Genomic DNA, 72,089 nt, shown 5'->3' on the forward strand with positions numbered 1-72,089 from the left:
AGCCTCTTAAATATGTCTTCCCCCATACTAACCATTCTAAGAAACTCAGCATAGTATATCTTTACTTTGGGAAGAATCTCTCTCTCTCTTCCCCTCCCTTCACAATTTCTATTGCTGTCATTTCATTTAGTTATCAAAAATGATACTGGTGAAGGATGTATATTTTTGTTGAAGTATAGTTGACTTACAATATTATATTACTTTCACGTGAACAACATAGTGATTTGATATTTTTATAGATTACATACCATACAAAGTTATTATAAAATATTTATTATATTCCCTGTGCTCTACATCCCCGTGACCTATTTATTTTATAACTGACAGTTTGTATCTCTTAATCCCCTTCCTCTATTTTGCTCCTCCCCCCGCCTCTCTCTCCTGTGGTAACCACCAGTTTGTTCTCTGTATCTGTGAGGCTGTTTCTGTTTTGTTATATTCATTCACTTGTTTTATTCTTAGATTCCTCACATAAGGAAAAACATACAATATTTATCTCTCTCTAACTGATTTATTTCACTAAGCATAATATACCTTCCAGGCCCATCCACGTTGTCACAAATGGCAAGATTTCATTCTCTTTTTATGGTCGAAAAATATTCCATTGTGTATATGTGTGTGTGTGTGTGTGTGTATATATATATACCACCTCTTCTTTATTCATTCATTCATAAACACTTAGGTTGTTTCCATATTCTGGCTATTGTGAATAATGCTGCTCTGGATGTTGGGGTGCATGTATCTTTCTGAATTCGTGAAGGATGTCTTTTGAATCTATCAAGCTTGATATTTCATTAGGATATGTTAAGTTATTATTTTATTTAGAAATTGACTTCAACAGTGTTGGAGGATGGAAGGAATGAAAAATGCCCACTGAACTGAGAAGCCATCTTGAAACCGAAAAACAAGGCAGGCAGCTCGATATAATTAATGGATCAGTTTATTATAGGGTAACATTCACACGATAGGATTGGGCAGACAACGATCCAGAAGGGTTCACAGCTGCACTCACACTGCCAAGGGGCCACTGGGACGATTTTAGTTGACCTAGGGAAAGGGGTAGTTGCTTGGAAAGAGGACGGGCATTCCTAACTCAAGATTTATGAATGGGTAACTAGTCTTGTGAATGCTGAGAATACGTCAGGGAAGGTTTTCATCACTGGGGACTAAAGGCTACCTGTTCCTAATGATTAGTAAACAGCATCTATTAACCATGAATCCCCTCGTGACAGAGAAGTGATTTACAGTACAGTACAGTCCTGTGTAGAGTCAGCAGAAGGACAGGAGAAACTGTTAGTGCTCAAGATGGTATCAGTTATGCTAATAGCCATACACATAGGAATTCCAGACATCTGAGGGCTTGAAGAGTCTTGTGATTTCCTTTTTATTTTATTCCATTTTATTTTAAAGTAACATTTGCTTGAATTTTTCTTAGGGCTGATTGCAAGAAAAGTTTCATATTTTGTTTTTATCACACACCAGGCTTTACTTCAGTAGCTTTGTTTATAATAAAGCTCTGAGTACTACTTGGGCCATTTCTATAATTTGTGCCCTGTATGAGTCACATATATAAGTCATATACATATATAACAGGCTATAAATTTGAGAACAGTTAAAAGGAAAGTAAGTGCCTTGTTTAAAAACATGAAAATAATCTCAGGCAGTTGTTTGTTGGATCCACAAATCTCTCGAGTAATAAATTTAAAAATTAGATACATGGTTCATAAATTTTAAAAAATCACTTCCAAGATTTCTTATGCCTACTATGTGGTTGAACAAATGGAAAAGCATTTTAAATATACAATCAATAAAAGAAGCTCTTTGTTTCTATTCATCCTAGAGCAGGAGGTAATAGGAAATCAACATAAATTTCAAGGCTACAATGTTGTGTAATAGCACTTATTAATCTCGACCTAGACATAGGTGAACTTAGTGTAAAATACACTTAGCAATATGCATCTACTCTCTGGATACATAACATCCAACATAATATTCACTTTCTAAAATTTATCAAATATTCAATTGTTTTCTTCTCCTCCTTCCTTTCCTGGTCTTCTCTTTTCTTTCCCTTTCTTTGTCTTGTCCTTTTCCTTCCAGAATAATTCAATCCTGAGCCATTAGATGGGGCCAAGAAAGTAGGTATGTAGGTAGGTGCAGGTGGAGGAAAGCTGTTTAAGGGGAACTACAGGGACCTGAGTGGGTGTAAAAGCCCAGGAGTCCAAGCAGTGTTAGGAGAGTGTCCATAAGAGGGATAGTCTAGCATAGGTGTCAGAATCCAAGGAAGGGTCTATTAGTCGGGTTTTCCAGAGAAACAAAACCAAGAGGAGATAGATGATAGATAGATAGATAGATAGATGATAGATAGATAGATATAGATACATAGATAGATAGATAGACAGATATAGATAGATAGATAGATAGATAGGTAGTAGGGGGGTAGCCTAGAGACCCAGGGAAGGGTTGGTGTTGCAGTTTTAGTCCAGAGGCAGTCTGCTGGGAGAATTTCTTCTTCCTCAGGGGAAGCCAGTCTTTTTTTATTAAGACTTTTGACTGATTGGGTGAGGCCCACCCACACTACGGAAGGTAATCTGCTTTACTCAAAGTCTACTGATTTAAATGTTAATTTCATCTAAAAAAGTCCTTCACAGAAATATCTAGAATAATGTTTGACCAAATATCCAGATATTATGTCCCAGCCAAGTTGACACATAGCACCAACCATCACAGGAGTATAAGGGGGACATCACACATGGGGCACCCTGCCGTGGGTGTCAGACCTGAATAGGGTGAAGAAGACATCACTGTGGGGGAGAGCAGAGTGAAGGCCGGATGTGAGGCGTTGGAACCTGAAAAGGGTGAGAAGGGTTTCCGGGTAGGAAAAGAGCAGCCCAGCACCACATGGTGTCGGACTCTGCATGGGGTGAAGAAGGTCTCTGCAAGGAAGAGAGTGGTACCAGGGATGGGAGACTGGTTGTCAATATCACACTGGCTTAATTCCTTTAGCTTTATAGGTCTTAATATCTGGTGGTGGGCTTCTCCAACTTTACCCTTCAAGATTGCTTTGATTTCTTCTTGGCCCTTTACATTTCCATGTAAAGGCCAAATTAATCTTGTCAATATCCACATTTCAAAAACTACTGGGATTTTGTTTGAGATTTCACTGAACTTATAGATAAAACTTGGGAGAACCGACATCCTTAAAATATTAAATCTTTCAAGAAATGAACATGATGTAGGTCTTAATTTCTCTGAATACTGCTTTGCAGTATTGGAAGATAGAGGTCTTAGACACCTGTTATAAGATTTATTGCTAGGATTTCAATGTGGTTTTATTTTTTGTTTTTTGTGTTTTTTTGATGCTACACTAAATAATATGCTTTACTAATATCATTTCCTAATTGCTATTGATATATGAACAGCTGCATTTGATTTTGTGGATTGCCCTTGTAACCAGTGAACTTTGTTAAAATTCACTTAATCATGTTGATAGCTCATCTATAGTAACTTGTGGATTTTCTGCAATACAAACATGTCACTGATAGTTTTATTTTTTGTTTCTTTTCTTATCCTTACAAATTTTAATTCTTTTTCTTCCCATTTCTGTGGCTAGGACATAATGTTGAATAGAAATGGCAATAGTAGCAGGAAAGCTTTATTAAAATTAAATACCCATTTAACTCTAATGTTTGCAGTAGTGCTTTTTTTAAAAAAGAAATCATGATCATGTCTGAAAGCATATCACATGGAACTTGTGAATTTTTTTTCTCATTCTAAGTAAATTATCACTTTTAATTTTATTTTGTATTCATCATTTTGAAATTTTTTATAGGCCTTCCTCTCACATTTGGTAAACTTAAAAGCCCACAAAACTCAGCCCTGCCACTGCTGGTGGCCGGGCTCTCCCTGTCTTCCTGCTACACCGTGTTTCATCATCTTTCATCCCTACGCTTTTGCCTCTTGGTGGCAAGATGGCTTCTTGCTCCTCCTTAAGGCCTAATATCTTCACTTCCAGAAGGAAGAAGGAAAAAGGGCAAGGTGTCTTCCTAGAAAGCTTTGTCTTCTTCTCTTGGAAAGAAATCCCTTACCAATTAGCATGCTTCTGCAATGTTTCCCAAAAACAGAATGGGAAGTTTTTGCAAAAAACTCTGATTACTTAGTGACTCACCATATGTCCACAGGGTTTGAAGTTACCGTGTGCTGTTATTTGTCGTTCTGTCATTGTCTTCTGTGTATGTTTATTCACCCTAATAAAATGACACCCGCTTGAATTTTACAGCCTACAACTTAGTTCATCACCACTTTCCTTACATACACACACCAAGACGCATATCCTCTAGAAACAAGGACAGAAACGAGAAAAAAATTGCTCAATAAACATCCATTGGACGAAGTGAGAGAGTGACATGGACATATATACACTACCAAATGTAAAATAGATAGCTAGTGGGAAGCAGCCGCATAGCACAGGGAGATCAGCTCGGTGCTTTGTGAGGACCTAAAGGGGTGGGATAGGAAGGGCGGGAGGGAGACGCAAGAGGGAGGAGATATGGGGATATATGTATATGTATAGCTGATTCACTTTGTGATACAGCAGCAACTGACACAATATTGTAAAGCAATTATACTCCAATAAAGATGTTAAAAAATAATAAACTAAAAATATAAGTAAATAAATAAGCACCCATTGGAGAACCTTTGAAAATCTCACAACTGGAGGACTCAGTTCTTCCCTTTCTGTAAAATGCCCTATTTTATTTCTTTTATTATTATTGTTTTTGCTGATGTGTATTCTTTATGAAAATTTTTTTCATTTTATTTTACATGCACAAGAGAAAAGAAATCAGAGTACAAAAGGGACAAAAATGAAAGGCAAATGCATTGTTCTTTGCTTTTCTTCCTGCTTCCAGTGCTACAGAGACAACCACTTCTCAGCAGTTCTGATAAGATGTGTTTGCCAATTTTATCTGAATTTATTAAGCTTAAAATATATTTTAACTCCATGCTATAAAATATGAAGCATTCCTCTCCTTCCCTTTATGTTTTTTCCCAATTTTTGTGGTTTTTCTATGTACTTATTTTTAAAGTTCCCATAAATATCAATTATATTGAGAATTATAAATAATATATTAAACCATTTCTAATTCCATAAACTTAGACTCCTCACAGTATTAAATAAGACAATGAACGATCCTAGACTTCCCACTACCAGTTTTCCTGCTGTTTCTCTCCTCTACTTCCGTCTGCTGTGCCTTTACTTCTACCCTATCCTGAGGGAAGACAAATGCTCAGAATAATAACTGACTTCCCCAGGCCTCATGGACTTGAACAACAGAGGTCAGGAGAGGTCACAGAGCACTCCAATACTCACTTTCTCTGATTTTCTTTCCTCCACCAAGAAGTGTCAAAAGAGAACCCTAGAGTAAAATGCCATCATTCCCAGCAGGGGATAAGAGTGAGCCCAAGACACTGGGTCCAAAATCATGTCTCTCTGGGCCTACCCTGCTCCATTGAGGGTATTCAAGTGGGTGAACTGTGCACAGAGTTAAGACTCAGCTTTCTCTGATCAACTTAAACCCATCAATAGAAGTCAAGAAAGAGCCACAGGTACTCAAGTAAGATTTTGATTCTCCAGTTTGCCTCCATGACAAGGGGTCATGAGGAAGCCCAGTCACGACCCCTCCTAACTTTGACACTCACAGTGTCACCAGCACTATCTGCCTTGAAATCTATCAGGACTAACCTCATTATGTCAGTTACCTAAAAAGTCCCAGAATTCCAGATGATCTCTCGTTCCCCTTCTTCTAATTTTCATTCTCTAATTTCCATATACCTCTAATTATCAATTTTTTCTCTCAGACTCCAATTTTGAAATCTGCCCCCTTTCAGTTTGTCCCCTGGAACTCAGAGTCCCTCATCTCCAAAACTGTCCATATTCTCAAACTCATAAACCAGCATTCTCTTCACGGCTGCAGCCTCACCAAAATCTGGGTTTCTCCTGAGGACAATGCTTCCCCCAAAAGCATCTCATGTGGTAACTGTTGACTTTTTCTCACAACTCTCTGGATATAGGGTGAGTCCTTGCTCCTCTTTTAGCTTCCAGAGCATTCTCCCCATTTCCTCCCTTCCCAAATAAAGCAGCTCCAAGTTTCATGTCATCTGACCCTAACACACAACTGTCCCTCATCTGCCACACGTCCCCTGAGTTGGAACTCCTCACTTCCAATGGTTTTAGCTCCTCTCTCCAGTGTCAACACTGTTCCTGTCTTGAATCACAGTCTTGATGAAGTCTCAGACTTCGTGAGCAGAGAACTGAACTCTTAAATCTTCCCCTCAAACCTGTTCTACCCAGTCCTCTCTGTTGCTTTCTCCTTAAATGATGCATCCAATTCTCAGGAAATCATATTGGTCTGCAAAGTATACGTAGACAGTCCTTCAGTTAACTGGCCTATTTCCTGTCTAGCTTGTGGTCTATTTTCTGTCTAACTTGTATTCTTTGAACTTTCAATTCAGAGGTTCCTACCTACATCCCAGGCTCCTTCTAAGTGCATCCTGAATGACAGCTCCTGCCACCCTGTTCTATCCCTGGAGACACTCCCATTCCCTTTATATGATACATAAATAATCAGTATATTGATTACTCTGAGTAAATACACATAAAAAATCAGAGTATATTGATCACCCACTTCTCCAATCCTCCCTCTCCACATCTTCCTCACCCTTAAGGGAGTTGTATCATTGCATCTATATTGACTGTCCTTTCAGTGGGAGGGAGAATAAGAAGTAGATAAACATGGCTGTTCATTCTACTCTCTTGAACCAGAAACTCCATATCATCCATAAGTCCTCTTGTGTCTCTAAAATCCTTTCATACTTTTATTGTATCCCTAAGCCACAAAATAATAATAAGGGTAGATTTAGTTTTAAATGTACATCTTGAATTTTATTAACCTCAGTTCCATAACAGAAGCTACTTTTTAAACACTTCATTCTCTAAGAGGACGTAAAGAAAACTCGTGTTTGTGTTCTAACTTAGGACACCTTGGGTGACATAAACATTAGACTAAGGAGGCCTCCTGAATCTGGGAAACTGATTTTTTGGATAACATCTGGCAATACAAACAGCCTTTAAGGACTAGTGTCTTTCGGGACTTCCCTAGTGGCACAGTGGTTAAGAATCCGCCTGCCAATGCAAGGGATACGGGTTCGAGCCCTGATCTGGGAAGATCTCACATGCCACGGAGCAACTAAGCCCATGCACCACAATTACTGAGCCTGCACTTTAGAGCCCGCCAGCCATAGCTACTGAGCCCACGTGCCACTATTACTGAAGCCCACGCACCTAGAGCCCATGCTCTGCAGCAAGAGAAGCCACTGCAATGAGAAGCCCGCGCGCCGCAACCAAGAGTAGCCCCTGCTCCACACAACTAGACAAATCCCATGCACAGCAACGAAGGCCCAACACAACCAAAAATAAATTAATTAATTAATTAAAAAATACTGAAAAAAAAGGACTAGTGTTTTTCTAATATTGACCTTTCACACTTTGACTTAGACATTTGTTTTTAAGAGAGAGTTCAGTTGCCAGGTTTGAATTGCTGAAAAAAAAATCCAACAATCTTTGCTACATGATTTTTAATTACCTGATTAAGTTTGTCAGTACTCTGAACAAAATGAGCAAATATATGACATGAGTCAAAAAGCAGGGAATGAATTGAAATCAAGTGATGGCATATTAGTGAGTAATCTATTTTAAAAGAATCATGTCTGGAATGAATAGGAAGAGGTAAAGAACAATTCCAAAATAGATTTAAAAGATTTACTCCTCTTTCACATGAAGTGATAAATTTGAATAAAATACTTAAATATTCACATAAGGAGATAAGAATTTCAGTCTCGAAATAATCCTGATATCAGGGCAGAAATTCAATGGAATTAAATACATTTTCATAATAGGAAATTTTTAGAATCACTTGGCAAAGATGTGGGAAATATGCCCTTATTTTGCATGAGTGAAAAGAGAAATTGCTGTTTTAACAATTTAACATAAAAATAAAGCTGGTTCTAATATCCTACTTTGAAGGTTGTTTATAAATGTCCCTCTGAGGAAAATCTCAAATGCCATTGTTCCTTCAGAAATACCATCAGTGAACATTTTTTTACCTTGAGTAAAGAAAAATGTTGAGGTTCTTAAAGACAAGGAAATATTACCTGCAGTAAGTACCTCTATTGATTTTAAAAACAATTAAGTTGTAGTGTGTTCTCCAATTCTGCGAAGCATGATATAAAAGAGCATTATAGTTTAGTTTTCAATTCATCATCATTCAAAACTTTGGAATTTTGGTCCGTCTCTTTGCCCTCATTTTCCTTCCCTGTAAACTTGGCCTCAAGCATAGTTTCTGAAGAGGCATTTTCCTCTGGCAGACGATACTTCCTCAAAATAATGAGGATTAAAAAGGCTGGAATATAGCTTGATCCTCTTAGCGCTGCTGGCAATCCAAGGTAGATGTATCTATCAAAAAAAGTTAAAACATATTAAAACTTATAAAGATAGTTTTGCATATTGTTAATTATTAATATTTTACTCTCATAAGGAGAGCAGCAGCTAATTGTTTTGCACGTCAACCTTATGAATTAACCTCATGAACTCACTTAGGAATTCTAATGTTTGTTAAAATGAGTTTTGGGATTTTTTATCTAGACGATCGAAATTTATTTCCCTCTTTGCTAATCTTTTGTTACTGTTTTTATTTTATCTTTTTACATTGAATAGACTCCTCAACTTAAATTTAATACTGACAGGGATAGCAGTTTTATTCAATATTTAATAAGGATGCTTCCAAAAATCACCACTAATTATAATATTTAGTCGTGTGTTTTCTTAGATGATCTTAATCAGGTTAAGGAAGTTTCTTTCTCCTCTTTTGAGTTTGCTCAGAGTTTTAGTTGTGAATTTGTAAAATATCACTAAATCATTTTTCTGTACATAATTAGCAGAATATCCAAGATTATTATTATAATTCTATAACAAACTCTATTTGTTAGTTTTTATATCTTATTGGATTCAATTTGATAATTTTTTGCATGTATATTTACAAGTAAAATCAGCTTATGCTTTTTTCCTTATACTGAACTTGTCTAATGTCAATATCAAGGTTGCACTAGCTTTGTAAAATGAATTGGGAAATTTTCCCTCTTTTTCCGTTTCTAGGAATAACTTGTATAATGCAGGAATCATCAGTTCATTGAAGGTTTGTAATACTTGCCTTAAAAGCTTCTGGACTTGATGTCTTTGGAAGATGAGAATTTTTGACTGATTCAAATTTTTTAAATGGCTATGAAAATATTCATGTTTTCTATATATTTATAGTAAAATTTGATAATACATATTAATCTAGAAAACTATTTTAACATGTTTCCAAATTATTATGTATAAAATTCCTAAGTATCTGTACTTACATTTCCTTTTTAGTTCCTAATAGTGTTTATTTATGCCTCTTCTCTTTCTTTATTTGCCTTTTCAGATTATTGTTATTATTATATTTCAATCTTTTAGAAAACACAGGTTTTTTGGGGTTACCTCTATGGTGTGTAGTCTATTTATTAATTTCTGCTTCTTATATTCATATTCTACTTCTAAAATTTTCTTTTATTAGGAAACATTTCAAGAATACAGGGAAAAAAGAGTTAAGCATACTTGTACTCACCTTCCAGGGTTTTTAAATGATTAAATTTTGCCATTTTTGTTTCAGACCAGGTTAAAAGAAAATATTTAATTCCTGTGATCCTACTACATTCTAACCCATCCCAGGTGTAACACTATGTTGAATTTTATGGATTTTGTTCCTAGTTTATTTTTATAGCTTTACAAAGTATGCATCTATCCATTCGTAATTTATACAATTATTGTATATATTTTTACATTTTAAATAATTGGCATAATACTACATTTTTATTTTGAAAGTTTTTCTATCAGCCCACCATTTTAAAACTAGGCTCATACATGTAGTTCTACATCATTTATTTTTAACTGTTGAACAACATTGTGATGTATGAACATGAAAGCAACTCTTCTGCCCTTTTCCTGTTTACCCATTTCTGTCCCCCTCTAACTTTAAAACCCTAATTATAGGAATGAAATCACTAAACAATTGAAACTAACTCCTGACTTAAGGCTTTCTTTAACGCACACCATGCTGTGCCTAGCCTGTTGATTCTTTTCCTAGTTAAAAAGAAGTAAGAGTGAAGAATTAAATAGATAAAGAATGGTTAGCTCTCTGCTCTCAACAGCTCGCTTAGCAATCCTGCAGGCAGATCATTCAGGCAAGATAACATCCGAAGACAGAGTCAGCCAGTCTGCACTCGGTGGGAATGATGCAGAACAATCTCCTGCCTCCATGATTCACTGAGATTCTTCCCACCCTCCCACCCCCCCACCAACACTTTTTCCTTTAAAAACTGTCATGGCTAAGCAGAATCTTCGGAGTTGGTCTCTGGACACGAGTCCACCTTCTCCCCAGATTGGCAGCTTTTCTGACTAAAGCACCTTTCCTTTCTACTGACACTGCCTCTCGGTGTATTGGCTTTTGAGTGGCTAGCAGCTGAACCTGAGTTCGGTAGCAAACACACCACGGCTTATTATCCATTTTCCTGTGGGACGCTTTTGTTCAAATGTTTTTAAATATCAACAAAACTGCAACAAACCTTTGTTGCCATGTCTCCTTGTGCATGTGAGGAAGAGTTTCTCGAAAATATGTGTAAGCATCTTAGAGGATGCAGCTTAGTAAATATTGCCCAAAGGTTCTTTTCAATAGTTTTTATTCACCGCCAGCAGTGTATGACAGTTCCAGATGCTTCCAGTTTGTGTTCTATCATTCTTCACTGTCTATGGTGTTTTCTGTTGCAAACATTTTAAAAAATTTTATATGTAGTCACATTTGATAATTTCTTGCTCTCTGGTTTGTGTTTTTGTTTCAACCCAAACCCAAAGCAATAAGGATCATAAAGATATTAGGATCTATGGTTGTTGACGACCTATCTGCTATTGGTCTAATTGTTATTTCTTTATAAGCCACATATTTATTTCTCTGGGTAGTGTTTATGTTTTTTCTTTATCTTGAGCATTTGTAATTTCACTCTGATATGTCTATTTAATTTATTCCACTAGGCATTTGAAGTGCACTTTTGATCTGAAAATGTATGACTCTATTAATTCTAACGAATTCTAAGCCATTAGTTCTTTAATTTATCTCTGCCATTTCCTCTATTCTCTGTTCTAGAAAATTTCTGAGATATATCCTTTAATTGCTAATTGGTCTTTAACATTACTTATGTAGTTCATTTTTGTTGAATCAGTTCAAATCATTGATTTACATTCTAGATAAATTCTTCTGTACTCTCTTCCATTTCACCAATTCTTATGTTGACTCGAAATTTATTATGTATTTAGGATTCTTTTTATTTCACTGCTATCCATTTAATCTCTAATATTTCCAAGAGTTCTTTTTGATATTCTTATTTCTGCTAGAATTTTTTCATAATTTCTTATTAATTTTTTAATGGGTATTATGCCATCAATTTATTATTTTTAAACCTATCGAGCTGGTTAAACATACTTATTTTAAAGTCTTTGTCAGATTCTTATCTTAGATTAAATTTAATCTGGAATCAAGTCATGTTTCAATTGGTAGTTTATGTGCTTGTCTTTCTTACTGTTGGATTTATTCATGTATTTTAACATTTCAGTTTACAAGCTCTTCTTGAGTATTTTGTTGTTGTTCTTTGTTTATTTTGGTTTTCTTTGCTGTTCTATTTCTCTGTATTTACTCCTCCAAATTTGATCATTCTCCCTTTGCTTTTCCCTGTCCCCCAGGTTCTTAGGCCTTTCCTAGTTCTTTTCATAGTGATACTGGGAATAATCACAGAGGGAGTAGATCACTCGGTCTAGTTCTTGGGTGTATCTGTATCTTATTCCCTCCTTAGAATCACAGCAATAACGTGCAAAAGGGTTTCTTTTTAAATCTCTTTTACAATGAGGTTTGCATTATTTTCCCATGGTTGCTGTTAGTTGGGTTAAAAAAAATCACGATAGGGCTTCCCTGGTGGCGCAGTGGTTGAGAGTCCACCTGCTGATGCAGGGGACATGGGTTCGTGCCCCGATCCGGGAAGATCCCACATGCCGCGGAGCGGCTGGGCCCGTGAGCCATGGCCGCTGAGCCTGCGTGTCCGGAGCCTGTGCTCCGCAACGGGAGAGGCCACAACAGTGAGAGGCCCACGTACCGAAAAAAAAAAAAAAAATCACAATATATCTACCAATAGATAATTTTTGCGCGATTGGATGGTTCAATCTTCTATATTCTCACTAATTTTTCATCTGTATTTTATATTCACTTGTTGTAGAAGTGTGTTGAAATTTTCCTAATTGTAGATTTCTTCTTGTAATTTTGTGAATTTTTGTTTTATATATTTGAGTTTATGTTGACAGATTTATATGGATTCATGATTGCTATATATTTTTGGTGAAGTGCTTTTTTTATTATTAAGTAATACCCTTCTTTAATTCTATTAATTCTTTTCACTTTAAATTCTACTTTGTCTTACAGTCATTAATATAACCACAGAAGCTTGATTTAATATTTGTCTGGTATACATTTTCTGACCTTTATCTTCAACCTTTCTTTGCATTATATTTTTAGGCTCTCTCTTGTAAACAACATGTAGCTGGAATTTGGAAAACTTCAATATGAAAGGCATTATCTTTTAAGAAGCGAGTTCAATTGGTTTACACTTATTGTGAAACCTGGTATATTTAGGCTTTATTTTCAATTATTTTGTGTGTTTTTATTTTCCTATGCCTTACTTCCATCAAATTTTCCTTAATCCTTTCCCCACTTTTCATTAGATAGTAATAAATGTAAGTGATCATCCTTACATTTTTGGCCAATTTTTAAGTTAATCAGTATTTTGTTCTCAAGAACTGTAAAAGAGTCCTAGATCTTACTTGGATTTTAAGCTAACAAGTTAGCCTGCCAGAGCTGCATGGAAACTGGCAGAAGATACAAGCCTCCTTGGTCAGAGACAAAGGACTTTTTTACAGTAATCAGCACAAGCTTCATGTTCAGGTTAGTTTTCACCCCCCAAGTCCCGAAGTGGGGACACAGGAGACCCAGGTGGATGTTGTGCACACACTGCGTTTGGGTCACAGCTAAGCAATCCTGAGTTTAGGAAATCCCTATCATTTAAATGGGTTGCAAGCAAATCTGCCAACATTTGCCCCAGAGGGGGATGCTACCTTTATCATCCTGGACAGAAAACTCTGCTCCAGAGGAAAAGACCATTTTTATCTTCCAAGGTCACTTACTGTTCAAACATCTTTGAAAAGATAGTTCAGAACAAAAGCTTCTGCTGACAAGATATGCCAAAATTCAAGGAACCCATGAAGAATTGTCCATCAACATGTAACTCTTGTTTCTACATTGTATTAGTTTCTGATGAATTTTCTCATGAGTACACTTCATTGGTCACTCTAATTCACCTGACTGACAGAGGATGGTACCAAATATAATAATTTTGTCTGAAATATCATTTAATCAAAGCTACTATAAACAGGAATCAAAGCAGCAGGATGAGGCCAACCTACACTAGGGATCCTTGGCTTTCCTCAATTGTGATGCAAACCCATTGCATGCACAGCATGTATCTGTGCCCACCTCCGTATTACCCCTGTGGAACTTTAGGGGAAAGGGGAACTGATGAAAACATGAATCACATTCTGTCTGCTCTCTTCACAGTTCTTGACATATATCCTTTTACTGATCAAGAGAAGACCTTAGACTATTTTAAATAATGCTAAATCATTTTTAGAAAATGAGTTTTCTTACCTCCCCATAAGGAGAAATTAATATAAATTTAAACAAAATCCAGGTCTCCAAATGGAAAAGAATGTGAAAATAAAAAGAGAAAAATGGAAGAGTTTTGTTAAAAAACAGGTTAATATTATCATATGAGGTTTGTTCAAAATCACGTCTGTTATTAAAAAAAAATAAAGCTTTAAGAGACATGAAGAATATTGTGTCAGTGAAATTTAATAAGGGAGAAAAAATACCATTTTAGAGATCAGAAGTGGATAGTGAAAGGAAGTAAGGATTTAACCTAGTAAGATGTTGAAATGATGTAGGATTAAATGGGGATACTTGAGAGTAATATAATTTAGATAGGTAGCTTTTGTACAGCCATGACCTTCAACAATATATTGATTGCAACCAATTTAAGGAACAAGCTTTTGAAAGCCACCCATGCTTATATTTATCAAGTACTTTGAAAATATTGAGGAAATAAAATTCTAGTATATAAATAAGAATTGGAGATACAGTACCACTATCTATTCTGGAAACAAAGGCAAAAGTAATCTAGTCCCTTGACAAAGAAAATGTTAGATATGAATGGTACCGTTTTACACACTGCCTATGCTTAGAAAGCAATTTAAAAAATTATCTTTACCTGAAGTTGGTGGAATCATATATCCTACATGCCCCTGACTCACCACATTTCAAAGTACCCCAGTGTAAACATGTGGAGTCCACTAAAGCTCCAAAATATATAGGTGCAGGAATTCCAGCTACAGTTAAAAGGGAGAAAGAAGAATCCGTTAGCAAGGTAAGAAGATATATTTTGTTTGGAAACATTTTAACTTTATTCGTAGAACAAATAAAGTTTAACAAAATATACATCTATTGCTTTAAATTTTACTTTTAGAAACTGGAAGTTACTTTTACTGTAAAGTTTTTAGATTATAAAAAATAAGTAATCTGAAGGATAAATGCAAAATAAAAATCATCAGTAGAGAAAAACACTGAATTAATGATTCTTTACATTTTTTTCTGCAATGTTTTGGGCCAATCACATGCACATTATACTTTAACAAAGCATTTCTTGTTCCTTTGCTTTTCAAATTGCATTGATGAAAAGTAGAATTAAGGTCAGATAGGTCTTTTTCAAATAAAAAAGAGAAGTTCTCTATTTCTTTTTGTTCTTCATTCTCACACTAATTACAAAGTGCTGTTTACAAGCAGAAGGGATATTTGCTAGACTGTTACTCCGAGGGAGTGATTTCATCTACTTAGTATTTAATAGTGGTCTGATGTGATGTTGGGAAAAATAACTATTTTTACCTAATACCCTTGTGCAAAATGCATGTAATCCCACACCAAGAGACTTCTCTTCAGGCTTGATACACCTAAAAAATAAATGAATTCATAAATTTAAAAAGTAGACATTTAAAATCTACCACAGTTTCTTAAAAGAACTCTTTGTGTGCTAGTAACACACTGAGCCTTAGAAAATTTTCCTGCCTGCTCAGGTCTTGGTTATTCAAGGCCTGATTATCCAGTTCATAACCTTCACAGGAGCCCCACCTCTGGTCCTTGGCATTTTATCCATCACTTTTTGCTCATTCATTTCTATCGTAAAGTTATCAAGGAAGAAAATGTTTCGTATCAGTTGATTTCTACCCCAGTATCCTCTTCTTGAATAGTATTTCTTGATTCTGATGGTTAAAACTTTAGCTTAAAACAAGAACAGTACAACCCTAGGTGTATTTAAATTATTTCTATTAACAAAATACAGAAAAGCCAAGAATTTAAAAACATAAATGTAAGGAGAAAAGAAAGCCAGAATAAAAATTTTCAAAGGAAAGTGATGAAAACAATCCAAAGCAAACATATTTTAAGTGACTTGGTATCTTTTCAAGAGTGGCACAGATTCCTCCATTCTCTCCAGAAATTCCCTGATGTTTTCACTGTTGCCTGAAATTCCTATGAGTAGAAATGAAGACTATAATTCCCCAATGGCACTTTTTGTGCTCCACTCACTTCATCAGCAGCATGGCTACCTGCTCCAAGAACTCACTTGGAGAGTTCCTCTGTATTCCCTTCCCTTCTTTGATTAACTCAAAGCTGAGAAAATGAAAGCAGCTTTCTTCACAAAAGGACGTAGTACATTTTTAGCAAAAACATCATATTATTGGCGTTTTCTTGGCATAAGTATTTTACCAATTCAAATAACTCTTCAGCTGAGATACAGTTGATCTGGTCATTATCTATCTAACACGTAGGTTATTTAGACAGCATCAAGGATTTTACTGAGAAGGAAGTAAGAAAGGCCAGGAGACCTAGCATGACCCTCTTGCTCCCATAGTTACCATTTAATACAGAAAATAGGGCATTTAAATTTCACTGAAGAATTTTTCTTTCTCCTCTATTTCTAATATACCACCTTATGATCTCACAAAAGTATGAAATCCTTATAGCTAAGAAATTGTAAACAGTTTAAACTGTTCTCCAAATGCTGTCACTATTTGACATTGATAACAACATTAATTCTAGAATCCAGAAATAAGAAAGAAAAATTAAAATGCAAATTATGGGAAAATGCTGAGAGAAATTAAAATAGTTCTTAAAAACTGGCAGAGTAGCATAGATGTTGCATCCCTCTACCATCATGGTAGGAGATCCATGAAGATTCCACAAAAATAGAGAAAAGCATAAGTATATCCATAAAAATTCAGGGGTTAAATCCAACAATGTGATCTTGGCAAGAGCTGGAGGAAGAGAGTAAAGATATGAAGAGATATGAGAGCATGATTAAGTATTCATCTTAATAGAAAGTAGATATTATTACTGAAAAGTTTTGAAATTGATAAGTAAAACAGAAATGTAGCTAAGAATTTCAATAATCAGGCTAGCCATTGGAAAGATTTGACTTTTAAAGCAGCAGAAGAAAATCCAATAAATACAATGGAAAGCAAAAACAGAAGCAAAAAGTCAAATAAACAGAATATATGAAATAAAGTGGCAAAAGAGCCCTATCACATTAATTACAATAAATATAAGTGGGTTAAACTCACCAATCTGAAATTACAAAATCAGATCCAGCATATTGTCTATAAAGTGAAATAGAAGATTGAAGATTGAAAAGAAAGGGAAGGAAAAAGGTGTAACAGGAAGCAGTGAACCAAAAGAAAGCCAGTACTGCAATTTTAATAAGAGACAAAATAGAATTGCCTGAAAGAAATGACTAAAAGATAAAGAAGAAAATTAAGTGCTGCTAATAATAGAAGTATAATGATAAAGACACATTTACATCCTACAATATAGCCTCCAAATATATAAATTAAAAAACTGACAGAATTATAGGAAGAAATACATCAGCAATTTTAAAAGATTTTAACATCCATCTTCAAAAAACTGTTGAATTAAGCAGACCAAAAACAAGCATAGATCTACAAAATTTAGATAACACAGTGATTAACTTCAATCAAAGAAATATGGAAACTGTATATCCAAAATGCAGAAGTTACACTTTCTTTTCAGAAACACATGAAACACTCAAAAATTGAATATGCATTATGCCCCAAAGAAAGCCTCAATATTTCCCCCCAAACCCCACATCTGTCAGATTATATTCTCTGAACGTGAAAATGAAATAACAATAATAAAGGATACCTACAGAAATTTCTCATAGATATGGAAATTATATAACACATAAATAAATTTTTGTGTGGTGGAGCAAACATAAAAGATATTACAAAAGAGTTAGAAGTAAACTTCATGGAAAATACTAGTTCAGATATAACTAAAGCAATACTTGCAAGGAAATGTATGATTTTATTTACATTAATCAAAATGAGCAAATTATCTAAGTGTTAAACTCAAATAGTTGAATAAAGAAAAACAGAGCAAGCCCAAAAGGAAAAAATTTTTTAAATAAATAAAATAAAGAGCAGAAATAGATGAAATAAAGATTATCAAAGCCAAAAACTGGTTCTTTAAAAAAGAAATATATATATATTCTCTGATATATATATATATATATCAGAGAATATCAGAATGATAAAAGAATATTATAAATACCATACACTAACAAGTATACAACTGGTGTAAGCAGATATGGAAAATGTGAATAGACACTAACATTAAATAAATGAAAATAATAACCAAGTATCACTGACCAAATAAGCCCAAAGTACAAATAGTTTTACAGGTGAATTCATAAAACTTTCAACAAACAGATATTTAATGCAAGTTGTTCCAGAAGTTTAAAAATAGAAAATTTATTAATTTATTTTGTGGGCCTAGAAAGATTCCAAAAAACAAACAAAAGAGAATAGAAAATAAAAGGTACGTTTTACTTATCAACATAGATATAATAATTTTAAATAAATTATTATTTAAATCAAATCATATATAAAAATATATTGTGATTAAGTATGGTTTTTCTTAGATATGCAAGCAGTTCAATGTAGAAAAAAACTATCACTTTTTTCCACTACACTAAAAGTACTGAGTTGGAAGATTATATATAAATTTTTTCCTAGATGAAGAAAAATATATTGATAGTTGAATACTGATTCTATTATTAAAAACTCAGAAACTAGATGAAAACTCATACTAAAAATCTATAGCAAGCATCATATTTAATGGAAAAATTTTACATGGTTTCCATTAAAATTAGAAAAGAACAAGAATACTCACTATCACCAAATAGTTTAACACAGTTTTGGAGGTCCAAGCTGATGCTGTAAGAAAATTTTTAAAACCTAAGATGTGTAAGGTTTGGAAGTGAAGAGATAAAACTCTCCATATGTGCACATATTTCTACATAGAAAACCTAACAAAATCAACAAGTTATTAGACAAATAAGAAAAGTTGCTGGATAAAAAGTAAACTTTAAAAAATCAACAGCATTCCTCTAAACCAACAATAACCAACTAGAAAATATAAAAGAAAATAACACCATGTTAAATTACAAATAAGTACATGTCCATATATGTATGTTTGGATATATATGGGTACATATATATTTGCAATTGTACATGGTAACATTTTGTGTGTGTATATACATACTATATGTGTGTGTGTGTGTGTGTGTGTGTGTGTGTGTGTGGTATCTATAAAGGAAATTTTAAATAAATGGAAAAATATTCCATGTTCACAAGTATTTGATGTCAGAGTTTCTCCAATTAATATATAGAATCCATACAATCAAATTCATATGTGAGTATAAAGATCCATGCATTGATAGCTAAATCAATTTAGGAAGAAAAGAATAAGGAAGAGTGAAGGTGAAAGTGTTGGGTGGGTGAGGAAGAGCTACTGTATGAGACATTAACATATGCAATGTCACTGGTATGAGAACAAATAAACTGTGGAACAGAACAAGAATGAAAATGGCCCATGTTATATAAAAACTTTAAATACGATAAAGATGGCACCACAAATCAATGGAATAAAGACCTCTCATTTGTGCTATGATGCTGGGAAAGCTACTTTATTTTTTGGAGAAAAATAACACTGAATATCTCTCTCTCTTGAGCCAAACATAAAGATAGACTTGTGATGACTTAAAGAACTAGGTAAAGCTGTATAGCTGGTAGGATAAAATTTAGGGGAATACTTTTATAAATTAGGAATATGGGAACCCTTTTGAAATGTGACTCCCCAATACACAAACCCTAAGGCAAGAAAGTTGTTAGATTTCACTACAACAAAATTTAGGATTTAATTTCATAAAAAATACTATGAAAAATTTCAAAGGAAAGATGAGAGACCAGGAAAAGATAATTGTAGCAAGTAAACAATATTACATTAATGTCTATAATTCACCAAGAAAAGTATAGGAATTATAATGAAAATGGGCAAAAATAATGAATAAACATCTTGAAGCAGAAGCATTAATAGCTAGAAAAAAGTTTGAAGAAATTCTTAAACTCATTGAATTAGGAACATATTAAAACATCAGTGAGCTACCATTTTACACCCATTGGAAGAGTCAAAGTCAGAAGGTTCAATAATTCTAAGTGTTGGTGAGGCTATAAGGAAGTAGAAATTCCCATGCATTGATGGTACAAGAATAACTCATAAGTACTAGCAGTACTTGGTGAATTTATGTATCCATGTGCCTTTTGAACCAAAACAAATTTATGGCACAACACTAGTTGTGTGAATATAAAACACAATACACAAAAAACTTAATATTTTACAAAGGAAAATACGTATTTAAGAACATATGTCTATCATATTAATATAGATGTCGGTGGTAATAGGAAGTGGGGAATGGAATGAAAAAAATTAAAATAAAGTGAAATAAAACAAGAGGGAAATCTTACCTCACCTAGGATAAACTATGAACTGAGAATTATGATCAACTTAACTCTGCTTCAAGATGAAGAAAAGAGAAAACTATGCACTTTGCTTACTAGGCATGTTTAGAATTGTTTACAAGGCATGAAGCTGCTGTAATTGGAAAAATACATGTAATAAACCTAAGTCTGAATCCTAGCTCTGCAATTTCCTATTTTCAGTAAGCCCTTCAATGTTTGTGTCTCACAGTAGCCTTATAAGACAGTTGAGCATTCATTATATATCCATTTTTTAATTAAAGATAAAAGGAGTTCAGAAAGATCAATTGACCTGCCTTTTGCCCTGTGGGTAGTAATTGGTGAAACTGAGACTTCCGACAGCTTTAAACTCTGCTGTCCTATAGGTTGAACTATAAGAAATGACAGCTAGGCAACCACTCTGTACCTAGGAAAATGATCATTTCATATGGTTTACCCTAAAATATAAACGTGTCTCTTCTTGTGTTAAACAATGAGAGGTTCACGAATTTAACTCTAAGAAATAAGGTAGGAAAGATAGGGAGGGAAATACCAACAGATAAACATTTTTATTGCTAACTTTAAAATTTGGTAAAATTCAACAATGCTTAACGGGAAAATCTTAATAACTGGTATATATAGAGCACCAGGTTCTTAGATACTGTGGACTTAAGTGGATTCCTTAGAAAAAGCTCCCTTACTAAATAACCAGCAATAAATCTAAATAAAGAAAACAATTCTTGTACCTCAGGAGAACCATATATCCAGGGATGGCAGATAAAGAATAGATGAAACTGCTGACCACCGACAAGATTAAAAAGTACTGGAGCATCATGGAACAGTCCTGTCCCTTGTCACATAGCCCAAGAACTGCAGATGAATTTCCTGGTGTTTGAATGCAGCTACAATTTTGGAACACCTGTCAAAAATAATATATTATCCTATTTAAGGAAGGAAAGTTTTGAATACAAATCTCAAATATTTTCTGCATGCCCAATTAGGTCAAGATAGACAGTTTATCCCTTTGTTCTCATATCCTTTATTGTGTCTCAGGATTATCTGGTGAAACAAAACATAGAAGGTGGTTTCCGAAAAAGGGTATTTCTTTCTAAATCTGAGTACATTTGCAATAGCTCTGTTGCCTAAAAGTCATGCTTTTTAGAAACACATGCTGTTTTGCCACATGCTAAATATGACAAATAAAATTTGTTTCAGAATGCTCAGTTGAAATGTTTACTTACCAATAAACAAAGTTTTATTTCAAAAAATATAGTTTATTTCACAAACAGAACAAAGTCAACCCTTTTTGAATTCTTATGTTCCCAGATTTCAATAAGAATCAAATTTGGAAGGTGGAGCTTCAAGATGGCAGAAGAGTAAGAAGTGGAGATCACCTTCCTCCCCATAAATACATCAGAAATACATCTACATGTGGAACAGCTCCTACAGAACACCTACTGAACGCTGGCAGAAGACCTCAGACCTCCCAAAAGGCAAGTAACTCCCCCACGTAGCTGGGTAGGGCAAAAGCAAAAACAGAGACAAAAGAATAGGGAAGGGACCTGCACCAGTGGGAGAGAGCTGTGAAGGAGGAAAGGTTTCCACACACTAGAAGCCCCTTCGCGGGCGGAGACTGCGGGTGGCAGAGGGGGAAAGCTTCAGAGCCGCGGAGGAGAGCGCAGCAACAGGGGTGCGGAGGACAAAGTGGAGAGGTTCCGGCACAGAGGATCGGTGCCGACCGGCACTCACCAGCCCGAGAGGCTTGTCTGCTCACCCGCCGGGGCGGGCGGGGCTGGGAGCTGAGGCTCGGGCTGCAGAGGTCGGATCCCAGGGAGAGGACTGGGGTTGGCCATGTGAACACAGCCTGAAGGGGCTTAGTGCAACACGGCTAGCCGGGAGGGAGTCCGGGAAAAGTCTGGAGCTTCCGAAGAGACAAGAGACTTTTTCTTCCCTCTTTGTTTCCTGGTGCGCGAGGAGAGGGGATTAAGAGCGCAGCTTAAAGGAGCTCCAGAGACGGGCGCGAGCCGCAGCTAATAGCGCGGACCCCAGAGACGGGCATGAGACACTAAGGCTGCTGCTGCCGCCAGCAAGAAGCCTGTGTGCAAGCACAGGTCACTCTCCACACCTCCCCACCTGAAAGCCTATGCAGCCCCCCACTGCCGGGGTCCCGGGATCCAGGGACAACTCCCCCGGGAGAATGCACAGCGCGCCTCAGGCTGGTGCAACGTCACGCTGGCCTCTGCCGCCGCAGGCTCAACCCACACTCCGTACCCCTCCCTCCCCCGGCCTGAGTGAGCCAGAGCCCCCGAAGCAGCTGCTCCTTTAACCCCGTCCTGTCTGAGCAAAGAACAGACGCCCTCAGGCGACCTACACGCAGAAGTGGGGCCAAATCCAAAGCTGAGCTCCGGAGCTGTGCGAACAAAGAAGAGAAAGGGAAACCTCTCCCAGCAGCCTCAGATGCAGAGGATTAAAGCTCCACAATCAACTTGATGTACCTGCATCTGTGGAATACATGAATAGACAACGAATGATCCCAAAATTGAGGAGGTGGACTTTGGGAGCAACGATATATATATATATATATATATATATATATATATATATATATATATTTTATATATTTATTTATTTATATATTACAATATATATCGTTATATATATATAATAATAATATATTATATATAATATATATTATATATATTACAATGTTGTAATATATATATTACAACGATAAATATATATATAACACTTTTTCTCTTTTGTGAGTGTGTATGTGTATGCTTCTGTGTGTGATTTTGTCTCTATAGCTTTGATTTTACCATTTGTCCTATGGTTCTGTCTGTCCGTTTTTTGTTTTTGTTTTTTTAAGTATGGTTTTTAGCACTTGTTATCATTGGTGTATTTGGTTTGGTTGCTCTCTTCTTTTTTTTTTTTTTTTTTTACTTTTTATGACTTAAAAACTTTTTTTAATAAGTATTTTTTATTTAAATAACTTTATTTTATTTTATGTTACTTTATTTTATCTTCTACTTTCTTTCTCTCTATTTTTTTCTCCCATTTATTCTGAGCTGTGTGGATGACAGGATCCTGGTGCTCCAGCCAGGTGTCAGGGCTGTGCCTCTGAGGTAGGAGTGCCAAGTTCAGGACACTGGTCCACAAGAGACCTCCCAGTTCTAAGAAATATCAAACGGTGAAAATCTCCAGGAGATCTCCATGTCAATGCCAAGACCCAGCTTCACTGAACGATCAGCAAGCTACAGTGCTGTACACCCTATGCCAAACAACTAGCAGGACAGGAACACAACCCCATCCATTAGCAGAGAGGCTGCCTAAAATCATAATAAGGCCACAGACACCCCAAAACACACCACCAGACGTGGACCTGCCCATCAGAAAGAAAAGATCCAGCCTCATCCACCAGAACACAGGCACTATTCCCCTCCACCAGGAACCCTACGCAACCCACTGAACAAACCTTAGCCGCTGGGGACAGGCAGAAAAGACCTACAATAACAAACCCAAAACAATTAAGAAAATGGGAATAGGAACATATATATCGATAATTAACTTAAATGTAAATGGATTAAATGCTCCAACCAAAGACACAGACTGGCTGAATGGATACAAAAACAAGACCTGTATATATGCTGTCTACGAGAGACCCACTTCAGACCTAGGGACACATACAGACTGAAAGTAAGGGGATGGAAAAAGATATTCCATGCAAATGGAAATCAAAAGAAAGCTGGAGTAGCAATTCTCATATCAGACAAAAGAGACGTTAAAATAAACACTATTACAAGAGACAAAGAAGGACACTACATAATGATCAAGGGATCGATCCAAGAAGAAGATATAACAATTGTAAATATTTATGCACCCAACATAGGAGCACCTCAATACATAAGGCAAATGCTAACAGCCATAAAAGGGGAAATTGACAGTAACACAATCATAGTAGGGGACTTTAACACCCCATTTGCACCAATGGACAGATCATATAAAATGAAAATGAATAAGGAAACACAAGGTTTAAATGATACATTAAACAAGATGGAGATAATTGATATTTATAGGAAATTCCATCCAAAAACAGCAGAATACACTTTTTTCTCAAGTGCGCACAGAACATTCTCCAGGATAGATCATATCTTGGGTCACAAATCAAGCCTTGGTAAATTTAAGACAATTGAAATCGTATCAAGTATCTTTTCTGACCACAACGCTATGAGACTAGATATCAATTACAGGAAAAAATCTGTAAAAAATACAAACACATGGAGGCTAAACAATACACTACTTAATAACCAAGAGATCACTGAAGAAATCAACAAGGAAATCAAAAAATACTGAGAAACAAATGACAATGAAAACACAATGACCCAAAACCTATGGGATGCAGCAAAAGCAGTTCTAAGAGGGAAGTTTATAGCAATACAATCCTACCTTAAGAAACAAGAAGCATCTCAAATAAACAACCTAACCTTACACCTAAAGCAATTAGAGAAAGAAGAACAAAAAATACCCAAAGTTAGCAGAAGGAAAGAAATCATAAAAATCAGATCAGAAATAAATGAAAAAGAAATGAAGGAATCGATAGCAAAGATCAATAAAACTAAAAGCTGGTTCTTTGAGAAGATAAACAAAATTGATAAAGCATTAGCGAGACTCATCATGAAAAAAAAGAAGACTCAATAGAATTAGAAATGAAAGAGAAGTAACAACTGACACTGCAGAAATGCAAAGGATCATGAGAGATTACTACAAGCAACTCTATGCCAATAAAATGGACAACCTGGAAGAAATGGACAAATTCTTAGAAATGAACAACCTTCCGAGACTGAACCAGGAAGAAATAGAAAATATGAACAGACCAATCACAAGCACTGAAATTGAGACTGTGATTAAAAATCTTCCAACAAACAAAAGCCCAGGACCAGATGGCTTCACAGATGAATTCTATCAAACATTTAGAGAAGAGCTAACACCTATCCTTCTCAAACTGTTCCAAAATATAGCAGAGGGAGGAACACTCCCAAACTCATTCTACGAGGCCACCATCACCCTGATACCAAAACCAGACAAAGATGTCACAAAGAAAGAAAACTACAGGCCAATATCACTGGTGAACATAGATGCAAAAATCCTCAACAAAATACTAGCAAACAATCCAGCAGCACATTAAAAGGATCACACACCATGACCAAGTGGGGTTTATCCCAGGAATGCAAGGATTTTTCAATATATGCAAATCAATCAACGTGATACACCATATTAACAAACTGAAGGAGAAAAACCATATGATCATCTCAATCGATGCAGAGAAAGCTTTCAACAAAAGTCAACACCCATTTATGATAAAAACCCTCCAGAAAGTAGGCATAGAGGGAACTTTCCTCAACATAATAAAGGCCATATATGACAAGCCAACATCGTCCTCAATGGTGAAAAACTGAAAACATTTCCACTAAGATCAGGAACAAGACAAGGTTGCCACTCTCACCACTATTATTCAACAAAGTTTTGGAAGTTTTAGCCACAGCAATCAGAGAAGAGAAAGAAATAAAAGAAATCCAAATCGGAAAAGGAGAAGTAAAGCTGTCACTGTTTGCAGATGACATGATACTATACATAGAGATTCCTAAAGATGCTACCAGCATCTTTGGTAAAGTAGCAGGATACAAAATTAATGCACAGAAATCTCTTGCATTCCTATACACTAATAATGAAAAATCTGAAAGTGAAATTAAGAAAACACTCCCATTTACCATTGCAATGAAAAGAATAAAATATCTAGGAATAAACCTACCTAAGGAGACAAGAGGCCTGTGTGCAGAAAATTATAAGACACTGATGAAAGAAATTAAAGATGATACAAATAGATGGAGCGATATACCATGTTCTTGGATTGGAAGAATCAACATTGTGAAAATGACTATACTACCCAAAGCAATTTCCAGATTCAATGCAATCCCTATGAAACTACCACTGGCATTTTTCACAGAACAAAACATTTCACAATTTGTTTGGAAATACAAAAATCTCCGAATAAACAAAGCAATCTTGAGAAAGAAAAAAGGAGCTGGAGGAATCAGGCTCCCTGACTTCAGACTATACTACAAAGCTACAGTAATCAAGACACTATGGTATTGGCACAAAAACAGAAATATAGATCAATGGAACAGGATAGAAAGCCCAGAGATAAACCCACACACATATGGTCACCTTATCTTTGATAAAGGAGGCAAGAATATACAGTGGAGAAAAGCCTCTTCAGTAAGTGGTGCTGGGATAACTGGACAGGTACATGTAAAAGAATGAAATTAGAACACTCCCTAACACCATACACAAAAATAAACTCAAAATGGATTAAAGACCTAAATATAAGGCCAGACATTATCAAATCTTAGAGGAAAGCATAGGCAGAACACTCTATGACATAAATCACAGCAAGATCCTTTTTGACCCACCTCCTAGAGAAATGGAAATAAAAACAAAAATAAACAAATGGGACATAATGAAACTTACAAGCTTTAGCACAGCAAAGGAAACCATACACAAGACGAAAAGACAACCCTCAGAATGGGAGAAAATATTTGCAAATGAAGCAACTGACAAAGGATTAATCTCCAAAATATACAAGCAGCTCACACAGCTCAATATCAAAGAAACAAACAACCCAAATCAAAAATCGGCAGAAGATCTAAATAGACATTGCTCCAAAGAAGATATACAGATTGCCACAAAGACATGAAAGAATGCTCAACATCATTAATCATTAGAGAAATGCAAATCAAAACTACAATGAGATATCATCTCACACCGGTCAGAATAGCCATCATCAAAAAATCTACAAACAATAAATGCTGGAGAGGGTGTGGAGGAAATGGAACCCTCTTGCACTGTTGGTGGGAATGTAAATTGATACAGCCACTATGGAGTACAGTATGGAGGTTCCTTAAAAGACTAAAAATACAACTACCATTCGACCCAGCAATCCCACTACTGGGCATATACCCTGAGAAAACCATAATTCAAAAAGAGTCATGTACCAAAATGTTCATTGCAGCTCTATTTACAATAGCCATGACATGGAAGCAACCTAAGTTTCCATCAATAGATGAATGGATAAAGAAGATGTGGCACATATATACAATGGAATATTACTAAGCCATAAAAAGAAACGAAATTGAGTTATCTGTAGTGAGGTGGATGGACTTAGAGTCTATCATACAGAGTAAAGTAAGTCAGAAAGAGAAAAAGAAATACCGTACGCTAACACATATATATGGAATAAAGAAAAAAAATGGTCCTGAAGAACCTATGGGCAAGACGGGAATAAAGACACAGACCTATTAGAGAATGGTCTTGAGGATATGGGGAGGGGGAAGGGGAAGCTGGGACAAGGTGAGAGAGTGGCATGGACATACATAGACTACCAAATGTAAAATAGATAGCTAGTGAGAAGCAGCCTCATAGCACAGGGAGATCAGCTTGGTGCTTTGTGACCACCTAGAGGGGTGGGATAGGGAGGGTGGGAGGGAGGGAGATGCAAGAGGGAAGAGATATGGGGACATATGTATATGTATAACCGATTCACTTTGTTATAAAGCAGAAACTAACACACCATTGTAAAGCAATTATACTCCAATAAAGATGTTTTAAATAAATGAATAAATAATCATTATAAACGTTAGAATTTTGTATATGTTTTGACCCAGCAATAAAATAAATAAATCAAAATTTGTATTTTATTTTGATCACCAACCAACATTATAAGTGACATTTTTTAGGCAAGAAAACATGCCCAATTCTATCTTCTTAAAAAGCTGTCACGATGTAAAAACACAGAAAGTACATGTGTACATATACACAGGAAAAAAGAAAAAAAACCCAGCAAAGAGATTGACTGGATAATTGAGAGCAAAACTGCCTACTTTATCTCAGTCTAGAGTATTTTTTTTCAGTCTAGAGTATTTTTAAATGACATTAAGTAATAATGTCAACTGTTATGAAATTAAAGATCAGAGCTCAGACATGCAGAAGAATTCAAATAAGATCTAGGAAGTAAAAGATAAATTAAGTGAGCACATAAAAATTAACTTATTTTTTCCACAAAAAAATTATAATTTTGTTTTGAAGAAAGACTTTAATTTTACTTTTGTCAAATATGGACCCAGTTCATAGTTGGAATGTGCCAATGCAGTGCATAAAACAAAAGTTCTGTATAAAAGGCCAATAAGATATGTTACCATGTTTATTCCTGTTCCAGAGGATGTCTCACAACCTGCAAGACAAGCTGACATGTATGACAAACCATCGTTTCCACATACAGGGTCCCATATTTTAGTTGGACAGTTACAATCCATGTTGCAGTCAGCAAGGATGACATTTCCCACATGTAAATCTTGTGGCACTCTGAAATGATTTAAAATAATGCCATGGATATTGAAAGAATATTAGAGCATTTTCTTTTTCTTTTCAGCTCAGTTCCCAATTATATTTCTTCTACTTCCCAAAATAGAAGCAGAAATCTTCCAACTGTCAATGTATGGCTTGGATACTATAACTCTGCAAGAAAATACACCTTACTTTGGTGACCACAGACAGGTTTTCAATGATTTCTTTCAGGTAAACAAAAGCCAATAAACAAGCATTACCTGAACACCTACTACACAGAAAGTATTTTTCCAGGTATTAATTAGAACTCAAAAATGAAGATGAACAAATCCCAGTGTTGGTCCACATCTTGGAAAATAACAAGAGAGATCATATTTTATAAAAACAATCTCAAGGGCTCAAAATCTGTAAGAGCAAAGTCTGTAAGTGCAATTTATAATGTATATAATACACTTAGCTCCAGAAACAACTACTTGAGTAAACAAATATATTCTTCTAGTATAAAAAGTGTTCAGTGATCATCAAGAAGACCAATTAGCAGCCATCCATAAACAAGACACCACTGTGAAAATCCCAGAACACAGTTGTGAGGTTGAAGCACCTCCTGAGCCACAGAGACTGAGAAGGATGACCTTAGAAGGATAACAGGAGCAATAACACTCTGAGCAGATTGCCCCTCCCCCTGGCTAGCACAACACCACATCAAGACAGTCCCCCTAAGCCTATGGTTTCTCCAGTGGGAAAAGAAAGCCCAGTGCCCCCAGATTGTTGAATGCTTTCCAGGAGGCCCACTCAGATCTTTCCACAAGGGGATCACTGGGAGAATCTGGGGGGTTTGACCACTGGAGAAGGAGAGGGGGGAAGGACTTACAGCAACCAGCAGTCAGATCTTGGTAAACTGAATTCCTGCTTGCAGCAGTGCCCAAGCAGGGATCCCAGCTAGTGCCTCTGCCCATCTGCAGAGCTGAGTGGTGACCCCATCTGGCCAGAGAGCTCGGTTGGCAGTTCTGCCTGGTTTGGGTTCCCAGTCAATGCACCACCCTGGCCATGGAGCTCCACCCAACTGCTAAGTATAGCCTCCAGTCCTACCCATCCAGAATGCCTGGCCTGAGAGCCTGGGCAGCCACAGAGCCCATCCTACAGCCACAAAGACCCTGAATAGTCAAAGGAATCTTGAGAAAGAAGAATAAAGGTGTAAATATCACACTTCCTCATTTCAAACCATATTACAAAGCTATTGTAATTAAAAGAGTATGGTATTGGCATAAAAACAGTCACATAGATCAATGGAACAGAATAGAAAGCCCAGAAAAAAACCTATGCATGTATGTCAATTAATTTACAACAAAGGAGCTAGGAATATATACAATAGGGTTGGGAAAGTCTCTTCATAAATGGTGGTGGGAAAACCAGACAGCCACATGCAGAAGAATGAAACTGGATCCTTACCTTACACCATACACAAAAATCAACTCAAATTGATTAAGATTTAAATTTAAGACCAGAAACCATGAAACTCCTAGAAGAAAACATAAAGGGTAAGCTCCTTGACTCCAGTATTGGCAATGAGTTTTTTGGATTTGACAACAAAAGCACAAGTAACAAAAGGAAAAATAAATGAGTGGGATGACGTCAAACTAAAAAGCTGCTGCACAGAAAGTGAAACCATCAACGAAATGAAAAGGCAACCTATGAAATAGGAGAAAATAGTTGCAAATCATATATCTGATAAGAGGTTAATTTCCAAAATATAAAGAACTTATACAACTCAATAACAAAAACCAAATGATCTAATTTAGAAATGGGCAGAGGACCTGAATAGACAGTTTTTCCAAAGAGGACATACAAACAGCCAAACAGGTAAATGAAAAGGTGCTCAGCATCACTAATTATCAGGGAAATGCAGATCAAAACCACAATGAGATATCACCTTACACCTATTAGGATGTTTAAGGGGATGTCTGTTATCAAAAGGAAAGAGATAACAAATGCTGGCAAGAATGTAGAGAAAAGGGAAACCTTGTGCATTTTTGGTGGGAATGTAAATGGATAGAGCCACTGTGGAAAACAGTATGGAGTGTCCTCAAGAAATTAAAAACAGAACTACCATATGATCCAGCAATTCCACTTCTAGGTATTTATCCAAAGGAATGAAAATAGACGATTGAAGAGATATCTCTATTCCTGTGTTCATTGAAGCATTATTCACAATAATAACCAAGACATGGAAATAACCTATGTGTGCATTGACAGATGAATGGATAAAGAAAATGTGGTATATGTATATACACACACACACACACAAAATGGAATATCACCCACCGTAGAAAAAGAAGGAAATCCTGCCATTTGCAACAATATGGATGAGGCTTGAGGGCTTTATGCAAAGTGAAGTAAGTCAGAAAGAGAAAGAAAAATGCTATATGATCTCACTTATTTGTGGAATCTAAAAAAACTGAACTCATGGAAACAGTAGATTGGTGGTTGCTGCGAGGTAGGAAAAGGAATGGGGAAAGGTGGTCAAAGGGACAAGCTTGCAGAGATGAGGTGAATAAGTTCTGGGGATACGATGTACATCCTAGTGACTATGGTTAACAATACTGTATGTTTTAAAGTTCCCAAGAGAGTAGATCTTAAAAGTTACCATACACACACACAAAACTGTAAATATGTGAGGTGATGGATGTGTTAACTAACCTTATTGTGATAATCATTTTGCAATATATAATGTATCAAATCATCAGATTATACACCTTAAACCTACATGATGTTTTTTGTCGATTATATCTCAATAAAACCAGGGAAAAAGAGTTTTCTAAAAAGGGTCTAACACAGAGAAAGACAAATATCATATGATATCACTTAGGTGGAATCTAAACAAAATGATACAAATGAACTTATTTACAAAACAGAAACAGACTCACAGACGAAGAAAACAAATTTATGGTTACCAAAGTGGAAAGAAGGGAGGGGTAAATTAGGAGTTTGAGATTAACAGATATACACTATAAAAAAATAAATAGAATTGTATAAAAAATGAATAGTTTATATAAAATAAACAACAAGAACTACTGCATAGCACAGGGAATTATATTCAATATCTTGTAATAACCTATAATGGAAAAGAATCTGAAAAAGAAATATATATATATATATATTTATATATGTGTGTGTAACTGAATCACTTTGCTGTACACCTGAAACTAACACATTGTAAATCAACTATACTTCGATTTAAAAACAGATCTAAAAGTCTAACAAGATTACTTTTCTTATGTTCAATGTAATATGATGAAAAGAACGGTAGCATGGGAGTCTAGAAACTGAATTAAAGTCCTGACTCATGATTAGATTATGCCTTTTTACGTATTTGCTCTGGGAATCAGGATAATTGGAGATGGAGATAATCTTTAAGATTTTACCAATTTTAAATTCTATTTTTATATATTGATGGAGTTGAAGAGGTTTTCCATGACCTCCCTTTGTCATTTAATCTCTCTGAATCTCAATTCTTCATCTGTAAAATGGAAGTAACAACAGCTATCTTAAATGGAATTTGCAAGACTCAAATAAGATAATATATAAAATTACTTTTATGATTATATATTTAATATTATTCCAATTGTATAGTCCTTGGTAATTTTAAAGGGATCATTTTAGGATGCTCTTCATTTTAGCTAATCACTCCATTATCTAGACATGTCCTACAAATGACTTTTAAAAATTCATATCACTATGCAAAACCTTCCTGTGAACCCAGGTAACCCTCAAAACGCAAATCTAAAACCATTCAACAATATAGATATACCTATACAAATAAAATATATAAATTTATATAAGCATCGATATATCATGTATTAGGATTCAGTTACATTAAATTTAAGCCCATCGTGGAACCATATAAAGGTGATTGAGACTGTATAGTCAACTCTTAATTTTACCTATTTATGGTTGTATAAAATGTATGAATAACACATCCTAATACAACCTAAAACCATAACTAGTTTCTGTGATATTCATTTTACTATCACTAGGATATCACAAAGACAAACACACACACACACACACACACACACGCAATCATAAGCTCACTAACTCTGTGATATATTCCCAACCTCTTTAATAAGATGGAGAAAGACCACAAATTCCTGCCATTAACTCCAATTAGCAAATAATCTGGTCATGAGTAATCACTGTAGAAAATACGTTATTAACTTTTGACAGAGTATGACATTCATTAGAAAACAACATACCCTTCATAAGAGGTGGTTATGCCAGCAACTGAAGAATTATCACAGATCATGAGAAAACACAAAAAATAGAGAAGGTACTCAATTAAAGATAACCAACATCCTATGTGGGCAGCTTGTATGACAGTAATCTTGAACTTCTTCATAATTAAACCACCAACTATATATCCAATGCATATTGGAGGTAAGTTATAAATACCTATAAATGCAAGTAAAATATTATGTACAAAGTGACTTAGCAAAGGAAAAAATATGATAACACATTTATCTAATATGTCTCACATAAAAAACCATTTAGGTCCAACTCATAGTGAAGAAGGCTAATTTAAATTTATCCCCACTTAGTTATGTATTACATACAGAGAGATTTTTAAATGCCCCACAACATTGAAATATATTTTGGAAGACTGTTATCATTGTCATTCATTTAATTAATAGCAGTAAGTTGTAAATTTCTTCTTTGCAGGGATCAAGGTCTATATCTCTTTTCTTAGGATCTAGGTGGAAGTGACAAGTCAAAGTCGACCAGTCATTTACTGCTTTCCATTCTTTCGGGTGGGATTATATATATAATGATTTGTATATAACATATTCAGTATTATATAATCATACATAGAATGATTTGTATGATTCTGCAGCTTTTTATTCCCACTCTGATTGTTAAGAATTTAACTCAGCTCAAGGTATTTTAGAGGCACTTTGCTGAGCCTGTGATTGTCAAGTATCTTTACATTTCATGTCTTGCTGCTACTGACTAGCACTCTCCCTCCCCCAATCCTCCCCCCCAAAAAAGGGAAAAGACAACCCTAGGTTTCATCCTTACAGTGCCAGGGTCTGTTCACTGAATCACACTCTTGGAGAGTTTGTTTAATATCCATTCTCAAGTCCCATTCCAGAGAGTCTAATTTAGTATATTTGAGATGGGTCCCAGGTATCTGAACTTTTAACAAACACTCTAGGTGGGGCTTCCCTGGTGGCGCAGTGGTTGAGATGTCCCCCTGCCGATGCAGGGGACACGGGTTCGTGCCCCGGTCTGGGAAGATCCCACATGCCGCGGAGCGGCTGGGCCCGTGAGCCATGGCCGCAGAGCCTGCGCGTCTGGAGCCTGTGCTCCGCAACGGGAGAGGCCACAGCAGTGAGAGGCCCGCGTACCGCAAAAAAAACACTCTAGGTGATGTAGGTACATGTAATCTGGAAATTCTCTTTTCAAAACAGCAAAAAAGATCCCAGGAGAAACTCAGGGTGGAGTAGAACCACCGAGGTTAGTGTGGCTGCAGGAAAATCAGAATGTATGGGCTGCAGAGACATCTCAAAACACCAGGGAGCCAGGGAACTAAATTAGAAACCACGGAATTCATGAATTGGAGCCAAAAAAGTAAAACCTGGATGTGAAACAAAATTCCTGATGAGTTAACTCTGTCTGCTTTTTTACATAAATGAATTACCAATCTGAAAATTGTATCTAACTTGTACATTCCCTAAACTTTCCACAAATATTTCAGATTTGCATTCTGACTACAAAAAGAGCCAAAGAAAGAAGAAAACCAGGATTTTCTGGCTTCTTCTCTTCCTTATCCTCTCTTGATTTCCCTGGAGAGCAGACGGGGGGATATTACCAGGGGCAAAAATATCCTAACAGATTTCAATTGAGGAGTTTCCTAGACCCATCATCACACTGTTCACCATTTCATGGGAAAAAAGGTGGGCTACAATTGCAGAGAAGAACAAACATACCAATGAGAAAGATTGCATCTGAAGCTGATTTTCCATAGTGCTGTTCCAGATATTTAGGCATGAAGGAGATCATATTGACAAATGCATTGAATTGCAGCACACTTATTAGTATGAAAAGCATGTAAACTGGGTTGCACAAAAGACTTTTCATGAATGGTAAAAAATCTGAAAGGAAAGGATGACAACAGTGTCATACAAACTTGGCTTTGCATTTTATGATTGACTTTTTCTGAAACATCAACCTCCCCTCTAAAGTATGTTTTCCTGTTTTATAATGCACTTGTGTTTCTTGATTCTTTTTGCCCCTTGAAAGCTAAAGTTGTATCATTGTTTTGGTAGCTTCTGCAAGACAGTGAGGCAGCTGAGTGGGAAGGGATCAGAACACAGTCGTTTTGCCTTCACTAAGTTACTAACATGTCTTAAGGAAAAAGTATAACTATTACATGACAAAAATATTGTCCGAGTTCACACCATTTCTTTCTTATCTTCTCCCGTTGCAGAGCACAGGATCCGGACGCGCAGGCTCAGTGGCCATGGCTCACGGGCCCAGCCGCTCCGCGGCACGTGGGATCTTCCCGGACCGGGGGCACGAACCCGTATCCCCTACTTTGGCAGGCGGACTCTCAACCACTGTGCCACCAGGGAAGCCCTATCCTTCTCTTTTACTTGTACTAATATCCTCTCTTCTCTAGAGATCATCTAGAATGAAAGATGCTTGTTCTCCTGTTCTGTCCTCTAAAGCCAGGAAGGAAAACAATTTGATAAAGAAGTTCACACTCACATATTGATTAATCATTCCTGAACATTTAAAATGTAGTTAGATGTGGAAATTCATGACATGTAAATTTTCTCAAGTACTAGGCATTTCTTTGCTTCCTGAGGTCTCGCTCCCTGAGATCCTGATTCATTTGCTATATATTAAAGACCATGTGAATGTTTTCCTGTTTGTGTGGACAGACAAAGCTCAGAGCCAAATTTGTGGCCAGCTCTAGCAAATGTTCTAGGTCACACTGTCTCCATTTTGGGTCAAAGTCTCACTTATAGTTTCTTTTCACTTTTCCTATCTTCATGTTGTCTGCCTTGACTTCCTTACTTATTGTGTATTATCCTGGTTTGCTTAATAAACAGCCTAAAATCCAATCTAGCAAAGTATCAATCAGTAAACAACTTGGAAGAGGAGGAAGCATAGTTTAATGCAAAGAAATGAATTCTAGTTGCAGAATTCATATTTATGAATAAAGTACATGGCAGAGAAGTGACTTGTGTTCACAGCTCTTTGGAGCTTTTGAAGTCACACATGTTTGTTGACATACTGTCCTAATAGATGAGTCTCAGTAGTTTCAATTTCTTTTCTAGATGTCATATACTAAGTTAAGCCCTTTCCTAGTTTATCTTGCAGACTATAAATGATATTCTGTGTTAAAATTCCCTACCAGTCCATACCGGCCCTTTGACAAGTGTTGTGAATATAATCGTAAGGACTCTGAGAATTTGTAAGATTCTGAATTGGCTCCTAATGATATGAGAAGTATTAAATTATGTTCAATTGTGGTTTAAGTGAATTTGTAACTGCTAAAAATTCTGTGCAAATTGATATTATAATTTACGGGTGACGGTAGAAGTGGCAACATCAACAATAATAATACTAGTAAGCAGTAATAATAGTAATATGTGTCAGAACTCCTTTTACCTTCACCCAACAACTTTATAATAATAAATAGTATTTTATCCCTATCTTTGAGGTAAGGAAACTAAGCCCCCCACCACCTTCCAAATGGACACTCTTTAAGAATTCCAAGGCCCAGGCCATACCTTACACTAATTAAATCAGACCTCTGGGTAATACTACAAAATTTCCATGCATCAGTAATTTTAAAAATTCCCTAGGTGATTCCAATATGTGGCCAAGTTTGAGAACCAGTATTCCTGAATACTATACATAGATTATCATACTTATTTTCCCATAGATACACCTTCTGTAAATTATGCTTTGAGTTTTATTGAGGATCTATACCAAAAAAAAAAAACCTGTTACATGAAATATGCTCCTGAATTTGCTGGAAAACAACTGTGTGACTCAATATTACCTGTATTGTACATCATATAATTTTTTCTTTTTTTTACAACTTGTTACTTGGGCAACAATTTCTCTTTAAGAATTGTTATCCTTTCCACTCTCAAATATAGATAATTATATGACCTATAATTGAGGTGCCTTTTTTCTTTTCTGCCTTAACTTCCAAGAAGCTCACAGCTCAGCTAATACTTTTGGTTTCAGACCTATATGGTACTTATTTGGATTAGCATATATTTTTTCCTCCTTTTGTTCTTGGTTTGAGTTTCATTTTTAATTAGACCTATGCTCTCTGTAAAATAGATTTTTTAAGGCAGATGGGACCTAATTTATTTATTTATTTATTGAGTACCCAGATTGACATAAAATTTCATATAAATGCTGATCTAAGTCAGGTTCTAAACTATATCATTCACTCCCATGTGGTAGCATGGGAAAACATTATTGTAGTAGCACAGCTAGACATTATTGACTGCTGACTGTCAGTGACAAATTGTTTTAACTCAGCCTAGCATATTGTAATAGACTAAGATACAGACATGACTATAGAAAATAAAAAGTAAATTGTAAAATATAAATGTTTATATTTGCCTTTAGTGATTCCAACCCTTTTCTTCCTGACTTCGCTTTGTTTCTCTTCTTTGTCATTTTTAACGGTCTCAGCCATATCCTCTAGTCCTTCCTTTGGAAGCGTTTTGGGCAAAACGAAAAAAGGAATGGCAGTAAGCACATTCACTCCTGCACAAACCAAAAAGCCAAACCACCATGCACCAACCCAACGAGTATCAATGGGAGTTATGGTCAGATCATCTGTAAAGAGATACACACAATTTTTATTAGCTTGAGTCATTATTTCCTTTATGAACTACAGAAAGTTATTACAATTATAATTGTCAGGTTCTATCCAAGTACAAAATTTGCATATAATTCAGACATTGATAAAACTTGTCTGAAAATATGTGGTGTTACAATACTGTCTAGCAATAAGCTCGTTTGACTATCTGTCCTATCATGTAAGGAATTCATAAATAGGTACATATTAAAGAGCTACAAGTTCTATTTCATTATCCTCAAATGATTGCTTGATTTAAAAAGAATTCAAACCTATGTGCTTAAATCTTTTGAAAACAAGAAATATGATTAGTGCAGTAGAAAGAGCACTGGATTTTGAGTCAGAAGATCAGCACTGTATCTTGCTCTCCTCACTGGTTTGAAATATTGAAAATTATTTAAACTCCTCAACTTCAATTTGGTCACCTGGAAAGTGGAGATTCTATCTAATTGAGGGTCAGATAAAGTAACAATTAAATGTGATAACATACCTGATGATGCTTTGTGTACTTTAGACACTGTATAAATAGATTTTATGGAGTTACCTGTGTTCACCGATCCAGTGTCAACATAAACATTTGCACAGAATGACGCTAACGAAAGTCCAATCAAAGGACCAATGATAGCTCCTGTTTCTATAAACCCTAAAAATAAAGGAAGATATAAAGTTATACACACACATAAAGAGTTCTAATCCCACGAAGAGTCTGAAGATTGAATTGTTTTTACCTTAGATATTTTTGCCTTATGTGTTCAATCTGTAGGAAAATTAAACTTGGTGTATGTATAAGTAACAAGGATGTTTGTTTAAATGTTGAAACAGGAGCCTCCTAATTTGAAGCCACTTTCTCTAAGCCTCCAAATTCTCTTTCACACTCGGTTACAGGTAAAGATCTGCAGTTAGAAGCGACTGGCTGCAGCAGGGTGACCATATTGTGTGCAAACGCCCTTCTCGAAGAGGAAAATATTCCTTTTCTCTTATGAAAGACTAACTTACTTAAAATTATCAGTGTGTATGTATGACTTCATTCCTTAATAATAATTTTGAAATAAAACTAAGGAAATGGGAACCTTTAAATTCTATGGGGCTTCCCTGGTGGCGCAGTGGTTGAGAGTCCGCCTGCCGATGCAGGGGACACGGGTTCGTGCCCCGGTCCAGGAAGATCCCACATGCCGTGGAGCGGCTGGGCCCGTGAGCCATGGTCGCTGAGCCTGCGCGTCCGGAGCCTGTGCTCCGCAACGGGAGAGGCCACAACAGTGAGAGGCCCGCGTACCGCAAAAAAAAAAAAAAAAAAAAAAGATGAGATTAGTGGGACTGTCCCTATTATGATTCAAAGCCATTTTCTCTTGTGGTATTAGAGACTGGTTAAAGTGATGGCCTTTTTCGGTGAGTTTTGTTGTGTCTTGTGAGTAAACTATTACTGTGTCCGGTATTGGAATAGAATTATCACTACTGTATCATGGGTGGATATTTTGATTCTGTGGTTCCTTCAGTATTACAGCTGGGATCTTACTATTAAGAAAGTCACAGTATAGAGCAAAATTCTTTTGTTGCCTTCCACAGTCATATTTTTGGAGGATTTTTAAAGAAATGCTATGTTATGATAAATATCTTGTGGCATATTCCTCAGGAAAGCTTCACTCCCAAATCTACCACTTGATACAAAACTATACATTCATTTATTGTCTTAGTCTTGTACCTTATGACTACCCCTTCTTTGAGTTTTCTTCCTCTTACTCTATTCACTTAAGTAGAAGTATTCCCTAGTATTTTATCCTAGGGCTCCTCACTATGTAGCATCTGACCTCCTATGGCAACCTCATTTCTCCCTCTTGATTTTATTTTTTGTCTCTGTATAGATGATTCTTAAATTTCATGTCCAGCTTTTATGTTCTCTCCTAAACTCCAGAGCCATACATGGAATTGTTTTCTTGATGTATAGTTAATTGACTTATAATTATTTAATTATATACGGATTATTAATTAATAATTATTACTTCGATTTTCAAATTTAATTATACACATATTTATCAGATTTTATTGATATATAATTATGTAGTTATTCATATACTAAACTTTATATGGACAATGTCTTATTCATCTTAATACATGTAGAGATTATCCATCGTTTCTATGTGTTATATACCCTAATACTTGTTGAAAAAAGAAACACATATTTTAACAAGGTGTTTGCTAATTTATTGCAGGTGAGCATTCTATAATCTTTCAATATAAGTATGTGAATGGATTTCAAAGACTGAATAGAAAAACACTGAAAAAGATTATTGCAAAGTCAGTGAGTCATCAAAATCACCCAAAGTTGCTTGGGATAATCATTCCTAAATATTTTAATCTCCTCATTACATGTAGCTCTGTTACTATCTTCTCTCACCCACTTTGACTTTTCTGGTTTTAAAAAGATATTTCTACTTTAACAGAAAAATGTCCCTGTACTCAAAGTTATGATTTTATAACCAACAACAGATGGAGTAACTAAGGAATATAAGCAAGTTATGCATAATAAATTAAGAATATTCAGGAGATTGTAAGACAACATACAAGGTGGATCTTAAGTTGCCTATTGTGGGAGATACTGATAGATTTTAGAAAATGAATTTTCAGGAAACATTACCAAAATTATGAAGACAGATATTTGTGAAAAATATGAAACAGCCTGGCTATTATAAAGAAATTGTGATAAAGAGAAACTATATAGGAAACTAAATAGATAAACTGAGTGTAGAGCTAGTAATAAGTAAAGAGCTCATATTTAATAGACAGAGTCAGTAAGTTTCATCAACATTAAAGAGAAGATATTTAAAATAGTTAAGAAAAATTATACTGCAAGAATTTTTATAAGAAATTGATTATAAATACTACAGATAAAATGACCAATATAGAAATTATAATAACATATACATGAAGTGATGAAGACCTGAACAAAAACAGAAGTAATGAAAATAGTGAGAAAGGTTTTGAATATGAGACATTTTGGAGAAAACATTGCTAAATCTCTTAACAGATTGGGTATAGAGTGGTGCCCAGCAAATGGAGGAGTCAAATAGAACTCCAGGGACACTAGATTAATGGCATTTTCAATAGTGAAAAGCAGGTTTAGCAAAGTGGCTTATTTGGAGTCAGCCCATAATTGCTCCATTCAACAAACTTTAAATGAGGGCCAGTTGTGCCAAAGCACTCTGTTCATCACTGAGCATCCAAATAAATAACTAATATCCATGCTCAAGGAGCTTACTGTCCTGAAAAGAGGCTAAGGCAGATTTTCCAACTCACCAATATATAAAGGAGAGTTTTCAGATTTGGCAAAATCCTCTATGTAGGAAATACCCAAAGGCATGATGGGAGTCTCACCAATTCCACGTATAATATTTCCAACTAGTACATACACCCACATTAATGATTTAACTTCCTTCACACATTCTGCATTAAAAGAAAAAAAGACATTACATTAGTGTTTTGGTAGTGAAATATTAGCAATACTTAATTCTAAGTTTTTGGTAGGTAAGCATTTCACAGTTCTTATGTGACCATGGCACCTTGCCAACAATCTACTATGCCAGCAATGACTCACCGGGCCACCCCCTTTGCACTTTCTGACAGAGTACTTACGTATGGCCAACAATAAGTGGTACGCTGGAGCCAGTTCCTACTGGCTGGGGAGAGATGAGTATATACATCTCTTCCCAATTCAGTATTTAGTGATAACATGCTGGTAGTTTGATGAGAGTTATTTACACCACAGAAATTGACCAACACTAAAAATCAAGGCTTTTTTTTCCCTCCAGAGAGTTAGTTTACGAGCAACTACTAAACTTAGCTAGCTGTTATAAGTGCTACCCAATATATATACTAACTTTGGGGAGAGGAAAAAACACAAATATCTCTCCCTAGAATTGAGACTATATTTATAAGATTTATGTAAGAGGCTCACTGAGTTTTGAATTCTCTACAGTTCTAATTACTTTATAGAAATGAAAAATATTTAACTGAGTAGTAATCACATTTTCTCTATAGAGCCCACTGTATACTGTGATCACCAAATAACTTTTTCAAATTGAAGTACAGTGACTTACAATACTATATTAGTTTCATGTGTACAACATAGTAATTTGATATTTTTATAGATTATACTCCATATAAAGTTATTATAAAACATTGGCAACATTCCCTGTGTTGTACACTACATCCTTTTATTTATTTTATACCTAGTAGTTTGTACCTCTTAATCCCCTCCTCCTGTTTTCCCCCCCTCCTCCCACCCTTCTCCCCACTGGTAATCACTAGTTTGTTCTCTGCACGTATGAGTCTGTTTCTGTTCTCTTATATTATTCATTTGTTTCATTTTTTAGATTCAACATATAAGTCAAAACATACAGTATTTCTCTTTTTCTCACTTATTTCACTAAACGCAATACCCTCCCGGTCCATCCATGTTGTTGCAAATGGCAAAATTTCATTCTTTTCTGCGGCTGAGTAATATATTCCACTGTGTATGTATTCACCACGTCTTCTTTATCCATTTATCTGTTGATGCACACTTAGGTTGCTTCCATGTCTTGGGTATTGTAGATAATGCTACTATGAACATTGGGGTGCATGTATCTTTTTGAATTAGTGTTTTTGTTTTTTTCATATAGGTATATATATATATCCAGGAGTAGAACTGCTAGATCCTGTGGTAGTTCTATTTTTAATCTTTTGAGGAGCCTCCATACTGTTCTTCATACTGGCTGCACCAATTTAGATTCCCATCAGCAGCGTACAAGTGTTCCCTTTTCTCTACATCCTCACCAATGTTTGTTATTTGTTACCTTTATAAGGACAGCCATTCTGGCAGGTGTAAGATAATATCTCATTGTGGTTTTTGATTTGCATTTTCCCGATGATTAGTAAACTGTGCCACCCACAGATGTGAGGGTCCTGAACACAGCTGAGTCTCAAAATTTCTTGTGAGGCTATCTCTCAGTCATTCCCAGTCCAGAAAATCATAGTCTCCGTTGCTGGGTATTCATATTTTTATCTATGATGAGCACAATGTTTATGTCTACAGATCATAGGCAAACTCCAGGTTTCCTCTAGGGCAAAACTGAAAATATCAGGTGATTAAGGAATCAACACATTTCCCTGGAGATACACCCACTGGGAAGGTTTTGTTTATCTACTACAATGCACATTAGGAAAAATAGGAAACAGGACCTGAGTCATTCTTTGGCAAAAGCCAACTCAAGGAGAGAACGCGGGCTATTGCTGATGTCACTGTTTTCTTTTGCTTCCCCAGGGGGTTCCTTTGATTTAGAGTTTCTGAGACAGCTATTCTTATACTCATTTGAACTATTTTGATTCCCTCTTATCCCATGCTGGAGGTGAAATTCCCAGCCTAAGGAACCACCGTAACTTCCACTAATATGAATCCAGCCTGAAAATGTGCCCATCACAGGAAAAGAAGTTCTGGTCTGAGGTAAATTAACAGGGTCACCTATAGACTAAGTATCACCAGATTATACAGGTCCTTTAGCACATGAAGGGGCAGAGGCAGGTATGCTGGTGCCTGGGACTGCAAGAACCTGGAAGAAACACCATTATTGTACACTATCGTGCTGGATTAGGAAGTAGTCTCTGGTAAAGAGGGACAACTGGGCAAAAAAGACAAGTTCCTAGTTCAGCAGAAAGAGACTATTCAGAACTATAGCATATTGCCTGCTTTCTCTGCTATAGAATATCAATAATATAACACAAATCTTTTGAACTTTGTTTCTACCTCTGTTTCCTATTTAGATAATTGTATAGACCAAATCATCAGTATAAATCCATCCTTCTAAGATGTTTTCCTCTAAGGAATTAATTTTACAGTGGCCCTTGGGTGGATGTCTTTGACTGATTTTTAAATAACCATTTTAAAGAACAGACAAGGCGGGATTCCCTGGTGGCGCAGTGGTTGAGAGTCCGCCTGCCCATGCAGGGGACACGGGTTCGTGCCCCGGTCCGTGAAGATCCCACATGCCACGAAGCGGCAGGGCCCGTGAGCCATGGCCACTGAGCCTGTGCGTCCGGAGCCTGTGCTCCGCAACGGAAGAGGCCACAACAGTGAGAGGCCGGCGTACCGCAAAAAAAAAAAAAAAAAAAAAAAAAAGACAAGGCAGTCTTAATAGGTATATTCAAATATAAGAGGCATTACATTTTCTATTATTAGCCATTCCTCTTCCTTATTCTCCTCCATGATCCCCTCTAAAATCCTTTAGAGGGGAAAAAATATCTTTTTGTTCCTCTACCTTACTTAACCAAACCCAGTAACTCATTCAAAGACCCTCCACAGAAAGTGTTCAGTTACAAATTAACTAAAGTAATAAAATGAAGCAGACAACCTGATGGATCTTCTGTTGGTTTGAAACTCTGGGTTCCGTTTTCCATACACAAGAAACTGTTTGAAGACAAATTACCAGAAACTGAAACTGTAGATTCATATTCATATCTGTATGAACACAGGGAAAACACATTTGTGTTAAGGAGCCAATGAGGACAATGTGAGCATTGTGAAGATGCTCCTGCTTCACTTAAGATACAACATCCACACCCAGGAAAGCAGATGTCTTTTCATCTTTGCCACCCAGTCATCATAGATTGATATCATCAAAAAGAACTTGCCACTCACGAAAATGTGCAATTCATTGACAGCCAGCTTTAAATTATCTGCATATGTATGGTCTATCCTTTAGATTACCTAACATCAATGCTTTGTGGTTTTTAGGTGATCATTTCCTGGAAATAATTGCTGTGGATAAGGAACTAAAAGGAAGAAAAATAATAGACTCTACGAAGTATAATAAAGAAGATAAAGCTTTGGGAGGAAAAACAACACAACAAACAAGTTTCCAACTTTGGATCCTCTGAGGTTTGCTCGTAAAAAATATACCCCACTTTCTGAGAATTCAAACAATAATCCCTTCATGCATTCATCAATCCCCAAGAAAAACAAAATATTTGCCCATCATAATGAGAGAACTTTGGAGATTCAAACACTGTGACAATGCAATGTAATGAGTTTTTCTCTTCTCATAAGGACAAAAGGGTTAATACACTGTGACCATATTATCTTAGGCAAATTACCACAAGATCCCATGCCCTTTCTCAGAAAGTAAATTATAAGCTGCAATAATGGAAGAAAATATGTCCAGCTAAGTCTCTCTTTGGTAGAAATTATGCTGGACTGGTTTCTATATTTCTAGTAGATAAGAGAAATCCAAAAACAAAACAAAACAAAACACACACACACACACACACACACACACACACACAGACAACCTTGCCCTTCTGAGTTCCAAATGAGCTAAAGAGTGCTATGCTTGTATGTCACTGATAGTTCTGATTTCTATGCTATAGAACATAATAAAAAGGGTCAAAATGCCTTCCCCTTTGAACAATTGTCCAGTCATGGTCACAGAGTGGCTGTGAACTGTGGACAAAGGCTTCTCTCTCCATACCCATGATCCCATGAGACTTGCCAGCTTCAGACAAAAAAAATAACACCTTTGGCAGAGAGTGGAAAGAAATGTAAATAATAGCTGAATATTACTTGATGTTGTCTTGGACAGGATAGGAACTAAAAGGACAGTAAAAACTCTTTGCCTGAACACTTCTGATCCCTTCAGAAATACCTGAGAAGATAACATATCATTTTCATTTAACTTATCCACTAAACCCCAATAACTCATTCAACGTTCATTCATCCCCCAAACTTCAGCAAAATGACAGTTGATGGATTATAAAATAGTAAAGGAAAAGGCATAATGCCACAAGGATAAAGAAAATGGAAGATTTGACAAGGAGAAAGAGATTTTGAAAATTCGACAAGAAGATAAAGATTCTGAAAATGGGAAAGGAGATGAGTGGTCACTGAACTAGAAAATATGAGAAACACAAGCCTAAGTGCGTGCCTGCAGGGGAGGAACCAAACATGTGCCACATATCCCTGGAAGGTTTCAGGCAGGATACGAGATACTTCTAAAGGCGGGAGTGGGTATGATCCAAAAAATCAGAGGATTGGTTTAAAGTGTGTATAAGGAACAGTTAAAACCTTAGAATAGACACCCTCCACCATCCCAACGAACATGGCCTTAGACTGCAGAGAGTCAAAACAAGCACATTGAGGATAGGAGGCCATACCTGGGGATATTAAGTAAAAGAAAAATCTACATAGTGATAAAAGAGACTCCCACTCCCACCTGGCTGGTAGCCAAGCTGCCATGTCTCAGGCAACAGATTGGAGAATCCCTGCCTGAGTTAACTGACAGGTTATGGACAGTTCTGAGCCATCTCTAAAACACCCAGTCCCTGTGCTGGGAAGAAGCCCTCCAACAACCACGTCCTACACATGTACCACAGAACTTCTGGTTAGCTTGTTGTTGCTATTCCTCTCTCTCAAATATGAATAGCTAACCAAGGACCGCCAGGTATATGAAGGAAGCCTATAACATAAAGACAAAGACAAAACAAATAAAAAACTGTACACTTCAAATGTAGATGGAAAAGACATTGCATTCTTAAAGTAAGAGCAAGATGTTCCCTAAAAAGATACATTCAAAGAACAAGAGTCCTTAAAACTTAAAAATATGATAGCAAAAGTTAGAAATACATTCAAAGGTTTGGAAGATAAAGAAATCTCCCCCAGGGACTTTCCTAGCAGTCCAGTGGTTAAGACTTCGCCTTCCAATGCAGGGAGTGCGGGTTCCATCCCTGGCTGGGGAGCTAAGATCCCACATGCCTCGCAGCCAAAAACCCAGAAAACTAAAACAGAAGCAATATTGTAACAAATTCAATAAAAGACTTTAAAAATAGTCCACATCAAAAAAAAAAACAAAAAATCTTTAGAAATCTCCCCTAAAAGTAACAAGAAGGCAAAGAGATAGAAAGTTGGAGAGAAAAGATGAGAAAACTATAAGCTCAACTCAGGATGTAACAATATTCAAGAACAAGTAGAAGTTCTAGAAAGAGAAAGTAGAGGGGTGGAAGAAGGGGGAATATTATCAAAGAAACAATAAAAGTAACTTTTACAAATGTCCAGATTGAAGGCACCTAGCACGATAAAGGAAGATCATTTATACCAACATGATTATCATGAATTCAAATTCTGGAGTTTAAAGGAAAATCCCAACAGCTCCTAGAGAAAAGAAACTGGTCACAGGGGTTAGAATGGTATAGGATTCTCAAGAGTAACACCGGAAACTAGAAAGTATTGGAAATGATGTCTTCAAAATCCCTAGGGAAGGGCTTCCCTGGTGGTGCAGTGGTTGGGAGTCCGCCTGCCGATGCAGGGGACACGGGTTCGTGCCCCGGTCCGGGAAGATCCCACATGCCGCGGAGCGGCTGGGCCTGTGAGCCATGGCCGCTGAGCCTGCGGGTCCGGAGCCTGTGCACCGCAACGGGAGAGGCCACAATGGTGAGAGGCCCGCATACCCCCCAAAAAAATTTCCCTAGGGAAAAAACTTCAAACCAGAATTTTATACCATCCAAACTGTCACCGGGTATGGGAGTAGAATAGGAATATTTCCCAATGTTTAAGGTCTTAAAATTATTACTTTCCTTGCACACTTTCTCAGAAACCTATTAGATGACATTTTCCACAAAAAGAGTAAGAATGAAAAGGAAAGGAGAAGATATTACTACCCAGGAAGTAAGTAACTGAATGGAAGAAAGAGGCAGAACAAATTCCCAAGGAGAATGGTGAGTGAAAATTTCAAAGGAGCAGCCGTGCAGCAGGCCTGGAGAGTTCCCAGTTCAGATTGCAGATGGAAAATTGATGATGACAGGAGAGGTATCTCAAAGAGAAAAATGAAACCCTCTGATATGGATGAATATATTGAGAAGACACTGTCCTACCGGTAAAGAATTTGGTGATGATCAGTGAGAAATAAAAAGAAAATGAATCAAATATAAAATGAAGGGCTTCCCTGGTGGCGCAGTGGTTGAGAGTCTGCCTGCCGATGCAGGGGACACGGGTTCGTGCCCCGGTCCGGGAAGATCCCACATACCGCAGAGCGGCTGGGCCCGTGAGCCATGGCCGTTGAGCCTGCGCGTCCGGAGCCTGTGCTCCGCAATGGGAGAGGCCACAACAGTGAGAGGCCCGCGTACCGCAAAAAAAAAAAAAAAAAAAAAAAAAATGAGGCAATTATTAAATCCAGGGAAAATAAAAAGTGATATAAGAAAGGGAAAATAACAGCATGGTTCAGCTGAAATATGAGAAATAGTTACATAGTCACACACATGGAATAGTGAGTATGATTTTACAGTAGGAAGTCAATATGTCTATATAGAACACTAAAGTATCAAAAACTAAAAGGATAAACATTTACTTAGAAATATGGAAGCAAACAGAAGAAGAAAGAGCTAGAAGAGTTGGGAGTAGTTGCCTCCGGAGAGGAGTAATATGAGCAATGTTGAAGGGGTGGGGGACAATGCTTTTTTCAATATAATTTTACCTTTCACAATTTTGCACACATATTACTTTGATAAAAATTTAAAATGAAAATCAACCTTCAGATTGGTCTATCCTTTGGTGACCCATAATTAAACAGAAACTCAACTGTAATTAGAAGTGTCTAAATAGTCCCTAGAAAGGAGTAATTCCAAACCTTGCCAGGTCCTAAGAATCTTTTCATCAGACTCAACTCCATAAAAGAGTTGTCCCGAATCTCTATTTCATAAATTGACGTGTAAGTGGAAGCCAGGTAGCTAAGAGCACAAAACAGGGGGTGGAACAGAATCTGAACCTTGCAGTTTCTATTACAGCGCTCTGTGTCTTTAGGAGCATTGTTCCTAGAAAGAAATCCAAGCTTATTTCCTGCAGAAAGTTGCACCTAAAGAAATCATCAGAGACTGCAGTACTTACCGGTCCATGAGGAAATGAGGTAGTGATTGTAAGAAACACCCAAGGCCCATAACCACACATCCAACACCAATCATTATAGGTCTATGCAGTTTAGTTCCAAAATAACTCACAAATATAATCAACAAAAGATTTCCTAGAAAAAATTGATGTGAAAAATGAATATTTCAATTAGTATGAACAAAGTCTAAATTAACAGCCTCACCCAATCATTGACTATCCAGCATTTATTGTATAATAAATATCTGAAATACTGGGATTGGTGCTAGGGATGCATGAAATAATAAATGAATAGGACGCAACCCCTGCCCTGAGGGAGAGCTCTGTTTCACAATGTCTTTTAACAGAGGTTCTTGACCTGCTATCTATAAACCCCAAAGGAGTCCATGGATAGAAATCAGGTCCTCCATGAACTTCAGTGAGAAAAAAAATTGCATCTTTATTTTCAGTAACTTAATATTAGTATTTCCTTTGACTGTGAAAGTAGACACAAACTACATTAGTATTAACAGTATGTATGATTTTGTCATCAATTATCACCAACAGAAGTTACAGGTATTTGCATACGACATTACAGTTGTTGCAGATACTTCAAAATATTATTGACACCAATGATTACTTCAAAATTAGTGTAGATACTGTTATTTAATGTGATGGTAAGAAGTACAATTATTATATAAGCTGCTTTTAATATTTTGATAATTTTATTTCAGTATAATTGACTTCCTTTGTACCCTTAGGGTTTTTATTTTACACAATTACATTATTCTGAGATTATATGGCATCAGATTGCCAAAGAGGTCCTTGACACGAAATGTTAATAACCTCTGCCCATCTCTTAGTGACTCTCCATTACCTAGAGGATAAAAGGTAAGATCTATAGCACACACACAAGAAGCTCTCCAATAGTCCATTTCTCACCCCTGCCCATTTCTCCAGACCTATATTCTAGGAATTGCCACCTGAAGTGTGGCCAGTCCATACACTGGGCTGAATGTTGCTTCCTACACAAGCTACCATGCTGTTTCAACATTACGCTTCTTCTTCTATTGGAATTCTCTTCACACTTATCTAACCCTGTTTCGTCACCCAGAAAACTTTTTACTTCAAGAGCCTATCTTCCTTAAGTGAGGTTGTGTCCCTCCTCTGTGTTCCTATAGGACATTGCATATACCTATGTCACCAAACTTACTGCATTCAGTTAAATTATTTGGCACCTATGCCCTCCATTAGACTGCGAGGTGAGTTTACACAGGGACTCTACAAGGAGTGACTTCTGACTCCATAGCCAGGATCTCCATAGCCAGCAAACGGGTGGCACAGAATGAGGTCTGAGAGAGCTGGGCACTAGTAGACAAGATCAAGCAACACCTGCTTCAGTTTTGCCTCTATCCCGTCCTAATTTTTCTTTCAGATACTGATTAAAAATATTAAAGGCAACTTTCCTCTTGAAGGAAGTAAAAGCCATTACAAAACTGTAAAGGAGTGACATTTGTATTTCTCTGCGGGTTTGTTCACAGAAGAAATCTTTCCCTCCTTCATTCTTTCTCTCTGTCCTCACATCTTCCCAGTCGGCCACAAAAATCAGAGCCTAAGAAAAGGCTTTATGCTTCCCTAAAAGCTGTTTCTGAAATAAATTCAGCGAGATGTGAAAGCTGTTTCTTCCTTCCTCTGCACTTAGAAAGGAGAATTGTCAACCTCCCAGAAACAATAGGAGAAGAGAAATATTTGCTTTTTTTTTTTGAAAACATATTCCTTTGTTTCCCATGATATCTTCTAAACATGAAAATAAAGCTCTAAGGGTTATCAAATAATAGATTAAATATTAGTACTCTGAACACTCTGCTACTCATGCTAGCTAACCAAAGGACTATTAGAATAAAAAAAATTAACTCTTAGAATAAAAAGTCCCGTGATGGGATATGTGACGATGTTTAAGTGTTATTCAGGGATAATATTGAAATGAATTGTTTCTCAACATATTTGAAAGTGAGCTAGGCTATTTAAGTCATTTTAGAAAATACATTCAGTCAGTTAAACGGTACAAAGCGGAAAATAAGGAAAGTAAAATTCAGACTAGCTCCCTGGATAAAATAATGTATAAAAAGAAGTAATGGAAAAATAATTCCTTACCAATCTCAAAGCTTCCATTAATAAATCCAACTAGAGATGTTGGGATGTTGAATTGTCTCTCTATTTGTGTGAGCATGGAATTCATATAAGATCCGGATAGTGTTTTGGATACATACGCACATGTTATTGCCAACAGAAACATCTAGGGAGAAAAAAAGTGCAAGAAAACATATGAAAAATTTATTTTTAAATTATACATTTGTCACCCGTTGGCAAAATATCTTCTATCAAAAGACTGATTGTCTCCAGCTCAAGTAACTCTTGTATTTGGAAGAAGCTTTTAAAGTGATCTCTTCTTCTGGTCTTCCATACTATGTTCTCTCTTTGAAAATCCAAAGTGGGACTAATTGATTAGTGATATTGAATTGTGTAGGTCATTTGTAGCCTCATTATTTTATGGGCACGTCTTATACATACACAGAAGCAAGTAATCATTCTAAATAACATGTAGCAAACGATTTAAATTGATCTTCAGCATTGCAACACTATCTGTAGTACAAAAGAATACGTGTATGTTAATTTTTAAAAAGGAATGTGACGTTACACAAAGACATTATTTCTGAAAGTAGCAAATTTGCTTAAGTTCTCTCGAACAAAGTAATATGCAATTTATACAACATTCTATTGCTCCTCATTGACAGTTAATTTATTTAAAGCAATATTTTAATTATAAACCATACAAAAACGTTTCTAAACTGAACAGGTACTTGCTATGATAAATGAATATGAATACAGTACAATAAATTTCTGCATATTGAATCACACTTCCTAGGTATTGATATAACTCCAGACAGCAGTCAGGCTGACACCATCTGTAACAAAAAAATCAAGGACAACTTAACAGACAGAACCATTGTGATCAGCAGAAAAGTATGGTTTTACTAAAAAGTTAAAATTTTGACAGTTTTATTAAATTGGAAGTGAAAAGATTTAGGTCTTAGTAAGGGATTTGAAAAAGGAGCATTGTATACTGGGTAATCAGAAGTTAGGTAGATTAATTACTGCTTTAAAGTCAACAAATTATAGATAAATATATTTATGTCAGCCTGAATGGTAGTCTCCAATCCTATGCCATAGGGCTTTTCCATTTCCTGATGACACTTCCATCCTGAGAGACCATTCGATTTACTCTCCAGCCAGTACACTCATATCCATAAAATCCTCACCGCTCCATCTTCCAATTTCTCAATCTTGAACCAACCCCACAATTTATACTGCACTTTGTACACTCCCTTCAAGATTATTCACAATCTTTTCTTTTTGTCAGTCTCCAACTCAGCCCCGTGCTCTTCTTGACCAGCAAATGATCTCAGCAACTTCACCTTCAAATTTACCCTCCCTACCCCTCCAATTTCCCTCCCATCTTAAAAGGATGTATCCCTCCTTCTGTATAAGAAACTCCCTCCAGCCATGCTCTGGAATACATTCTTCCCATTGCTGAGATCCTGATTCATCAATTGTTGACCCCCCTCCTCTATTTTCATCCTCATACTCTTTACTGCCTCTCTCCCCACTAACTTATAAATATATCCAAGACATTTCTGTCCTAAAAATCTTCCCTCATCCCTGATGGTAGCTCCAGCTACCATCAAACTGTTTGGAAGAATAGTCTAGATTCATTGCCTACACGAACCTTCCACTCACCCTTCAGTCTACTACAGTCTAGCCTCTCTTGAAGCTACTCTATAAAAGGTCATAAACAACTTCCTGATTTCCAAATCCAATAGGTACTTCTCAGTCCTCAGCTAACTTCATATCTCGGAGTCATTTAAGATCATTAATCATCTTTTCTTCCTGAAATTCCCTCCCCTCCCCCCATGCATACCTATATCTCCACCTATCTCTAGATTCTTTCTATCCAGTCTTCTCTTCTCAGGCTTTTGTCTCATACCCTCCACTTTTTGCTATATACGCTCTCCCTAGGAAATCTCACTTATTCTCATGGCTTTAACTACCACCCAGATGCTGAAGTCTCTCAAATGTATACACTGTTTATCTTAGACAACTGCAATCATTTTTTAGTCTCCTCTAGTCTTTCCCACCTCCAATCTCCCTTCCACCTCCTGCCACCACTAATTTGGAGCTTAATAAATGTTTGTCAAACAAATGAATAAAATGCATATTTAGCACGTGACTCCACTTCTTGAAACTTTTTAGTGGCTTCCCATAAACAAAAATCCCTACTTCTTAGATGGCAAATAAAACCTCGTATATACCTTGTTATGATCTCTTGCCGCTTGTCCCTAAACATAATGTTCTATTTATAGTTCTTTTAATTCACCAAGCCACTTTACATCTCTTTTACAGGTGGTCCTCCACTTGCAATGTTTTTCTTCACCTTGTGCATCTGATAAATATATGCTCAATATTTAAAACTCAACTCTATCATTATTTCTACTGTGGTGTCTTTCTACTTCCCAGGTAGCCTTGACCACTCACTCCCTATCTCCCCACCCTGCTGTGTGCCTGCCTGTATTACAGCCCTCAGCACAGTGCACTTCATTTTTTTTTAAGGACTTTATTTATTTATCTGTTTGGCTATTTGTTTATCTGTTTGGCCGTGCCATGTGACATGCAGGATCTTAGTTCCCTGACCAGGGACTGAACCCTTGCCCCTGAAGTAGAAGCCCAGAGTCCTAACCACTGGACTGCCAGGGAATTCCCCACAGTGCACGTTATTTATGTGTTTGGATGCCTATAACCTTCTCCCTCACTATACTGTGAACAACTCGATGATAGGGCCCATATATTATTTACCTTCGTATCTTCGGGGTCTAGTGAATGCCTCACAAACAGTAGGCATCCAGTACAAGTTTACTGAATGAATGACAGAATCAGTATTCAAAAACATCTTGTAGAAGTAGTCACTGCTGAAAATAAGCTGTATATAAGATGAAATTCAATAGGATTAAATACACCTAAACCAAAAGTTATCTGTACCAATTAGTTTGGGGAAATCTGAATAGAAATGTATGTGGAAAAGACCTGGGAAATTTAAATATCAAGCTCAATATGAGTCAAAATTCACATCGTGGGGCTTCCCTGGTGGCGCAGTGGTTGAGAGTCTGCCTGCTGATGCAGGGGACACGGGTTCGTGCCCTGGTCCGGGAAGATCCCACATGCCGCGGAGCGGCTGGGCCCGTGAGCCATGGCCGCTGAGCCTGCGCGTCCGGAGCCTGTGCTCCGCAACGGGAGAGGCCACAACAGTGAGAGGCCCGCGTACCGCAAAAAAAAAAAAAAAAATTCATATCGTTATATAACTGCCAAGATAGTATAACTATATTTCTAGCTCTTTATCCTTTTATATTAAATACCAGTTGTAGAAATTCTGTCTCTCATCACAATGTAAATCTTTTCAGAGCACATTGTTGAGAGTAAACAATTTTCACATGGTTTTATAGTTCAGATTTTATATTTAAAAGCAAGCAAGGCCTATCAAATAAAGTACAAATCATGTTTGAGAGAATAATTTCTTTTATTTAACACTTTAAGAGAGGAAACTAGATAAATCATGATCCCAGTGCTTTTCCTGAAACAGTTAGATGGGCTTCCTAACCTGTATGGTTTTCTTCATAGAGTGAAAGCAACCAGTGGCTATTGTGACTCATGTCTAGTGCAAAATAACCTCTATATTTATAAAGCTAGTCCTACCAGCTTTTAATAATGCCCCAGAGTTTGAAGCAAATTTGTTGAAGACAGTCCTTTGATACCTTCTAAAAATGTTGCTTAATGAGCATATGTCTAAGGTCAGAGAAACAGAGAAACCCGGCTAATTATGAAGCAATTGTCTCTTACTTTTAGCTGATAAACTTGTGCTTGCAGTATTTTGCTATCTCATTTCAGATCAATACCTAGTCCTGCCAAACTCCAGTCATAAAAAATTAAGGACCAATTGTTTATAAATAATACTTGACCTTTATCCACAAATGCTATTATTAATAATAGCTAATATTTATTGAATGTTTACAATATTCCAGTCATTGTTTGAAGGCTGTAAAAAGAAAAACATTCTATGGATGAGTACTGTTGTTACCCCTTTCAGATGAGAAAACTGAGCCACAAGGAGGTTAAGCAACCTCTCTGAGGTCACACAGCAAGTCAGTAGTTGAACTCGACATAAACCAAGCCTGGGCCTCAGTCCTTATTTTTAACCCCTCAATGTTAGGAGATGGACATGAGAATTAGGAATAATTTAAGGGGATTTTTAAAATATATAATTAACCGAGCATTTCAGGCAAAAGTAATTTTCTAGCTCTATATCATGATTCTCCCCTTTCCAGTACATGTGTAGATCTTTCCTACACATGTATAAAGAGAAAACAAACTTTTGATAGGAAGGAAACTGGTGGCAGTGTCATAGTTTGGAAACCACTTGCAGGCACTAGCTGTGGAATCAAGACAATTATCCAGATTCCTTGGTTTAAAATAAATTTAAATTTTGCTTGAAGGCAAAACAGCTTTGAGGCTATGCAAAAAGAATTTGCTCTGAAATAGTCAAGAATACCAGAAACCGCTAACAAAATGGGCATTTTTCTTATAAAGAATGATTGGTATGTTGCCAGAGCTTGAAGTAAACATTTGTTTTAGTGGGTCATTGTGAAGGCATCACTGAATACAGATCAACAAAGCATTTCTGTCCAGTGAACCATTTTCCAGGAGAGACCTCCATACTCCTCTGACTTAGAAGCCCCAGAAGGGTGAACGTTAAATTGGCCTTTGATCCAGGATATTAAATCCTACTGTAATATAATGTGTACTTGAAAGTGTTTAAGATCCTGTCTTCCATTTAAATCCCTCAAAACTATGTCTGATGAAATTGCCTGAATCAATAATCCTATTTAGACACACCCTCAGTTACAAACCACCTTCATTAAAGCAAGAACTTATCAATATATCAGGTAGAATGACATTATTATTAGATTAATACATGAAGATATAAGCAACTTTACAAGGTCTCGGTTTAAAAAAATATATATGGTACATATACATATATCCATGCAAAGCAAGTCCATACCTTCAACTTGGAAAGACATCTTATTCTATGAGTTTCAATTCTTTTCTCAGTTTCTCCCATGTTGCTCTTCTGAGTGTTCCAAGGTATTTATGCTTTAAATCTTGATATTTCTTAGTTCTATTCTTTAAAGAAGACAAAAATCTATTAAATTGCTGGCAAAGTCATAAAGCGTCATTCTTTTGAAGAAAACACTGAATCTGAATAACAGAATCAGAATCCATTGTGTTACAAAAATACCTAGGAAGCTTCTGATTCATATCTAGAAAACAATGACGTTAGAAAAGATTTAGTTGTTAATTTTCCATTGAAAAAGTTACATCAAATCACTGTAGTAACTCTTTAGTGAAATTAAAGATTAGAACAATTTGTTATGATCCCCTTGCAAAATAGTGCCCACGTGGTTAAAACAAAGCTTTTCATTTCTTTAGCCAAAGCAAATAAAACTAAAGTGAGTTCCTTGGACTTACATGAAAATGCTGCTTTTAGGAACACACAGACTTTGATTTTGTTTGTACTAATAATCTGCTTTAGCAAGGCTACAAAAGCTCAAAAATCTCTATTTGGCCAGGCTCCCTCTTCAAGTTCTTTGTGTTCCAAGACTTCCCTGGAGTCTCAGGAAGGGAAACGCTTTCTGGGGCACTGCTGATACACGGGAACCTGGGGAGACATGGAATTTTAATCATGGAAATCGCCTAAGTAAAAATAACAAATAATTCTATGATCTGGAAAAGAATCCTGCAAGTTAAGAAGTGAGGTTTCAGAGAAGATCAAACATAGAAGTGGAAACCTATATGTATACATATATAATAAATACAGATATATGTGTGTCTATGTGTATATATAATATATAGGTACACATTTTTATATGTAAAATGTGTTATATCTAAAACAAAAAGATGATTTAAACTCTATTAAATTCTACTAACCCTTTGTCAAAGATTTTGTCTATTTCGTTTCTTGAAATTAGGGCAATATTTTGTACTAAAACCAAAGTATTTCACTCTGACTATATTTAATCTAGTAAATCTACTTCAAGTTGCCAGGTGCTATCTTAACAGTATCCCCAGGGTTAATTGATTAAAATCCTCTGAACAATATCCATTTAACAATATCCCAAATGGCACTAATTTTTAAAACCTGAATCCCACTCCCCTATACACATTAAGGAAATAGCCACTGAACAATTATGTATGAGCTTAATTCTCTTTACTCATTCTTTTATGAAGACAACAAATATCTATCCGAAGTCTACAATATGCCAGTCATTGTGCTAAGCACAGGATTTCAGCAGTGAACAAGACAGACAAGTTGTCCTACAGACAATATAAACTAGGTAGAGAAGTATAAGGCTCTGTGAAAGAGAGACCCAGATCCCAAGGAAATCATACTTTTATTGGCAAAGGTAAAACGTTTCAATAAACACATTGGAATAGAACTGGACAGTGTATGATCAAATACAAATTGTTTGGTATGTAAGTGGTGAAAAAAATCCATAGGTCATAAGTGAAAATTATGAGAGACCACTCTTGGCAATTCTGAATGACAATACAAATGAACTCAAGCTGAAATCCCTCCCATAAAATTCCAAGTCACCTTAAGTATAGTGCAAGTACATAACACTAGTTTTAGAAAAACCCATAGAATAGGATAATTTTTCAAAAGAGTGGAAACTGCTATGTTTTGGTCTTCATCTCTAATACCTCTGGTTTTATCATAAACCTCTCAACTGCTCTCAGTTTTTCCTTCTTGTACAGTTAGAACTCAATCTCTCTCCCTTATGTTTTTTCTTCCCCCGCTCCCGCCTGCTTATATTTCAATATATTAGAGCTCAATATAGCTACCCAGTCAAATGATAAGAGAGGGAGATAACATATTCCTCTTGGTATCAAAGTTGTCTTCACTCATCTTAGTGGCTAAAAACATCCCTATTCACCTAAGTGTCCATCATCGGATGAATGGATAAAGATGTGGCACATATATGCAATGGAATATTAGCCATAAAAAGAAACGAAATTGAGCTATTTGTAATGAGGTGGATAGACCTAGAGTCTGTCATACAGAGTGAAGTAAGTCAGACAGAGAGAGACAAATACCGTATGCTAACACATATATATGGAATTTAAGAAAAAAAAATGTCATGAAGAACCTAGGGGTAAGACAGGAATAAAGACACAGACCTACTAGAGAATGGACTTGAGGATATGGGAGGGGGAAGGGTAAGCTGTGATAAAGTGAGAGAGTGGCATGGACATATATACACTACCAAACGTAAAATAGATAGCTAGTGGGAAGCATCCGCATAGCACAGGGAGATCAGCTTGGTGCTCTGTGACCACCTAGAGGGGTGGGATAGGGAGGGTGGGAGACGCAAGAGGGAAGAGATATGGGAGCGTACGTATATATATATATAACTGATTCACTTTGTTATGAAGCAGAAACTAACACACCATTGTAAAGCAATTATACTCCAATAAAGATGTAAAAAAAAAAAAATCCCTATTCTAAATGCCTATTTTTCCTATATACCTGAGGAGGCATAGAAGTTGGAGTTGGTAACACAGAAAATCACCACATCAGGGAATTCTGTTTTTCCTTCTATGCATTGTGATATTGTGCAGGTTTTATCATCATGTCTCAAAGGTTTGTTTCAAAATGTGTTTCCAGCCCTGAAAGAAGTTTTTAAACAGTTGTCTTTTCACTGTAGTGTTTAAAGCTAAGCACTTGGAAAGAATTAAATGCGATTCAATTAACACTAAACTTTCCTTAATTTGCCAACTTATACAGTGAAAACATTTTAGCTTTTCAGATACTTTTGAAAAATTTTAGTGGAGGAAAATAAATAAATGAATGAATAAGATCTATTCTTTTTACTTAAAATTTGTAAATTCCAATAGTTAATGTCACAATCATTACTGAGCACCTTGGCCCCAAATCAGCGAATGCACACGTTGTTTCTTCATATTCTCAACGCCGCGCTAGTGTCAGCTTTGTGAACAGTCCCCTTTTGTCAGCACAGCTTTGTTTACACGGTGACTTCTGCTCCTGGGATCACAGCATCATCGACAATCTCCATCAGTCATCACTGCTAATGAAAACGACTTGCTGCAGTTTTATGAAGCAGAGAATCAGTTTATTTCTCTAACTCCTTCTCGACATTCAAATGGGAGCAGATAATTCTTCAGCACAAATGTAGTTGGGTTTCTTCCATGTCTACTGGTCACGACTCTGCTTTCTGTGTTTGTTTTTATTTTTGTTTTAATTGTGGTAAAAGCACATTACAGAATTGTTCACTCCCTGCACACTTTTGGTTAGTGGATTTCTAGAACTTTTTCGTCTTGCATGACTGAAACTCTACACCCATGCAACAGCAACACTCTGGGGTTTTTGACACCCCTTGGTTTCCAGTCCTTAATGATGTGTCTCAACGACAAGATAATACAATTTTTTATCAAACAAATAAACGGTCTTATTGTGTTATTTCCCCAGTATTAAATACATAGACATAGCTTTTATGATTATAAATCACCTGGGAAAATGCCTACATTTAATTTTATATTAATCTCTCCTATTGAATTAACAAAATAAAGGCTTTACTTTATCATGGCAAAACTAGTAGTACATACATGAAGAAGATTTAGGAGAACATCCTTTCCCTGGGATAAAAGATAGGGTCACGCCAGCAAAGATCTTATGAAAATTGTTTATTTCCAGAATCTTCAAATGGCTCCTAGCTCTGCAAGAAGAGAACAGCCTCTTGGTGGTATCCAGCTGAAATAATTTCAACCAATACCAAACCAAGCAAGTATGTGCCAAAGAAGCACATGGAGAATTAACAATGACTCTTTGTATGACGCCTACCAAATTATTTTGCTTCTATTAGTTACTTTTCATCAGAACTCAAAGAATAAGACATGGATTCTGCAAATCAGCCTTACAAATATAGGTATTATTTTAAGTCCAAGCTCAGAGGAGTTACTAGAAATGCATCACTCTGGTAAAACTAAGGGAGAAACTTAACTGGGCCATATGCATATGATTTTACCATGCAAAGCAAAGTATGGAACACAGAGAAACACAAGTGAAAGCCATCATCAGCAATCCAGCAATAAAAATACCTACCCAGGTACTTTGGAAAATTACTGGCTCGTGCTGGATAATAAACCAAGACATGGAAAAGTAAAGCTAAAACCTGACTTCTAAGTCTTTAGGAGAGCTAGTTGTGAATATCACCAGGGTTACATCTCATGCCAAGTAACTCTAGAGAATGATTAGGTAATTATGGGAATAGCCAATGTTTTCCACATTGGCAATTTAAACCATTCCATATTTCAGATTATTATCCCAATTTCTCTTCCTTTTGCCTGAATAGGCATAGTTTGAGATACAAAAACTTGTTTCTTCATTTAATTATGGCAAGAAAATACAGAATTCCTCTTTCTTCTCATAGAGATAAGACTTCACCTGTTTATGAAGTTCCTCTAATAACTGGAAATCCAATAAGATGTTAGATTTTTTTCCAACCCAATTATTTATATATTTGTTCCTTCATACTAATGGAAGCAGCTAGATGTAGACAAAAGGTCAGACTTTAAAGCCCAGTTAGCTTGGGTTTAATTCTAGTTTAGTTGTGAATTGTTTAAACTCTGACCCTATTTTCCCTTACCTATGATGTTGGAATATTTATGCCTACCTTGCAAGATTGTTATGAAGACTGAGTTATAAATTTTACATAAGACCCCTAGTATGCTTGCTGGAATGAAATAGTCGCTCTGTAAATGACAGTGATTATTATTCATTCATTCCACAAATATTTATTAAGGCTCTACTACATTCCAAGCACAGTAGTTGGTGCTAAGACTACAAAGATGAATAACATATGTGCTTGCTCTCAAGCAGTCTCACAAGCTAATGGGAGAGATAGACAATTAAAGGATAATAATAGCTGCTTCGTGCCATCATGCAGACAATTTGAACTAAGTAATAAAAATAAGCAATTCATGAAAAGTATTTATTTGGACATTCACTTGGAATATCATTTCGATACAGCATAGTAGTTTAAGGACTGGGGCTTCGTAAGGAGTCACTACTGGTTTGAAAGCCTGTTTTTTTTTTTTTTTCCGTGGTACACGGGCCTCTCACTGTTGTGGCCTCTCCCGTTGCGGACCACAGGCTCCGGACGCGCAGGCCCGGCAGCCATGGCTCACGGGCCCAGCCGCTCCGCGGCATGTGGGATCTTCCCGGACCGGGGCACGAACCCGTGTGCCCTGCATCGGCAGGCGGACTCTCAACCACTGCACCACCAGGGAAGCCCTGAAAGCCTGTTTTTAAACTAGTTGTGTGATTCTGTACAAGTCACTTAATCTACCCATACAATGAATATAATCTCTATCTTTACATAAATCAAGGTTCAGACAAGAAAACAGAACCCGTGACAGGTAGTTCAATAGAGGATTTAATTACGGGAAACTAGTTCTAAAGGCATCGGAAGAGTTAAAAAGCCAAACTGGGCAGACGGTGGGTAACCCAGGGATTTATGTCAGTGGCAAGTCTCTCTCACTCCTGAGAATGTATCAGAAGGGGAAAAGGGCTGGGTTGCAGGAGCTCGAGCCACTACCAGAGGCACCACTTAATGCATGGAGCTGGAGAAATGGCTTTTCCCCTCTACAACCCCAGTCTCACACCAGTACCTCCCACTGACAACCTAACTGGAAATCAGATGCAAGGGAACCTGGAAACTTTAATTTTCTGAAGTCAATCCCATGGAGGACAGAAATGATCAGAGGGCCCAATACAAGTGACCACGACAACAACAATCAGTTGCAATAAAATTAAATAAGATAATACATAAGAAGTGTGTAATATGACGCTAGCACACAATCAACATTCAGTGAAGGGTACCTATCGATGTTATTGATATTATACCTTCAATCCTTAATGCTCTTTTTATTCTCAGTAACAGAAGATTCAGGAGATTTAACTAGTGTGCATAATTGGCCGGCTCTTGACATTACATATGCAGTCCCTGCAATCTCTATGTGATACCAAATGAGATTTTGTCATCAAATCAACTGATTTTTAACTGGTCAGATATATTAACCAACTGCTTTCACATCAGGTAAAACACAGCCATTGTCACCAAATCTTCACTTACCAAGGTATATCTAGCTCTCTTATTTAAGTTATACGTGGGGAAAATGTCCAAAGAAATTCGAGATACATAGTCTCAATTACCACTAAGTGCTTTGTTAAAATGCTTCAACAAGCAGAGTAAAAACAGTACATTAAAGTCAGAAGGAAAACTTTTCCATGGTGGGAGGAGAAAAAGGGAAAAGGATAATATTATTATTCCTCATTCTTATTATTTCCTTCTATATAGATGGAATTCCATGAGCATGACATGTCCTTCCTTTCCATACCCTCACTCACTCCATGTGGAGAAGGCTGACGTGGGGAGGTTGATCTATTTGGAGGTTAACTGTAAGAAAGCCTGCTTGCCAGCAGAAATAAGGCACATTCCCTCACATTAGCTTGTCAGTGCTAGAAGTGATGTTTTGGAATCTGTGTGTCATACATGTCTCTTATTTTTCAATTGATTCACAGTTAGGATGGGGGGGCACTGGTACTTATTGGTATTTATTGATTGGACACTCTCAAAGACTCCAACATACAAGAAAAGCATGTAGAAGCAGATTGTCCTAAAGGGCTATGACCAGATTAGAAAAACACAAACCCTAATATATTACATAAAATGTGACACTATTTTTGTAAAACTATATATAACTGGAGATAATAATACAACATATACACATTATATACTACTTGCTATAGTCCAGACACAGTTTTAGAAGCTTTAGAGTTGCCAATTCATTTAGTTATCATAAAACCTTATGACAACATTTCTCCAAAGAAGATATACAGATTGCCAACAAACACATGAAAGAATGCTCAACATCATTAATCATTAGAGAAATGCAAATCAAAACTACAATGAGGGCTTCCGGGAAAATGGTGGAAGAGTAAGACACGGAGATCACCTTCCTCCCCACAGATACACCAGAAATACATCTATATGAGGAACAACTCCTACAGAACACCTACTGAACGCTGGCACAAGACCTCAGACCTCCCAAAAGGCAAGAAACACCCCAAGTACCTGGGTAGGGCAAAAGAAAAAAGAATAAACAGAGACAAAAGGATAGGGACGGGACCTGCACCAGTGGGAGGGAGCCGAGAAGGAGGAAAGATTTCCACACACTAGGAAGCCCCTTCGCGGGCGGAGACTGCGGGTGGCAGAGGGGGAAAGCTTCGGTGCCGCGGAGGACAGCGCAGCAACATGGGTGCGGAGGGCAAAGCGGAGAGATTCCCGCACAGATAATCAGGGCCGACCGGCACTCACCAGCCCGAGAGGCTTGTCTGCTCACCCGCCGGGGCGGGCGGGGCTGGGAGCTGAGGCTCGGGCTTCGGTCGGAGCGCCGGGAGAGGACTGGGGTTGGCGGCGTGAACACAGCCTGAAGGGGGTTAGTGCACCACGGCTAGCCGGGAGGGAGTCCAGGGAAAAGTCTGGACCTGCTGAAGAGACAAGAGACTTTTTCTTCCCTCTTTGTTTCCTGGTGCGCGAGGAGAGGGGATTCAGAGCGCTGCTTAAAGGAGCTCCAGAGACGGGCGCGAGCCGCGGCTAAAAGCGCGGACCTCAGAGACGGGCATGAGATGCTAAGGCTGCTGCTGCCGCCAGCAAGAAGCCTGTGTGCGAGCACAGGTCACTATCCACACCCCGCTTCCGAGCCCGGCACTGCCAGGGTCCCGTGATCCAGGGACAACTTACGTGGGAGAATGCACGGCGCGCCTCAGGCTGGTGCAACGTCACGCCGGCGTCTGCCGCCGCAGGCCCACCCCGCACTCCGTGCCCCTCCCTCCCCCCTGGCCTGAGTGAGCCAGAGCCCCTGACTCAGCTGCTCCTTTAACCCCATCCTGTCTGAGTGAAGAACAGACGCCCTCCGGCGACCTACACGCAGAGGCGGGGCCAAATCCAAAGCTGAGCCCCTGGGAGCTGTGAGAACAAAGAAGAGAAAGGGAAATCTCTCCCAGCAGCCTCAGAAGCAGCGGATTAAAGCTCCACAATCAACTTGATGTACCTGCATCTGTGGAATACCTGAATAGACAACGAATCATCCCAAATTAAGGAGGTGGACTTCGAGAGCAAGATCTATGATTTTTTCCCCTTTTCCTCTTTTTGTGAGTGTGTATATGTATGCTTATATGTGAGATTTTGTCTGTATAGCTTTGCTTCCACCATTTGTCCTAGGGCTCTATCCGTCCGTGTTTTTTTTTTCTCTTAATAATTATTTTTTTATTTTAATAACTTTATTATATTTATCTTACTTTATTTTATTTTACTTTATCTTCTTTCTTTCTTTTTTTCCTTCCTTCCCTCCTTCCTTCCTCCCTCCCTCCCTCCTTTCTTTCTTTCTTTCTTTCTTTCTACTTCTACTAATTCTTTCTTTCTACTTTTTCTCCCTTTTATTCTGAGCTGTGTGGATGAAAGGCTCTTGGTGCTGCAGCCAGGAGTCAGTGCTGTGCCTCTGAGGTGGGAGAGCCAACTTCAGGACACTGGTCCACAAGAGACCTCCCAGCTCCACATAATATCAAATGGCAAAAATCTCCCAGAGATCTCCATCTCAACACCAGCACCCAGCTTCATTCAACAAACAGCAAGCTACAGTGCTGGACATCCTATGCCAAACAACTAGCAGGACAGGAACACAACGCCACCCATTAGCAGAGAGGCTGCCTAAAATCATAGTAAGTCCACAGACACCCCAAAACACACCACCAGACGTGGACCTGCCCACCAGAAAGACAAGATCCAGCCTCATCCACCAGAACACAGGCACTAGTCCCCTCCACCAGGAAGCCTACACAACCCACTGAACCAACCTTAGCCACTGGGGACAGACACCAAAAACAACGGGAGCTATGAACCTGCAGCCTGCAAAAAGGAGACCCCAAACACAGTAAGATAAGCAAAATGAGAAGACAGAAAAACACACAGCAGATGAAGGAGCAGGATAAAAACCCACCAGACCTAACAAATGAAGAGGAAATAGGCAGTTTACCTGAAAAAGACTTCAGAATAATGATAGCAAAGACGATCCAAAATCTTGGAAATAGAATGGAGAAAATACAAGAAACGTTTAACAAGGACCTAGAAGAACTAAAGATGAAATAAAAAACGATGAACAACACAATAAATGAAATGAAAAATACTCTAGATGGGATCAATAGCAGAATAACTGAGGCAGAAGAACGGATAAGTGACCTGGAAGATAAAATAGTGGAAATAACTACTGCAGAGCAGAATAAAGAAAAAAGAATGAAAGGAACTGAGGACAGTCTCAGAGACCTCTGGGACAACATTAAACGCACCAACATTCGAATTATAGGGGTTCCAGAATAAGAAGAGAAAAAGAAAGGGACTGAGAAAATATTTGAAGAGATTATAGTTGAAAACTTCCCTAATATGGGACAGGAAATGGTTAATCAAGTCCAGAAACCACAGAGAGTCCAATACAGGATAAATCCAAGGAGAAATACGCCAAAACACATATTAATCAAACTGTCAAAAATTAAATACAAAGAAAACATATTAAAAGCAGCAAGGGAAAAATAACACACAAGGGAATCCCCATAAGGTTAACAGCTGATCTTTCAGCAGAAACTCTGCAAGCCAGAAGGGACTGGCAGGACATATTTAAAGTGATGAAGGAGAAAAACCTGCAACCAAGATTACTCTACCCAGCAAGGATCTCATTCAGATTTGATGGAGAAATTAAAACCTTTACAGACAAGCAAAAGCTGAGAGAGTTCAGCACCACCAAGCCAGCTCTACAACAACTGCTAAAGGAACTTCTCTGGGCAAGAAACACAAGAGAAGGAAAAGACCTACAATAACGAACCCAAAACAATTAAGAAAATGGGAATAGGAACATACATATCAATAATTACCTTAAATGTAAATGGACTAAATGCTCCCACCAAAAGACACAGATTGGCTGAATGGATACAAAACCAAGACCCATATATTTGCTGTCTAAAGAGACCCACTTCAGACCTAGAGACACATACAGACTGAAAGTGAGGGGATGGAAAAAGATATTTCATGCAAATGGAAACCAAAAGAAAGCTGAAGTAGCAATTCTCATATCAGACAAAATAGACTTTAAAATAAACACTATTACAAGAGACAAAGAAGGACACTACATAATGATCAAGGGATCAATCCAAGAAGAAGATATAACAATTGTAAATATTTATGCACCCAAAATAGGAGCACCTCAATACATAAGGCAAATGCTAACAGCCATAAAAGGGGAAATTGACAGTAACACAATCATAGTAGGGGACTTTAACACCCCACTTACACCAATGGACAGATCATACAAAATGAAAATGAATAAGGAAACACAAGGTTTAAATGATACATTAAACAAGATGGAGATAATTGATATTTATAGGACATTCCATCCAAAAACAACAAAATACACATTCTTCTCAAGTGCTCATGGAACATTCTGCAGGACAGATCATATCTTGGGTCACAAATCAAGCCTTGGTAAATTTAAGAAAATTGAAATTGTATCAAGTATCTTTTCCGACCACAACGCTATGAGACTAGATATCAATTACAGGAAAAGATCTGTAAAAAATACAAACACATGGAGGCTAAACAATACACTACTTAATAACGAAGTGATCACTGAAGAAATCAAAGAGGAAATTAAAAAATACCTAGAAACAAATGACAATGGAGACATGATGACCCAAAATCTATGGGATGCAGCAAAAGCAGTTATAAGAGGGAAGTTTATAGCAATACAAACCTACCTTAAGAAACAGGAAACATCTCGAATAAACAACCTAACCTTGCACCTAAAGCAATTAGAGAAAGAAGAACAAAAAAAACCCCAAAGTTAGCAGAAGGAAAGAAATCATAAAAATCAGATCAGAAATAAATGAAAAAGAAATGAAGGAAACGATAGCAAAGATCAATAAAACTAAAAGCTGGTTCTTTGAGAAGATAAACAAAATTGATAAACCATTAGCCAGACTCATCAAGAAAAAAAGGGCGAAGACTCAAATCAATAGAATTAGAAATGAAACAGGAGAAGTAACAACTGACACTGCAGAAATACAAAAGATCATGAGAGATTACTACAAGCAACTCTATGCCAATAAAATGGACAACCTGGAAGAAATGGACAAATTCTTAGAAATGCACAACCTGCCAAGACTGAATCAGGAAGAAATAGAAAATATGAACAACTTTCTGAACTGTTTTTTTTTCCCTTGGTTCTCTAATTATTTTGCTTTCACCAAGAACTTTTGTCAGTCTCCTGTTTCTTTCCCTTCTCTTTGATTAGTTGGACTTTAATTTAGCAAAACAGCCTGAGGCATCTGTAACTTTCCTGACCAGAGCCACTGACTGTTAGACTGGCTCCATGTGCTTCCAGCCATAAGGGTATCAATTCTCATTTCTACTTTGGTATTAGTAAATAAAACACTTGTTTAAATTATATAAAGGGAACAGTTTGGAGCTCTGAATAAATATCAAGTGAGATGCTCAGGTCTAGTGTTAATCAGATGAGTGAGTGAAGGACTAGCCTCTCCTCCGTCTACCACTCAGCTGAGTACCATTTGTCAGCATGTTGGTTTTGAATATTAGACAATTTTAAACTATCTTTATTTGTGGTCATACACTGTTTTATTTATACCTCTAATAGACCATTGGATAAAGACAGAAAGCATGAAAAGCACTGATGTTAAAATCTAACCTAATAAGGAGCATAAAGAAAATAATGTTATAAATGTCCCTCAAGAGTACGTTCATCTGATCAGTAAGTTTCATTCCTCTATTTAAAAATTTTTTGGCCCCATGGCATGTAGGATCTTAGTTCCCCAAACAGGGATCGAACCCATGACCCCTACATTGAGAGTGTGGAGTCTTAACCACTGGACTGCCAGGGAAGTCCCTAAAATCTGCCTGTGTAAGGCTGTTAGAATAACTGACACCATCTTGAGCCCTCAGAGTTTCTTCTCTCTTTCCACTGACCCTACCCAGGACTGTACTGTGCAATAAACCACTTTTCTGTCGTCAAGGGATTTGTAGTTAATAGATATTGTTTAATAATCATTAGGATCAGGTGGCCCCTATGCTCTGTTAGTCCCTCCAAAACGATGAAAACCTTCGCTGACGTATTCTCCAGCACCCGTGAAACTGGTTACCCATTCACAAATCTTCTTTTTTTAAAATAAATTTATTTATTTATTTATTTTTGTCTGCATTGGGTCTTCATAGCTGTGCGGGGGCTTTCTCTAGTTGCGGCGAGCGGGGGCTACTCTTTACTGCGGTGCACAGGCTTCTCATTGCAATGGCTTCTCTTGTTGTGGAGCACGGGCTCTAGGCACATGGGCTTCATTAGTTGTGGTGCGTGGGCTCAGTAGTTGTGGCACATGGGTTCTAGAGCGCAGGCTCAGTAGTTATGGTGCACGGGCTTAGTTTGTTCACGGCATGTGGGATCTTCCTGGACCAGGTATTGAACCCTTGTCCCCTGCATTGGCAGGTGGATTCTTAACCACGGTGCCACCAGGGAAGTCCCCCATTCACAAATCTTGACTTAGGAATGTACACCCTTTTTCCAAGCACTCACCCCATTCCCTAGGTTAACTATAAAACTGCCCCAACGGCTCCTCAGTGGTGCAGAGTGCAGATGTGAATGCTTCGGGATTGTTGTCACCTGATCCCAATAGATCCTGCCTTGTAAGTTGCCCTATAATAAATGGATCCATTGATTATATGGAGCTGCCTGCCTTGTTTTTCAGTCTCAAGACGCCTTCTCAGTTCAGTGGGCACTTTTCGTCCCCTCCATCCTCCAATAGTATAGTACTTCATTTTATGTTTTCATTATATCAAAACCAATTCTTGGAAAGAAAGAATAAAATGAAGAAATGGCATCTAAATGCTCTTTTTTCATCTAGTTAGAAATATCTGCAAATAATGACATAAAACCTATTATCTTATTTCTTCAGTTCTAAAGAAAATACAAACAGTATAATACTAAGTTTATTGATTTTTAAGATTTTTTAAAACTCCAAACATTTTTAAACTCCAAAGTGTAAAACTTCCAAACATTATATCAGCTTTTTTCTTATTTTAACACTTTAACACATATAATAATTAAACACCAATCTATATTTTAATGTGTGACTCTCTGAAGCCAAATACAACAGAATGTCACCTTTGAATTTATTTTTTAACAGGTCATGCTTTTTTCTCAATATTAATTTAAAATAAGGAGTTTATATCACATGATAAATAGCATGATATATATGACAAAAATTTGCCTTCCTACTTAATATTACCAAATATCATAAAGTTTATAATTTGTCTACATATTGATCTAAAATAAAACATTTTAGGTAGAATCATCTTTTTTTTTTTTTTTTTTTGCGTTACGCGGGCCTCTCACTGCTCTGGCCTCTCCCGTTGCGGAGCACAGGCTCCGGACGCTCAGGCTCAGCGGCCATGGCTCACGGGCCCAACCGCTCGGCGGCATATGGGATACTCCCGGACCGGGGCACGAACCCACGTCTCCTACATCGGCAGGCAGACTCTCAACCACTGCGCCACCAGGGAAGCCCAGAATCATCTATTTTTAAATAAACGTTTTTTAATTTATAAAACTTTTCAAAAGAGATTAAGATAGCAGAGTAAGCGGACACTGGTCTCACCTCCCATCACAAGCACATCAAAACAACAACTACATACAGAGCAACTCTCACTGAAATCGACCTAGGGACTAACAGGACTGCTGAAACACCTATACACACTGTGAGAAACTCACATGCACGTGTGCACCCACGTGACCTACACCTGTCATCTCCAGAGAGTCAAATTGCCCTTGTCACCTTTTTTCTCCTTAATCAATATGAGAGATGACAGACTAAATCAAAGACTAACTTCTATGAAAACATATTTTTTAGCCCCCTTTTTCTCTTCTCCCTTTCCCCTAACTCTTTATATATGTTCCTTGACTGCCTCATTTTGCTACTTTCCAGTGTAACACCTGCTTACCTAAGACACCATTCTGATTAGGAAGTAGCTTATCTTTTTCCTCTTTCCCAGAGGGGAGGAAAAATGCATATGTTTGTAAAATGCAGGAGGAAGATTTCACCTTGGTTATCTCATGCGTTGGAGAAATGTCAATAATGGACATTTCCATTGGCAGGGACATGGGATAGAATAACACAAAATTTTGCAATACCTTTCAAATCACATACATTACCTGGCCACTTACTCTGTCTACACATAGGCAACTTCATACAGATAAGATGTGAGAACTGACAGAAGAAAAAAAGCAAAGGGATAATATGGGTCAAACTTTTTTCTTTTGCCAGCTGGGTAAATCTGATAAAAGGACCGCTGAGCAGTGAAAACTGGCATTTCCGTAACTGAATTTATGTATCTTCAAAAATCAGATAAATCTCACTTACTGAGTGACTATTTGTATGTAGCATTAATGTTAGGGGTTAAACAGTTCCATGTGCTGCCTTTCAGAACTCCTAGAATGAGAGAGCTGCACAGTTTTAGCATTATAGGAAGCCTGAGAGAAGATGTAATCCAAGGAATACCTCCCTCCCCTTACCCACCATACCATAAACCCACAGTGTACCCCATACTTGGCCTCACAGAGGTATGAATTATAGTGCTTCACCTGACTCACTTCCCACAGTGTTTTATGTCTTGGTTCTACTCTTTTCTAGTTGCTATGAAACTAATCTAGTTAATACATTCATACTGATATATTACCACCTTTTAATTTTGAACTTAATATGCTCCTCCCAGGCAGATTCATATTTTAATAGGGGCCCTTTGTTAAGTTTTTTAATTAAAAGGACTAGCTCACATGTTAGGAATTTTAGTACAGAAGAAACCAAAGAGGCAAATACATTTGGTTTGGAAAATGTTTTAAGATCCTTCCTACTATACAGTAACTTATCTGAATGAATGTTGCAGAAAATTATATGCCTAAGAGAAAGACAAGAGAAAATGAACAGATTAGTTAAAGCCCTACTCAATGCAAAATTAACAATGCATTTGACTCAAGTTATATACAAATCAGTATTTTCTTTTTTAAAGGAAAGGTAACAGTTTGAGCTTTTAGATTTAGAGTGAGTCTTCTTGAATATATATATTCAGACGTTAGTAAACCCTATTCCTTATTTCTTTAATAACTAACTGCAATACCACTTCCCCCTTTTCTTGGTAAAATCAGTGTTGAGGATAAAGATTCTTCAAAATCCCTAGCTCATATGTGCAGAACAATTTTCCTAATCCATATTCATATAAACACAGAGTAATCACTCCACGGGAGACAGTGAGTAAATGAGCTAAATGGTACTTCTCACTACCCCAAAAAGTTATTGTAAAAACATTAACAGCACATTCAAAGATGCAGGTTAATTTTTAAGCTTCAGTTATTTGAAGCTGTTTCGGTTTTGATCTGTTTTGGTTTTGTGTTTGGTCTTGTTAAGTACAACCACAGAATTTTCTGGGAACGTGACTTTTCATGGTCCAAATTCAATTCATTCTTCACCTAAATCTTAGAAAATCCAGGCTAAATGTCTGTTGAAAGTAGCATATTCATATGGAATCTACCTCCTCCTTGCAGTAGGAAAACTAAATTATTACAATTTGGTGGACCAATGCTTATGACGTAAACATAGTGGTCTAGAGACTGAGAACAGTCCAGCCTTTTCTAAAATTTTAGAACCAGAGAAGCAGTAACATCTATTTGCAAGCAGGACCACGACATCTTTTTTTCCGTTGAGCACAGACAACACAGAGCTCTGCTCATTCATTTTAGGTAAATAGCTAATCCTGAAAAATTCAGGATCATTATCACTTGTGAGAATGGATTCATAGTATCCTGTTAAAAATTATAATTGATTTTAAATTAGTTTTCAGTATATTGTCCTAGAAGCCAAGTAAGCAAGACTGAATGAATAATATAAAGCTAAGATGTATTTTTCTATTCCAAGTCATGAAAGATAATCACAAATTATGCTTTCTTAAGTAAATGAACTGATAAGGGAATTAAACCTGAGGTCAGTCACGATGTCAATTTACCAAACACCAAACTTGTCAAATTTACTAAAACTTTTTATAAGGAATATTGTTTTTAAATATACATATACTTTCATTAACTACATTTTAAGGAATGTTCAGTTTGTCGAAAGCTGAGTCCTAGGCTTACTTGGTGATTTTATGACTATTTTCAAATAAATTTTCTAATAAATATTAGTATAAATATATTAAGAATAAGTTCTAATAAGGTAGTATTTTTTAACATCTTTATTGGAGTATAATTGCTTACAATGGTGTGTTAGTTTCTGCTTTATAACAAAGTGGATCAGCTCTATGTATACATATATCCCCATATGCCCTCCTTCTCGTGTCTCCCTCCCACCCTAAGGTAGTATTAAAAGCATAATAAAGATGAATAAATTCACTGAAAATATCCTTAGTTGTGAAAAATATATTCATGAA

At 36.9% G+C, this 72,089-nt stretch overlaps 1 protein-coding gene across 1 annotated transcript; it reads right to left on the bottom strand.

Moving 5' to 3' along the window:
* Window positions 1–4,846: 4,846 nt before the first annotated feature.
* Window positions 4,847–56,049, bottom strand: SLCO1A2 (solute carrier organic anion transporter family member 1A2). The gene is made up of 14 exons (XM_030761869.2): window positions 55,487–56,049; window positions 50,473–50,614; window positions 48,343–48,475; window positions 43,823–43,929; window positions 40,734–40,880; window positions 37,987–38,085; window positions 37,202–37,420; window positions 34,537–34,701; window positions 32,806–33,001; window positions 28,405–28,570; window positions 20,899–21,071; window positions 15,168–15,232; window positions 14,497–14,614; window positions 4,847–8,509 (listed from the first exon to the last, which is right to left on the bottom strand). Exons 1-14 carry the CDS (start codon window positions 55,544–55,546, stop codon window positions 8,293–8,295), a joined length of 2,007 nt encoding a protein of 668 aa, XP_030617729.1. The 5' UTR covers window positions 55,547–56,049; the 3' UTR covers window positions 4,847–8,292.
* Between the last annotated feature and the right edge of the window lie 16,040 nt (window positions 56,050–72,089).

This window comes from Delphinapterus leucas, chromosome 11 (assembly GCF_059928025.1).
Source record: "Delphinapterus leucas isolate spDelLeu-1000000601 "Yukka" chromosome 11, BTC_Dleu_Yukka2, whole genome shotgun sequence".
NCBI classification, from domain to species: domain Eukaryota; kingdom Metazoa; phylum Chordata; class Mammalia; order Artiodactyla; family Monodontidae; genus Delphinapterus; species Delphinapterus leucas.

Coding starts and splice junctions, on each gene's coding strand:
- SLCO1A2 (XM_030761869.2), bottom strand. CDS start 55,546: ATGGGAGAAACTGAGAAAAGAATTGAAACTCATAGAATAAGATGTCTT. Junction 50,615..55,486: donor GATGTCTTTCCAAGTTGAAG/GTATGGACTTGC, acceptor TTTTCTCCCTAG/ATGTTTCTGTTGGCAATAAC. Junction 34,702..37,201: donor AAGGGTTGGAATCACTAAAG/GCAAATATAAAC, acceptor CTTTCCTTTCAG/ATTTTTTACCATTCATGAAA.